The following is a 72,089-nucleotide window of genomic DNA, read 5'->3' as shown; positions in this document are numbered from 1 at the left end:
CACATAATGCACACACTCAGGTCCCTTAACAACAGGTACAAATATGACTCAGTCATTGTGCATGTGGGTGTGAATAACCTGAGATGTACCTCCCTGGACTACATGAAAAGAGACAGGGAGGAGGTCTCGAATTATGTAGCCCAGGCAGGTATGACCCTAGCCCTGAGCAGCATCCTACCATCACCCAGAATGATACCACAGTACAAGCAGAAAATTACTGATTTCAACAATTGGCTACATTTCTGGTGTCATTATATGGGGATCCAGTATCTGTCTATCTGGGATGACATGATTGACATACCTTGATGCTTTGCCAGAAATGGCCTGCATCTGCCACCCCTGGGCTTCTGTATACTGGCCAAGGCTTTTGCCACCCCTATAGTGCCTTTTTTAGGCAGTGTTCCAAAGACCAAATTACCACCATAACAGCTACAAACAAATGCAATCTGAGAGTCATGCTGCTTAACGCTAGAAGTCTAAATCTCAAAATGCACTTGCTTGAAGCAGTCCTTAAAATGGAGAACATTGACATTTGTGCTCTAACAGAGACCTGGTTCAAGGCAGCAGAAAGCAGTCCTGCACTACCAGGCTATAACTCATTCCACACCTTTCGGTCCCAGAAGTTGGACTGAAGCTCCAAAGGTGGTGGTGTTTCCATATTCATAAAGGATGTGCACACCTCCAGGCTGGTACCCCAACATAACGTATCTGAGATACTTCAGGTGCAGCTAACACTGGGTAAGACAGCGATTCAGGTTGTAGCCTGCTATAGGTCCCCAACCATGTCCCAAGACTCATACTCCATGTTCCTAAGCACCCTGGAGAATATTAGGGTCCAACCTAACACTCTCATACTGGGCGACTTCAACTACCCCTTCATTAACTGAGAAAACTACTCATGTACCAGTACACTTGCCCAATGCTTTCTGGAATTCATTAATTCCAATGCCCTGGACCAGCTCGTTCTTAAGCCCACTAGAGGTAGCGACATCTTTGACCTGGTCATTGCTAACATGGGTGACTATTGCTCTACATCAATAGTCAACTCCTCCCTGGTTAGATTCGACCGCAAACTAATCACCTTGGATCTCCACATCCCTTCCACCCCCCACAAAGGTAACCACCATGAAAAACTTCTCCAAAGCTAATTTTGGGCTCCCAAAAATAGAGGTGGCTAACTTCACGGCACCTATGCAAATGGAGAATAGTTGCATGACTGCCAAATCATACACCAATGCACTGTACGAACACGTACAGAAATGCATGGATCTTGCCATACCCACTAGAACCATGATACTTTCCTCAAAAAAAGGAAGCCAGTCTGGTGGTCCCCTGCCATAAACAAACTCTACAACAGAAGGAGGAAACTGATGTGGAATAAGGTGAAATCCCAAGACTGGAAAAACTCCCTAATCAGCCTTAACAAAAGGTTGAGATCCTTCATCAAATCGTCTAAAGCTTGCTATGAAAACAGAATTGCAGCAGATTGTAAAGACAACCACAAGGCCTTCTATAGTTATATAAATAATCTCCACGGCAATACCCAGATTTGTTCTGAGTTACTGCACAATGGTACCTCCTATACTAAGCCAACAGATATTGCCAATATACTGGCCGACAGATTCAGTGTTAACTTTACCCCTCTCACACCCCCCCAAAGGACTAATCACAATACCAGTAGATTGCCAGGCACCCAGTATTACTGCTACATAGCACTGTCCAAGGCCAAGAATATAGCTTCTGTGGGACCTGACAATATCCCTGGCTGTGTTCTGCATGAACTACAGAGTGAACTAGCACCTCACCTGTGTGCCCTGTTCAATCACAGCTTCACCCCAGGCTTTGTCCCTACCAAATGGCACACTGCTACAGTCATCCCTCTCCACAAAGGAGGAGTGATCACAGACCCCAGGAATTATCACCCCATTAGCCTGATGAGTCTATATGCAAAGCTATGGAATGCATCATCATGGACCTAATAAAAAAGAATATAGGGAATCTCCAATCTCTGTAACTACACAGTTTGGTTTTGTGAAGGGTAGATCATGTCTGCTCAACTTGGTCAACTTTTTTGAGTCAGTCACCAGAGCTGTAGTTGAAGGCAAGGTGGTTCATACAGCCTACCTTGATCTACCAAGGCCTTTGATACCATTCCCCACTCAGGAATCATAGAAAAACTCACTAAACTAGGCATCAACCCCTATATCACTAGGTGGGTTACAAACTGTCTCACAGATACAACCCACAGTGTGAAAGTAGCTGACTCCAAGTCAGACTGCTGACCAATCACAAGTGGAGTCCCACAGGGTTTGGTTCTGGGTTCTCTCCTGCTTGTTATCTACTTCTCTGAAGGCCAACACAAAGAGACTCTGGCTGACAAAGTTCACAGAAGATTGCAAGCTGAGAGCTATTATTAACTCCCCAAGTGATGTTGACATCCTACAGAAAGGACTCAATGAGCCCAAGACTGGTGTCAGAACCATGGCCTTAAGCTCAATGCCAAAAAATGTGTCGTCATCCCCCTTGAGAAAAACCTGGTTCCCTTGAATTACCACATTGATGGTAGTCCACTGAACACAGATGTTGTAAGAGATCTGGGAACACAGCTTGACAGCAGCCTCTCTTTTGACCACCACATTGCCACTGTGGTCAGAAAGTCCATCTATGTGGCACATCTCATTACTAAGAGTTTTGCATCTAGGAAGAAAGAGGTCATTGTCCCTCTACTCTTCCCTCATTAGGCCAGTCACTGAGTATGCCCCATTTGGCATGCACCTCACTAGACACCTGCAACAACTGGAGAAGCCACAAATGTACCTCACAAAGAGGATCCTAGGCCTTAAACACTTGTCCTATATGTACAGACTCAAAAAACTTCAACTATTCTCCATCTCATATCGCCTACTTAGAGGCGATCCCTGCTTGACTTACAAAGCCATGTCTGACCCACCTCTGTTAGAAATGCTACATCGAAAGAAATTCCAATCCCTCCGCACCACACACTCCAGAGACATCAACCTCATTACCACAATCAACAGAACTTGCTGGAGGGACAGGTTCATAACCCAGAGACTGCCCATGGTATGGAACAGACTTCCCATACATGTCAAGCAGAGCACCTTACTGCCCCTCTTCAAGATAAATCTTGATGAGTGGATGGGAAATAGAAAATTCACCCCAGGGATCACTCCAGTGGCTCTCCTCGACAGAGGCACTAGGAACCAAGGTTGGGTGGCACGATGCCAGGGTAATCCTATGGGCTAGGCTTGTAAAGGCTCCAGGGCCATTAGCCTTGTACACACTTATGAACCTATGAATCTATTTGCAGCCAAAGTTCTAGAAGTGTGTGTTTAAATTACTCCAATTTCCAGAAGATGTCATCCTCTTTGTTTTTTTTTTTTTGTATACATGGAATATTAAATATAAAGGAAAAACAGATGCAATAGCATTACTTCTTCAAGTGTTTGGGTCAAGTAAATAGAAAACCTGACTCTGTCTAAGGATACTCAGGATGTGAATAAATAATCTTTGTCATTTTCTTTGTTAAACAGGGCCGTACATATCATTACCAAAATGTTAAGAACTTAATTTATTTATTTATTGTTGTTGCTAAACGTTGAATATGTTAGCTGAACTTTCATTGCCTATCACAGCATTGGTAGTGGTGCCAGCTTGGACTGCTAAAGATCTATATAATCCCTCCTATTTCTCATTAATAAGTAGAGTCTGTAACTAATCCATATAAAGTAATTTAGGAATGATGAAAGTAACTGTAAACGAGATAATGACACAACGGTGAATGTGATTTTCAGGTCTGATGTTTAGAATTATTAGCTAATTGCCTCAAAAGAGATAGCAGCTCAGACTTGTCTGATGTATAATAGTTGAAGGTGACATGGCATGATAGATGTAAAATGGTCACTTTTATAAGTGCATGTTGCTCAGATGATAAACAGTTGTTAAAACTAATGGACTATATAGGCTTTAGGAAGGACTTTCTGCATATCAAGTATTTTCTTCAGTCTTAATTGTATTTAGATCATATCTTTGATAGGGACTCTTTGGTGTACGCCAGGAATGTGTTAAAAAGGGAGGCAAGTCTTATTTTATTTATTTTATTTATGTAAATGTAGTAAAAAGCAACTAGTCTATTGATCCAACTTTGTAACGAAAATCAGGGGAACTTTCAACTTTCAACAAAACTTATTCTAATTTTAAGCAACCCAATAAGATAATTTAATAACTTCCTACACAATTAATCAGGCAAGGGATACAAGACATATACAACATTTTCTTAGGATATTCACATCAACAGATTAATTAAACTCAGACATGAATATTATATATGAATATCCTATCTCATTACATAAACAGTTGGATTAATAATCAGACTACCTGAGTTATTTTGGTATCTGGCTAGGAAAAGTGTAAGCTAGCTATTTCGGATGATTATTGGAATATTAAAGATAAATTGTAATATAGTTCATATTTGTTTATATAGCATATTCACAGACACTGTTATACTAACCAGGCTAAAAAATGTTTGGTTTTGTTTTTCTCTTTCAGAGGAAAGTGGTAAGTAGTTAGGCACAGGGGGGTTTCTCTGGAAGAGTATGATGTCACCTTAGCATTACTGTTACTGCCTTATAACCCTACACAAACACTAAAGATTTTAATAAGGTTCATCAAATAATGTACACTTATAGCTTTTTAATTATGTAACTTTAAAAGGATGATAAGTGTAGATTCATGGAATATAAACGGCCTGAAAAACATAAGAAAAAAAATCTAATTATGCACTTAATTTATCAAACAAATACAGAGGTAACTTTCCTTCAGGAAACACACATGCCCAAAGAACAATAGGAAAATGATAAAAATAAAAAACGGATACTTCAAATTATAGCTGCAGGTGATAGTAGAAATTCCAAGGCGATGGCTATAATAATTAAAAAATCTTTTAAAGGAACTATAATTAAATATAATACAGATCCATATGGCAGGTGGTGCTACTTTTCCTGCAACCATCCATTATATAAGAAACCTTTACTTGTTTTTAACTGTGTATTATCTATGTTTGTATCAGCTAGACTTCCTATTTGAGATATATAATCTGTTAATAAAATACCCGGAACATTTGTATATAATTGGAGAGGAGTGGAATATGACAATTAATCCTTCAAAAGACAGAATAAATAAAAATAGCAAACAAACACCCCAAGTCACTACCCTTCTAACAGAACTAATTGAAGATTTTAACCTGGTGAATTCCTTTGAATTAAGTAATTTAGATAACTCAGTCAGTAAATATACTTATTACTCAGCATATCATAAATCATGATCCAGAACAGACCTATGTTTAATCTCTCAAAGCATAGCTTGCAATGAAATTCAATATAATTCAGAGCCCAGATCTGTCTCAGATCATTTGAAAATTAGCATAAGAATTCTACAAGGTAAATAAAAGAATTCCACCCACTAGATATCAGATTGGACTCTTAACCCAAACCTTATCAGAATTAATGAAGTGGCACAAGTAACTTCAAATTCCCTTTCTCAGCTAGTCAATACTATATATGCAACAAATATTCCCCTGGATATCTAATGGGCTGCAACCAAAGTGAGTATTAGAGGTACTTTAATACAAAAAGCATCACTATATAAAACATTAAATAAAGAAAAAGCAAATAACATAGAAAACAAACTAAGATTAATTAGAGAAACAGATGACAGACCTGCAGAAACAACTCTATGAAATACAAACAAAACAATACTCAATTATGGAACTAAAATTATTATATAAGTATGCAGAATGGGCTCAACCCCCCTCTAAAATGTTAACAAGATTCATTAATGCTAAAAATACCCCTAGTAAAATAAAGGAAATAAACTATAAGGATAGAACTCTAGTCTAGGACAACAAAATTATTCAAGTATTTGAAGAAATATTCCAAACCATTTATGGTCCACAGCCACAGGAACATATCCATGAATCTCTTTTCCAGCAATTTGTTAAAGACTTAAAATTTCCTCTTGTAAATTATGTACAATCCAGTAACCTTCAAGCCCCTGTAACAGATGAGGAAATTATAGTAGCCATTGATATGTTAAAACTAGGGAAGGCTCCTGGGCCTGAGAGTTATGTGGCCGAATTCTACAAGATGTTTAAAAAACAAATTTCATCTATACTTTTAAAAGTTTATAACTACATAATAGAGTTTGGTATATCTGACCTTTATTTGAATAACACAAAGACCATCTTAATTACATAACCAAACACTGATAACACAAATCCGAACAATTACAGACCTATAGCTCTGATTAATATAGATATTTAAATTCTATCAACAATATTAGCTAACAGAATAAAAAAAAAATACTACCTTATATTAATATTCCCAGAGCAATTAGGTTTTATGAGTTATAGACAGGTTTAGAAACAACCAAAAAAGCTCTCTTACACCAAAGTCCTCTTTCAAGTAGCAAAAATATCCAAGAATATCCAAAAATCAAACAAGCAGAGAACATCCACGTGGAATAAAATACCATAAAACTTTATTATCACAGATGAGCGCTTTCAGGCCATATGCCCTTCGTCAGATAATACACAATCTATAACATCACAAATTTAAAATAAGCAACAACCTACCACATTTCAGTAAATCACCCTCCTTTTCTTAAGGATAGGTTTTAAAGGTACACAGCCATTAATGCCAGGTGATCTATCTGCTCCTAGTCTCACTATCCATCTGGTTTCAGCACATTCTGTTTCATTAACCAAATGACCTCCCCTAGTGTTTGGAGTAACAACCTGCATTACCATAAATAAAAATGAATGAGTGGGATTGTCTTTTATATGAAATGCCAGGGCATTATGCTCATTACTGAGTCTAATGTCTGACAAATGTTTAAAAATCCTGGTCTTAAACATATTGTTGTTTTTTCCTACATAATATGTATCACATCCTTGACATACAGCTATATATACCAAATTCTTAGTTTTGCAATCAGCATACCCTTTGAAAGTATATTGCTTATTGGTCCTAGGGTGCACAAAAACTTGGGATTGCAAAATAAATCTACAAGCTTTACATTGATGGCATGGGAAATTACCTTTACTGGCATTAATGGCTTTGTAGCTTTAAAACCTATCCTTAAGAAAAGGAGGGTGATTTATTGAAATGTGATAGGTTGTTGCTTATTTTAAATTTGTGATGTTATAGATTATGTGTTATCTGACGAAGGGCATATGGCCTGAAAGCGCTCATCTGTGATAATAAAGTTTTATGGTATTTTATTCCACGTTGATGTTCTCTGCTTGTTTGGTTTTTGGATATTCTTGGATATTTTTGCTACTTGTCGGAGGACTTTGGTGCAAGAGAGTTTTTTTGGTTGTTTCTATTGCTCTGGTATTCTTCTCTTTGCACACATGTCGGAAGTTAATGATGGAAATTTAGAATTGGTTTTTGGATATTCTTATAGACAGGTTTGGGATAACACATTCACAACTGATACCTTAACCACCTTTTTGCTAAAGACAGATGTCCTATATATGCATTCAGTTCATAGGTTCATAGGTTTATAGGTGAGTACTAGGCTAATGCTCCTGGAGCCAATACAAGCCTAATCCAAGAATATTCCCAGTCATCCTACTGCCAGACATTAGTTCCTTGTACCCCTATCTGTTATCCATCCATTTGTCAAGATTTTATTTGAAGAGGGCTAGTGAGGTGCTCTGCTTGACATGAATGGGGAGTTTATTCCAGAGTATGGGACGTCTCTGGGTTAGAAATCTATCCCTCCAGCAGGTTCTGTTTATTGTGGTGATGAGGCTGTGGTCTTTGAAGTGTGTGGTGTGGAGGGAATGGAACTTTTTCAGATGAAGCATGTCTAGCAACACTGGGTCAGACATGGCTTTGTATGTCAAACAAAGATCGCCTTTAAGTAGGCAATAAGAGATGGTGTAAAGCTGGAGTTTTTCGAGTCTTTCTGTATAGGGCATGTGCTTGAGTCCTAGGATCCTCTTTTTGAGGAAGTTTTGTGGCCTGTCCAGCTGTTGTAGGTGTCTAGTGAGGTACATAACAAATGGGGCATTGTACTCTATAATGGGTTTACTGAGGGATGAGTAGAGAGGGATTATGACTTCTTTCTTCCTGGATGAGAAATCTTTTGTAATGAGGTGTGCCATGTAGAAGGACTTTACAATGACAGTGGTAACATGGTTGTTGCAGAGGTTGCTATCTGCATGTGTCCCTAGATCTCTTATCACACCTTGGGTGTTAAGTGGGCTACCATCAATGTGGCAGTTTGTGGGCACTGTGTTTTTCCTGAAGGGAATGTCAATATACCTTTTAGCATTGAGTTTAAGACCATGGTTCTGGCAGTAGTTGTTGGTCTCTATGAGGCCTTTTTGTAGGATGTGTACATCAGTTTGAGAATCAATAATAGCTCCCAGTTTGCAGTCATCTGTGAATTTGGTTAACCAGAGTCCCTTTGTGTTGGCCTGAACTTCAGAGAAGTAGATGCCAAACAGGAGAGGACCCAGAACAGATCCCTGTGGGACTCCACTTGTAACTGCTCGATAGTCAGATTTGGAGTCTGCTACTTTCACCATGTGGGCTCTGTCCGTGAGCCAGTTTGTAACCCATCTTATGATGTAGGGGTTAAATCCTAGGTTAGTGAGTCTGTCAATGATCCCTGAGTAGGGGATGGTGTAGAAGGCCTTGGCTAGATCGAGGTAGGCTGTATGGACTACCTTGTCTTCATCCGCTGTTCTGGTGACAGATTTACCTTGCCTTCATCCACTGCTCAGGTGACAGATTCGAAGAAGTCTAGCACGTTGAGCAGCCATGATCTGCCCTTCACAAACCCAAACTGTATGGGGTCCACGGTTTTAAGGTTCCCTATATCCCTATTTATAAGGTCCATAATGATGCGCTCCATGGCCTTACAGATCAGGCTCTTCAGGCTGATGGGGCGGTAGTTTCCAGTGTCAGTAGCCGCTCCCCCTTTGTGGAGTGGAATTACTGTAGTGGTGGACCATTCGGTGGGAACAACGCCTGAAGTGAGGCTGTGGTTGAACAAGGCACTCAGGTGTGGTGCCAGTTCCCTTTGTAATTCATGTAGAACACAGCCAGGTATATTATCAGGTCCCACAGAAGCTGTATTTCTGCATTTGGACAGTGGAGTTTCTACCTGTGCAGCCGTGATATTAAGGATTTGGCATTCCTCGGGTGTTGAGATGGGCCTTTTAGGGAGTGAAGGGAGGGTAAAGTTTGCACTAAACCTATCGGCCAAGACATTGGTAATATCTGTTGGTTCAGTGTAAGTGGTGTAGTTGTGCAGTAGCTCAGAGCATATCTGCGTATTGCTATGGAGAGTCTTGACATAGCTAAAGAATGCCTTGTGGCTATCTTTAGTATCTGTAGCAATTTTGTTTTCGTAGCTAGCTTTGGAGGATTTGATGAGGGATCTCAGTTCTTTGCTGAGATTTACAAGGGAGTTCTTGCAGTCTTGAGACTTTACCCTTTTCTGCAACAGTTTTTTTCCTTCTGTTGTAGAGTTTGTTAACAGCAGGAAACCACCAGATTGGCTTCCTTTTTTTGGAAGCCAGAATCTTGGTTCTATTTTGTATGGACCAATCCATGCACTTGTGTAAATGTTCATACAGTCCCTTGATGTATGATTCAGCAGCTATACACCCATTCCTCATTTGCATGGATGACATAATGTTTGTTACTTCTGTCTTTAAAAGTGCAGAATTGGCTTTGGAGAAGTTCTTCACTGTGGTTTCTTTCATGGGGGGTGACAGTGGGATTTGGATATCGACTGTGATTAGTTTGTGCTCAGATCTAACCAAGGAAGAGTTGATTACTGGTGTAGAGCAGTGGTCCCCCATGTTTGTAATGACCAGGTCGAGAAAGTTTCTACCTCTGGTAGGGGTGAGAATGAGTTTGTTCAGGGCATTGGAATTAATGAATTCCAAAAATTATTGGGCAAATGAGATGGAACAAGAGTAATTTTCCCAGCTAATGGAGGAGTAGTTAAAGTCTCCCAGTATAAGGGTATTAGGTTGTACCTTAATGCTTTCCAGAGTGTTCAGGAATGTGGAGTGGGAGTCTTGGGACATTGTGGGGATCTATAACAGGCTGCAACCTGGATTGCAGTTTTATCCAGTGTTAGTTGTGCCTGAAGTATCTCTGATGTGTTATGTTGGGCAACTAGTCTGGAGGTGTGCATATCGTTTATGAAGATGGATACACCACCACATTTGGTGCTTCAATCCACACCTCCTTTAAGGCTTTGATCAAGATTTAGGGGCCAAAAGATGTTATATGCATTGTAGCCTGGTAGCACTGGGGTGCTCTCCGGAGGCTTGAACCAGGTCTCTGTCACTGCACAGAGGTTGATGTTCTCCAGTTTAAGGAGTGACTCGAGTGAGTGCATTTTGAGATTTAGACTTCTAGCATTGAGTAGTATAACCCTCTGGTTGCGTTTGCTTACAGATGTTATGGTGGTAAATTTTTCTTCAGGGCATTGCCTAAAAAAAGCACTATAGGGGTGGCAAGAGCCTTGGCCAGTGTCCAGAATCCCAGGGGTGACAGATGTAGGCCATCTCTGGCAAATCATCTAGGTCTGTCGATCATGTCATCCCAGGCAGACAGATACTGGATCCCCTTTGAATGACACCAGACACTTAGACAATTGTTGAAGTCAATCATTTTCTGCTTGTACTGTGGTATCATTCTGGGTGATGGTAGCATGCTACTCAGGGCTAGGGTCATACCTGCCTGGGCGGCATCATCCGAGAGCACTTCCATGTCTCTTTTCATGCAGTCCAGGGAGGTACATTTTAGGTTATTCACACCAACATGGACAATGATGGAGTCATATTTGTACTTGTTGTAGAGAGACCCAAGTGTGTGAATTATGTGGTGAATCCTGGCACCTGACAGGCAGCTGACCGTAACTTTCTCCTTGTTCAATCTAGTGAGTGGAACATCAGTGTGCCTTATTATTGAGTCACCTATGACTAGTGCGATGGGTAAAATGTTTTGCTGTAGGGGCTTAGGCTGAGTGGCATACTCTTTATGTGGGCTATGTGTATTGGTGGTTATGTTTGGGTGAGATGGTTGCTTGTGTTTCTGCCTCAGATGTCTTTGTTGTTTGGGCAGATTTTTATTGAGACCCTCCACGAAAGTGGTGTGTGTTTTGTGTTGCTATGTGAGAGGTGTGTTGGCGTATGATCCAGGGAAGTATGTGTTCTACATGGTGTGATGTATGTGTTAACCTTTTCCTCTTGACTGGCTAGCCCAGTCTTGGTTAGACGCAGCAAAAGCTTTTGATAGAGTAAATTTAAACTTCCTCTTCAAACTTCTCCACCAATTCAGCATACCACAGCAATATACAAACATGGTCAAAACTCTCTATAATAAAGCAACCATGAAACTTTATATTAATAAAAAAACTGTCAAAAGCAATTAATATTATTAATGGGACAAGACAAGGTTACCCATTTTCCCCTTATCTGTTCAATATATTTATCGAAGCACTCCTAATACAAATAAGTCAAAGAACATATCACGACTTCAATTATCCAAAACACAAATAAAATATACAACATTTGCTGATGACCTGAATATATATTTTGAATTACCTAACTCAGACCTGGAAAACATCCTTGATTCTATTGACAAATTTTCCAAAGTATCCAATTATGAAATAAACCCTAATAAGTCAGTCATCTTCCCTTTAAATTCCTTAGGCCACAAGGAATTCTACTTCCCGGAGATAAGAATTAAAGTAGAATATACTTTAAAATATCAAGGCATTCATTTGAGCCATTTACAGATGGACATGATTAATAAAAACTTATATAAAATCTTTTCCAATATAGAACAAGATATTCACAGATGGAAATCTCAACCCCCCCCCCCCCGATCTAAAGCCACAATTGTGAAAATGAATATTCTCCCAAAAATCCTATATCAGCTAAATGCCACTTTTATTAAAATTACAATAAACTTTTTCAAAAAGCTAAAAACACAAATAACAAAATTCATATGGCATCCGAAAAGGACTAGCATCTGTTATTCCAAACTAATGCTCCCTAAAGAAAGGGGGGACTAGATCTTCTTAATTTCCAACTATAGTATGAGATCATCAGTGCTAGTCGCATTATGCAAATAGGAAACTATGACCCAACTAAAAGTGAATGGCAACCACTGTGGATTAAATTATACTACCAATACTTAATCTCAACTAAGATTAATCCTAAAGCCATACCCTTTCTAAATCAGAAAATACTCAAGTAATTTAAAATCCACCCAATTTTTATAAATAAAAGTGACATTTTTTTAGAAATTACTAATATCCCTTCAAATCAAAGATATACTCACATTCTTACGACCAATACATAAAAACCCAAACATAAAACTCGCTAATTCTATGATAAATCTAGAAAGCTATCCTATAATAAAGAATTACACTGTTTGGGACTTTTATCAAATAAAAAAATCTATTCATGGAAAACATTAGAAATACCTTGAATGTAAATAAAAAGTATAACATAATAATAACACAAATTATCTACCTAATATATTTGATAACGTCTTGCTATAAAATAAATGAACAAAGCATCAAATTGTCTCAACAGATCCACAACATGTTATTGTATAAGAACAAAATGTTATCCAATACTTATAAACTGATAACAAAAAATAGTTTCCAAAATGCATCCTTGTTCTCAAAATATTGGGATGAAAAGAACAAAAATATTACACCAAATCAAAAGATATCAGCAATTCAACACACTACGAAACTAACTCCTTTCAAAAAAGGAATATATACCCAAATTATGATTAACAACAATGCATATCATACACCTGCCTTATTAAACAAATTCAACTGAGCACATTCCCCATATTGCCCCTTCTGTCCCTCCTTAATAGCAGACACTCTACATATTTTCTGGAGCTGCAAAAAGATATATAAACTGTGGTGCTCGCTAGGATCTTAATTAGAAAAAACAGGTTACACAAAAACTACTTTATCGTGGGAAACAGCAATCCTCCACATAATCACTGACAATGGTAATCAACTAAAAAAGCACACTATAATAACACTATGTGCTCTAATGAAATATCATATTGCAAAAAACTGGTTGGATAGATCCAAAATTTCTTGGGAAGAGTTCAAAAACCTAGCTAAGAAATACATATTAGCAAACAAACTATATACAAAAAGTCAAAAGAGATTTACATACTTTCAGAAATACTGGAAAATTTTAATGGACATTCTATCTTAATGTTTTTAAGGCATGTACAAATCAAAATAGGCCTCTAAATTATCTCTGAGAGCCTTTATAACCACCCCCCCACTAAGATCTCGCAACCCTAAAACTAAGAAACAAAGATGGAAGATATTCATGAACCTAGGTGACATCTATTTGTAAATAGTGTTTTATTTTAGTTATGTTTAGGACAGAACTTGTTTTTTGTATAGATTAGGTCAATATCCAAGGATGCTAAACATGGAAAAATGCCTTCACCTCTAGTATTTATAGTTGTGATTGGTTTAATTATGAAGGTTTATAAAACATGATTTGTATAAGTATTTTATCCTATCTAACAACATTGGGCAGGATTCACGAAGCCTACGTGTGAGAGTTATAACTCTTACACGGAGGCTGCAGTTAAACGGAGTGATGTGAGCATGCTCTGCATATTCATGAGAGCATGCTGAATCACACCTAAGGCTAACACGGTCCATGTAAGACAGTAGCGGGCGTGTCCGTAGGTCGAGCCCTGTAAGCAGACACGCCCCCAGAAGAGGAAAAGTGCCCAAAGTAAACACCCATGACAGAGTCCATGGAAATGTGAATAAACACAACACAACACATGCCCCCACAGACTACGAACATAAAATGTACAAATGAACATCTCATAATTTTTTTTTAAATTGTAAAGATGTTTAACCGTGAGTGCGCTCATTTGCGCGGGCGTGCCCATAGCGCAGCCACAGTTAGCAGTCAGTGGGAAAGCATATAAGAACTAAATATGTAAAGTAAGCCAAGAAGCAATAGCGTAGCGGTAGAGATGTTGGCTGAAGAGCAGGCATTCATAGTTCGAGCCCCCACAACACCAATTTTTATTTTTAGCAAAATAAGCATGAAACAAGTCCCTGACAAATATGTACACATAAAATCACATTTTATGTAAAATGTAATGAAATAGCCCATTTATATTGAAGAAATGTGAGGTAACAAAACAATAAAAAATGCCAGATGTGCCCATAGCTGAGCTACAGTTTAACAGGGTGAGTGCATCTGCCCGTAGGTGAGCAGTGGTTTAACTGGTGCAAAATGAGTGCCAGTAGCTGAGCAGTGGTTTAACTTGCTAAATCTATGTGCCCCTAACTGAGCTGAGCATAATATGCGTGCTGATAGCCCATTTATATTGAAGAAATGTGAGGTAACAAAACAATAAAAAATGCCAGATGTGCCCATACCTGAGCTACAGTTTAACAGGGTGAGTGCATCTGCCCGTAGGTGAGCAGTGGTTTACCTGGTGCAAAATGAGTGCCCGTAGCTGAGCAGTGGTATAACTTGCTAAATCTATGTGCCCCTAACTGAGCTGAGCGTAATATGCGTGCTGATAGCCAAATGAGGCTTAAACCAGCGTACCCCATTTGCTCGGAGCTGCGCACCGCGCAAACAAGCTAACCAAAGGGCAACGTTGAACAAGCCGTATCAAAACTGCCTTTACACAGACACACCCCTCAGCATGTCTAGACAGTCATGAAAAATAAAAAGCAGTGGCCAGGTTTGAACCCAGGATACTATACACCATAGTCAAGGTACCAAACCACTAAGCCATGACAGCAGTACCTAAAAATGCAATAATAGCTAATATACAGGAATGAATACAAACTGGAGCATGACAATGCAGGTTTACTGAAGTTGATACAATTCCAAAATGGCCAATCACAGATATGTGCGGGAAAAACGGACTATATAAGCCCCATAGGTGGGAATACACAGCATAAACGATTGTAGAACTGAACTGCAGGCAGAATGACAGGAGTAGGAGAGGGTAGTTGCTTTCGAGCACAGCGGTGGGGTGTTGAGGAGTCCAGGTACATGGTCTGGCTCCTAGTCCACAATCATGAGGCCCAACTCATGCAGGGCCAGGTCCTCTGGGGAGCATACAGAGCTGAGGCGTGGGACCGGTTGGCTCATGATCTCACCAGTGCCACAGGGATTCCAAGGACTGGTGAGCAGGTCCGTCACCACCATGCGGACCTGAAGAGATGCAAGCAGGATCAACTGAACCTTTGGATCCAGGAGGCCCGGCAAATGCCCAACGCCCGACTACTGAGTAAGTTACATTTAATTATGTATGTAAGAAATTAAACTAGCTGATATTACGGAGATGTGTATTCCAATATTACTTCATTTATATTACAGCTGCAGGTGTCCGTTCTGTGAACCGCAGAGCCTATGGCGATAGGCTGGTGCAGTTGCGCCACCAGGCAGGTCAGTAATCCACTACCAGTAACTATAAAGAAATATAAAAGTATGACAGTCAGCAAAAGAGTGCAGTGTAGTCACTAAGTAATAAAATGTGCAAGTAACAGTGTGAAAGTGTCTGCAAGTATTGCTTGATTACAAAAGTGTGTTGCAGCCTGTAAGTTAAACCGAAAAATGAAAATGTCTGACATAAATTCAGAAATAAAAATGCCCCACCTGTAAGAAAATAGTACACAACCTGCAGCAGGCTGAAAAGTATAGCTGCAGAAGATGATGAAATCACATGTGTGAAATATATCCCTGTTGAAATACTGAAACATGACAGAAGTGAGACTGCTGGAAAGGATTGTAATAACTACAGGTAAAACATGTCAATAAAGCCTAGAAGTAAGTACCATCCTGAATAGTAAAATGAAAGCAAGTGAGAGAGTGTGAGAAAGTGTCATGAATCCAGCAATACAGTAGTAATAACCCTGAATAAAGTATACTGCAGTCAAGACAGAAATGAAATGCATGTGAGAATCAAAACCAAACAGCGAAATCTGTTCAAAGTGTTGCTGCATCTGGAATGTGTATCCCATAAATCTGGATATGTTGCTCTCAGTCTGCAATATGCAGATAGGATGATTGTCTGATATACCAAACATCCACACTTGTCTACAGCTATATAAAGCAAATGTAGCAGGATGATGTAGCTGAACAAAGTTAGATATGAATGTGTATGAAGAACAATAAAATGTATATTGATGTTGCAGTAACAGTCCTATCACCAAGTTGAAATAGTTATCATATAGTAAACTGTAGTTAGAACAGTAGTGTGTATATATCTGTAGCTATTAGAAACGTACAGCATATGTATTGGTATTTGAAGGTGTTAATATTATTTTCTTCACCCCACCCTATAACCACATATAACCCATTCCACGTGAAAATGGTATGTGCAATCACAATTAACACCCCTGGATGTTTGTCTTGTTGGGTCATATATATTTGCATGTCCGTTGATGCATCTGCCCTGTTCATACATCCAAACCTGATGGCCTGTTGCCATCAATTAACCCTGCATGTTGTTGAACTGTATATTGCTGTTCAAATTATGCATGTGTTATGCACGCTGTTCAATGGTGTGAATATCTGGGTGTTTGGTTAATGGGAATACTAATGCATGCTGTTACAACTAATTGTGAATGGTATTATATGTCACTAACCCAAACTGTCATGACATAATGCAAAACATAGGACAACAGTGAAGGCGGGTTCCAGCGGACCCACCTCTCCTACCTCAGCTGGCGAGTGCACCTGGCACTAGTGCCGAGTCTGGACCCTCCTCCGGTGGCCCTGTGCCACCTGCGGGTGGAAGCGCTGCAGGGGATGGGGATCGCCCCCCCTCTGCAAGTGTGGCCGGAGGAGAACCACCACTCACCCTCCGTAGCATCCGAACTGTGGTGCGTAGGGAGATTCGGGACTGTGTTCTCGAGCCCCTATGCCAGCTTGAGGCACGGGTGGTACAACTTACGGGCATGCCTGTTGCCCAGCCTACACAGCCCCCAGCACAGTCCCGTCCTGGGCAGTGAAGGAACAGTGGCAACTGCCTATGGGTGGGGATATCAGTTCCACTGTTGCCATCTGTGGGCTCATGGGCTCTGGATATCCAAACCTCCATCCCCGTCAATTGTGTAACCCCCCCCACACGGGTCATACACCGCCCCTGTATGCATCTTGTTTGTCTTGTCTGTTTACCTACCCTACCTACCTCCCCAGCTGTACCGACGTCCTTCACCTGACATACCACTCTCACCTGAAAAAAAAAAAAAAAAAAAAGGGCACTCTGTACCCACAAAAAAATTATGCCCCATACATAGCTGCCCATTCCACACACATGTCTGCTGGGCATGGAATCTATCAATTACAATTGGCTGTACAACAAGTATTATTGTTGTCCTGACACCTCTCTCAGGGGTGGAAGGTTTCAAATGTCACACCAAATTACATACATATGCACAGCTGTTGCTGATGAAGAAATGGGCAGATATGGGCCTTACCTACATCCCTCCTGCAAATCCCAAGCTTGTTTCCCTACTGTCTTACCCTCTTTGTGACCCCTTTTTCACCACTTTCCTGTCTCCCCATTTTCATTTCTTTCAAAGAAAATAGAGCGGGTGTGCGCTTGTGTGCGCGGAGCTAACTGCCAGTGTGCATGCGAGAGCTCCACGCAAACCAGTGCTAACCCGGTTACAACTGCTTAAAAGTGCCTTAGTCACTTTGATTGACAGGTCCTGTACTCAGTTCAAAAGCAAAAAAAATCCCACTGTCAGTCCCAAACCCAGGACCTTGGAAACACTAGTCTGTATGACCTACCACTAAGCCATGACTCTTATACAAGAACATTGTGCTAAAATAAATATAACATGTAATAGTAGGGATGAATGTAAAGGGAATATAGGATGTGTAGTACCCAAAGCATGTCATGTAGAATTACTGTCAAAACTACTGGATTCCCATAAGAGTAGTGTGTAAACAGAAACAGCCATGCTAGTTGGTAGCTTGTAGGTAATAGTGTCAGTTAAAGTACATATATAAATGTATGTATATGTACATATATATATATATATATATATATATATATATATATATATATATATATATATATATAGATATATATATAAATATATATCTATATATAGTTGTAGGTGTCATTGTGCATACACACTTACTACAGGGAACAGGAGAGAGGAATGGAGAAATGTGAATCTACAACACAGTCTGAATCATGAGAGAGATACTAACCTTTACACTCACAGAACACTGTCCACAGCATACCAGCATGGTCCCCACCCTTACAATCTGAAAGGGCAATGCCTATCCCACATACCCTTTTATAGCACTGACCTGAAATCACAGTGAGAACTGCAATCAGTACACAACTGGCTGTATGCAATTAGCAAATGCTGGCTTACAATTGGTGCAGAGGCCATCACATGGACCTATGCAGATACCTACAAAGCATCCAGTACTAACACTCCACACATGCATTACATTCATTGCACTGTCTGGAAGCAGACAGAGGGAGAGAGAAAACTGAGAGAGAGAGAGAGAGAGAGAGAGAGAGAGAGAACAACAACAAAAAAAAAACCCTACACACTTTGACTCTGTGACTCTAAGCTGTCAGCAGTGACAGTAGCAGCAGCAATCAGAAGCAGTGGTAATGCAACCAGCTGCGACAAACACAGGTAATGCAAAGTAGCAGGTTAATAGTGTGCATACTGTGAACCCTCCAAATGTGTCATAGATCTGTATCTATAGGTATGTCCATGTGATATGTGTGTACGTAGTTCCACCAAAATGGGATGTCCATACATTACATGTCAATCAGTCTTAGGCCATGATCCTGGCAGCAGTTGTCTGTGCGTTGCCCTTAGCAATGGCTGTAGTGACTGCTTTGAAAGGTCAGCCAGGTTCAAAAGGCAGGATTAGCCCATCACAAAGGCACACTGGCTGGGAACAAGTGTCTGCAGGTACCCGATATCACTGCATATGCATCCCATACTGCATAATTCCATAGCTTAGCAGACCAGGCCGGTTATGCATATGATGTGGTAGTTCCCAGGGTCATGTGAGATGCCTCCTTAGTGGTGTGGGACCACTGTCGCTGTATGCCACTGTCCAGGTACATATCCTGTAGTACGGCCAAGATAAATTATCAGTGTTATATGGGGTTGTATGTCGTCTTGGAGTGCAGGTAGAAAACATCCAGGGATACCATGAGGTCACAGTGATGCTGTGTGTTCTGCTCTGCTGAGGGCGGCCCTCACCTGGACATGTGAGATGATAGGGAAGTTACATACAGCTGTGATAAATATTTCAACTGGTGGGGGAGAAGGAGGAGGGATACGTGCACCGAACCTGTCTGCAAGACTGTTGCCAATATCCGTGTGTTTGGTGAATGTTAAGTAGGTGTGTATTAACACAGAGCATATCTGAGGCATGTGGTCCATATGTCTAACATAATTGAAGAAGGCCTTGTGGTCATCCATAGTGTTTGTGGCCATTTCCCTCCCAGAGTAGGCCATGGCAGTTGTTATGACGGACCATAGTGTAGTACCAGTGCTGACCACAGATGCCTTCCCTTAATGTGAATGTGCTCTGTCCTGCAGTAGCCTCCTGCTATTGTTATACAATCTGCCTCTGTCTGGGGTCCACCGGACAGGATGCCTAACCTTTGTGCATAGGGTCTGGGTTAGAAATGTGTGTGCAAGTTCCATGCAATCTGTGGCATGTCCGTGGTAAGCATTTGCAAAGGGGCCAGCAGTGTGGGTTGTGGCTTCCACTGGCCCAGTGTGCTGCATGGATACCATCTCAGTCCCAGCAAGTGAATAAATGTCTAATCACATACATATCAAAGTAGTCTACTGTGCTGGTGGTGGTGGTGGGATATGTATATCCAGCCGAGTAACTTCTGTCCACATCACAGTAGTGGATGGCATCCCACATACAGTACCTTGGGATGAACCCCCAGAGTGAGGTTGTGCATTGGACCTGTCAGTGTGTGCTGACCGATGGGGCATGCTACTATGGAATGTGGCAGGTATTGTTGCACAGGTGTTGGCTGAGCACTGATATCTGGCCATGTACCTGTGTATCCACCACGACACACACACATGCAACATATGGGAGTAGTAGTATATCACTACACATGAGTATCATGTATAGTATGTGTGCCATATATTGCTGACATAGTCTGCTGATATCCTGTTTGTGTTCTCTTCCAGGGAGATGGCGCTTCAGCATAATCCCGCCTACTCTGCAGCGGAAGATGAGGAGATCCACCAGAGCCTGGTGCGGGAGTATGACATCCTGTTTTCCCAAACCAGTCAGAATCAGCAGGAGAGGGCTGCACTGTGGCAAGACCTTGTCCGTAGGGTAAATGATATTGGCACGCATAACAGGACATATGAGCAGGTACGACATCACTGCAGTGATGTAATCCGAAGTGTCCATCAGCGTGCATCAGATATCCACAGGCAACAGGTTGCCACAGGAGGTGGGGTGGCCACACCCCCCCCTCACCAGACTGGAGGGGCTACTCCTAAGTGTTGTGGCTCCAGCCCCAGAACAGCAACAGCAGTACACCTGCATCATGATGGAGGCTGGATCCACACAGCAACACGACATGGAGCATGCAGGTAATATGCCATATGTACACTTGACTGTTCTGTGCACTGTATTATATGCAATATCAATGGCACAGTTGTGCCCACTGACATTAATCTCATCATTTCTGCAGGTCCCTCTGGAGTTACAGCAAGGCAGGCCATCCATGCTGGTGAGTGTGCTTAACATAACCTATAATAGTCCTGATAATGCTAGTAACAGTAGTGTAACTCAGTAGTGCTCTGTGTATATACTGAGGGGTGTGCATGTGTGCATGTGTGCAGCTGTGCCTGTGCCCATGTGTGCATGTGTGCATGTGTGCAGGTATGCCTGTGTCCACGTGTGCATGTGTGCATGTGTGCCTGTGTTCACGTATGCATGTGTGCATGTGTGCATGTGTGCCTGTGTTCACGTGTGCATGTATGCATGTGTGCATGTGTGCCTGTCTCCATGTGTGCATGTGTGCATGTGTCCATGTGTGCATGTGTGCATGTGTGCAGAAGTGCATCACTGGTAACAATGTCTGGAGACTGTAAACTGTGTTTCCTGTCTTCCTCCCACAGGTTCTGGTGTTGCTCTGGTGACCTGCAGCAGGGAACCTGAATCTTGTGCCACGGGTACTGGTAATGATGATATTTGTGTAATGGTACATGAAGGTGTGTCAGGGTCCGCCATTGGTCAGCCAATTGACAGTACACAGCTGTCAACCCCATCATTGCGCACAGTCATCCTGCCAGTACATCCTTTGTCATCATTGTCCCTAAGTGATGGACAGGATACAGTGGGCATAGACCAGGGTAATGTGGTACCTGTGGCACATGCGTCCCCACACAGCAGCCATGGGCAGGGTCCTCTGATGGTACCACACAGACAGTTGCCCATGGGTTCTCGTGGGAGCATCCGTGAGCGTACTGCCTCTGGCCGACGTGCCCAAAGAGGTCTGTCAACCTCAGCTATGTTTCGGACTGTCATGCAGGCACAGTCGCGTATGGAAAGGTACACCAGACAGGGTCTGTGGGAGCTGAGAGCATGTCGCACAGCCATGACAGACAGTATGCGTGACATTGTGGATGCTATTCGTAATTTCACCAATGTCATAGACAGATGTTGTGGGGACATATTACAGCAGTTCCACAACCAAATGTCCATGAGCCAGGGCAATGGTGGGCGTTTATGGTGTCGACGTGGCCGTATGCCGGCAACAGCAGCAGCTGGCAGTCGACGTGGACGACAACAGGCTCACGCACGTCCCCATAGTGCCAGCAGCAGCCCCAGCAATGCTGGGTTTGTGCTGTCATCGGAACGCCCCAGGAGACCACGTGCACGTGGCTCTGGACAGTCCCAACAGGAACCTGTGTCCAGTCAACACACTCCCGCTTTTGATGACAGTACCCAGTCTGGCTTAGTACTGGATACAGTCTGTAGCACCCCTGCCAGGCACAGGTAGCGTGTCCATGCCCACAGACACTGATCTGTATGACCTGCCAGGTGCAGTCTGTTGCTGTCCACAAACCCCTGTATATGGCAGCCATGAGGTGGAACTTTGTGCGTGCATACACACATGTGAAATGTTAACACATAGGGCGACCACATACACGCACACACTGCACCAACACTGCCCCACCCTGTACTGCTGCCCCTCACCAACACACATACACACACATGCCAATTGGTGGTATCAGTGGCTGACTCAGGCATGCCTAATCCACACCCTGTGCATATGATGACACTGTGCCACCTCCTGCAATCTCCAACATCATTGCGGGAACAGGTAAACACGTTGCTGATGCACAGGGTGACTACATAGAAGTGTATTAGTAGTATCATTTTGGTAACAGTACAGTGTGCTGCTATGACTGTGTGTATATCCCAGCATGCCTGCTGCAGTAACTGTATGAATGTCCTGAATTGTTATCTGCACCCATAGTACATACCATAGTGTAACAGCTGCACATAATTGCATGCCGGTGGTAAGGTTGTCAACAGATAGCCGCATACATGGGTAGCACAGGGGGAAAGCTAATGCAAGTAGTGATATGCAATGGTGGACATGTACAGTAATGGTGTCAAGTTGCCACAACGACTATGCAATGTGGATGTTCGCGCATGTAAATATGTGTGCAGTACCAATGTAATCCAAATCACAAATAACTATGACATAATATCAGTTCTACTATGGGCATCTGCGCTGTGTATTCCTGGGTGCATGTTGATAGTGCCTACATATTTGCATTGTTACTTACTGTTATTGTTACCCCTTCTTTGTTGTACAATGCACTACTTCCAGCCCTGCTTACTGTAGCTTTGTTTGCATGCATGTTCGCTTGGGGTTCCCTGGAACACTGCTTACACTTGCAATGCAGAGTTACAGTGCTTCTGTAGACTCCTAGTGACATCTGCATAGCGTACGATATGTATGTCAACTTTACACATGACAGAACATCACTGTCTGTCCTGTATGCATGTACGTTGCCTGTGACACATTGCACATGTCTTACCTGGCATTTACCCACGTGTGCAGTCATATATGCCAGTGCTATGAAACAGTAGCGGTACACCCACACATACACACCTTCAGTATGTTGTTCCCCATTGGCCCTATGTGTTGGTACTCACCATGGCAATCACACTACTAGGGTAGCATGTGCAAAGGTAAACTGTGAATCACCTCTATGGTCTAGTTGTGGTTTATGTGAGTCATGTGGCAATGTCACAGCTGCCACATGTATGCAGTCAGCCATCACCCTTGGCCAGGAACGTCCAACACATGTGTGGGAAGCCACCACACAGCCAATCTGGGGACTGAGCTCTCTGAACCCAGTAATGCCATACCCTGTCAGGTGGCATGTCATATATACTACATCCTGGACAAACTTCAACCCCAATCCCTGCTGCTACTATTGATAAAACCCCTGAAGATGTTTCTGATAGTTTTGACCAATTCTTTACTGAGACATTTCAAGCCCTAGCTAGCCATCTACCTCCTAGCTCCCTTGGTCCTGAAAGTAGCACCCCTAGAAACCTACTTGCGTTCAGCTGCCAACCAGTCACCACTTCATTTCTCCGTACCTTGATTGAAAAAGTGAAACCCACTACACTTTCTGCTGATCAACTCCCTGCCGAGTACCTCCAAAAATCAGATGATGCTATTGCTTACCCCGTCTCAAAACTAATCAAACGAACCATGGTAGAATCTAAATTTCCCACCATCTGGAAAATATCCTATGTAATCCCACATCACAAAGGAGGCAGCTCTACTGAATTCTCCAATTATAGGCCAATAGCTATACTCTCTCCACTTGCAAAGATTATGGAAACTTTATTCATAGACAATTCATGCACCACCTAATCCAAAATCGCCTTATGGCAGACACTCAGCATGGCTTCCGTCCTCATCACAGCACTACTTCAGGCCTCCTAGCCTTTACTAACACCATAAACCATACTTGCAACACTAATTATATATCCTCAGCCCTCTTTTTGGATCTTTCCAAGGCATACGATATGGTTGATCACCAACTTGTAATCCACACCCTGCAAACATTCTGTCTAGATACTGGAGCCTTCCAGTGGTTTCAATCCTACCTGCATGGTCGACAGCAGGCTGGCCTCTGGCAGAATAAACTCTCTAACCTTCTACCTAACACCCTCAGAGTACCACAAGGCTCTATACTAGGGCCCTTGCTGTTCTCCATCTTCATTAACGACCTTTTTACTGTCATTCCAAAAGTCAGCTGTATCCAATATGCTGAAGACTCTACTCTGATCTGCTCAGCCACATCTCCAGTAGAGTTATGGTCAGCTACCCAGACCACCTTTAATACAATAGAAAACTGGCTTTCTGAACATCGTCTGATCCTAAATCTCAAATAAACTAAACTGTTGTTATTTCACCAACACGTAGGTCTACCGCTTTCACCTTTACCATAACTTCAACTGATGGCACAATAATCTCCCCTGACCCATCTACTAAACTATTAGGTGTCATCATAGGCAATAATCTCAAATGTGACCTACATGTTAACCAAATTATCAAAGCCATCAATAAAAAACTAGGGTCACTTTACAGAATAAAAGCCTTCCTAACCCCTCCAGCTAAAGGTGCCATAGCTCACTCACACCTTCTTTCAACCCTTCTGTATGCATCCCCTCTACTCTCGAATATGAACAAGACTGTCCTTAACAAACACTCAATTTGCTACAACCACATTGCCAGGTTTGCCACTGGGCTGCCTTTTAGGACACATCATTGCATCAATCTAAATCAGCTTGGTTGGTTTGAACTACCCAGCCTAATACAGTATAACCAACTGATTATGGCCTATAAAATCCTCTATAATCCGGACAATACTCCTGCACTTCAAATATTATCACACCCTATAACAATCCTAGACCGCTTCGATCCTCTAACAAACTACTAATTCAGACTAGCAAATTTAATAACACAGCCGGTGATTCTCTCTTTGCAAACTCTGCAAGTAGATCCTGGAACTCACTTCCAGCTGATATTACCTTACTTTCCACCTTAGGTCAATTTAACACTAGACTCAAACAACATTTGTCACTTAACTGGCTATGTCAATGTATCAAGCCTGGCTAACTCGAATGTGTAAAATCTGTTAACCAGTTTACTGTGTAATTTAATTTTATCCTGACTTGTGCTCAGGACTAACATTAACCTGTGGAACATGTTTAACTTGCTTACTTATGTAATCTCTGTAAATAATCTGTTTGTAATATGTAATGCTGGTATTATGTAATGCTGTATCTGCTTACCCTTGTAGCTTTTCACCCCGGGCCTCCCCTGGAAATGGACATGCATCCAGTCGGACTATCCCAGTCAACAAATGTAGGATAAATAAATAAATAAATAAAATATATTACAGTGACTACAATACAAGTCAGACATTGACACGCACTGACAGCATGCTGAACACACTGGGGCATACATGAGGACTCAGAATAGCATCCTGCCTGAGCAGCACACACCTCTGCAGCTGGCACACAGGCATATGTTCCATCGGAAGAGAGCACATGCCATACATGGCACACACATCCCCTGTGCCACACACTCACAGCCTATAGGGCTACACAACACACCTGCTACAGACGTGTCAGGTACCTGTCTTGGGTGCTGCACTGGGGTCCCGCTCAACAGGCTGCATCTGGTGAAGGTCACAGTGATATGCCTCAGGGGCACTATGGTCCACCACAGAACACATGCATACAGATCAGTCAGAGGCATGGACACATATGACTCACTCATTGACCATGCCAGTATGGCTGACCTGAGACATACCTCCCTGGACTACATGATAGGGAACATGGAATGGATCTTTCAGCATGTGGCACAGGCCAGTATGAGCCTGATCTTGGTTGCCAACATACCCTCACCAGGTATGCTACCACTATATGTGGGAAGGGTGTTGTATGTCTACATTATGCTCAGTCTCCAATGTCATTCATAGGGTATCCGCTGGCTGTCAATGTGTGCTTACATGCTAGGGAAGCCACAATGATGTGCAAGGGTCATCTTGCACATGACACCCATGGCCCGATGTATAATGGCAAAGCTCCTTGGTACACACATACTGCCTTATGCTGCAGGACACGGTTTACATAGCCACCTCCATGGGTATCACACAGGTTAGGACACTACCAGTGCTGCTACACAACAACAGCAGTGTACACCGGAAGATGCGTGCACCGGACACTGTCCTCAGCACGGTGAACTGCAATGTCTGTGCAGTATCAGATTCCTGATTCATGGCTCACAGGTGTTACCCATCACTGACAGGTTATGCCCCATACCATGCCTGTCATCCCCTACACATGTAAAACACATGGACAGGGGGGTGGTATCCCAAGGTACCACAAATACACACACCTCCAGGTTGTTGGCACAGCACAAAGCATCAGGGCCTAATCATGTGCAGCTAACAGTGTGTCGGACTGCCATCTGGTTCATAGCCTGGCACACACAACCCTCCCATGCACAGGAAGACCACCTATCCTTCATAACAACACTGGCAATATGACAGTCTCAAGAACTGTCTTTATATGGCTGGACTGCATCCAGCCAAACATTGTGCGTGAGCATTACTGTAGCTACAACACACTAGTTGAAGGGTTCACAGCATGTGGTCACTGAATTGCAGTGGAATGACATGTTACCACTACCACAACAGGTGGGAACATGCAGCACCTGTACATCGACTACATGTACACTATATGGCCCAGACCAGATGTGTATCCCCTGCTGTAGGTATTTTACCATATACACCCACACTGTATAGACACATACCACGTGCGGACCCTGCACAGTAAGACACAGTCATATTGGTATACATTGCAAATACCATTTATCCACTCGAGGCATGTGTCAGACATGGTAACTACTGCAGGTCACATGTATTTATGTGTATGTGTCACACACATACATCATATGTGCAATGCCATTGCTGGTTTAGGCAATGGCATGCATTGTTATGTACAAAGACCCACACAAGGTCATACTGTGTGACACAACCACACATGGCAGTTGTGGGTTACCAAAACATACCTATCTGTACTCTGACAATGGTAATAGACACAGTAGCAGAGTGCACTATTGGCATTACTAGCCAACTAGCCCTGTTTGGCTGTGCTGATAGTGTGGTGACATCCCCTGTGTTTACTGGGGGAATATGCAGCATCTGGTGTATTGTAGTGTTTGCCAAAAGGATCTGTTCTCTCACACTTGCATTTACACACACCCTACTACCCCCACATACACACACGCACACTTGCCATTTGCAGGATTCATTTCCCTACCTAACTAGGTCACGACACGTGAGAGAGAGAGACGCATTAGCAAAGCGCACTATTCAGATTACTAGGTAGTTCCTCTTCTCTGGCTGTACTTATAGGGTGCTGACAACATCAGTATTTTGAAAGGGTAATGTGCATCAGGTAGTGTGATCTCCTGATTGCCAAAGCTAACATGTTTTTCATACGGAAATGCACACACACAAACTCCCTACATCCAAACACACACACTTGCAGGTTTCAAATCCCTACCTAAATATGTTATGGCACTTGAGAGTGATGCTGTAGCAGGTTGCGCTATTCTGAGTACTGGCAGATGTCTCTTCTCAAGCTGTATGTATAGGGTGCTGTCATCATCACTGTTTGGAAAGGGTAATGTGCATCATGTAGTGTGATCCCCTGATTTCAGAAAAGCACATGTTTTTCATACAGAATTGCACACACACAGAGTCCCCACATCCAAACACATACCATTTACAGATTTCAAACTCCTACCTAACTATATTATGACACTCAAGACGGACGTATTAGCAGAGCGTGCTATCCGCATTACTGGGAGGCTTTCCTTCTCCTGCTGTACTTATAGAGTGCTGACATCATCTGTGTTTAAAAAGGGGAATGTGCATCCTGTAGTGTGTTCTCCCAGTTGCCAAAAGGGACATTTCCCTCGCACAAAATTGCATACACACTAACCCCCCTCATCCAAACAGACACACTTGCAAGATTCCAACCCCTACCTAACTATGTTATGACACTCGAGACGGACACATTAGCGGAGTGCACTATTCGCATTACTGGGAGGTTTATCTTCTCCTGCTGTACTTATAGGGTGCTGACATCATCAGTGTTTAGAAAGGGGAATGTGCATCCTGTAGTGTATTCTCCTAGTTGGCAAAAGGGATACTTCTTTCAAACAGTCTTGAACACACACTAACCCCCTCCACACACACTGAGCATATACAGGATTCAAACCCCTACCTAACTATGTTATGACACTCAAGACGGACGCATTAGTGGAGAGCGCTATTCGCATTACTTGGAGGTTTCCCTTCTCCTGCTGTACTTATAGGGTGCTGACATCATCAATGTTTAGAAAGAGGAATATGTATCCTGTAGTGTATTCTACTAGTTGGCAAAAGGGATACTTCTTTCAAACAGTCTTGAACACACACTGACCCCCTCCACACACACTGAGCATGTACAGGATTCAAACCCCTACCTAACTATGTTATGACACTCGAGATGGACATATTAGCAGAACGTGCTATTCGCATTACTGGGAGGCTTTCTTTCTCCTGCTGTACTTATAGGGTGCTGACATCATCTGTGTTTAGAAAGGGGAATGTGCATCCTGTAGTGTGTTTTCCCAGTTGCCAAAAGGGACAGTTCCCTCTCATACACACAAACCCCACTCACCCACCCACCCACACTGAGCATTCAAACCCCTACCTAACTATATTATGACACTTGAGGGAAACGCATTAGCAGTGCGCACTATCCGAATTACTGGGCATCTGTTCTGCACCTGTAGTATTTATAGGGTGCTGACATCTTTATTTCTACAGAGGTATGTACATGTAGTACTACCTGTCAGGTGGGGGATAGCATATATATGCATTTGCAGCCACCTATGTCAGGGTCAGATATGCACATCGCACTGGCAGGTTATGTTCTATACCATGCTTTGGGACCACAGGACCTGTAACACACAACACAACCAGTTCAGAACACCACACCCACATCCAGGACACACACTTAGCTTCCCTGGGAACAGTGCCAGGATATGCAGGTGTTCACATACACCATTCCAGTTGTTAACATCAGGTACAGGCATATTGTGTGTGAGAACTACTCAGGCCTCTACCACTTTAACCTACAGCCACTACAATTTGTGGGTCCATGTGCTATGGCAGAACCACACACCACAGCCACATGGGGGAATACATTTTGCACCTGTCCATCTGCAACGTGGGTACTCACTGTTCCACACCAGAGGCAGACCACCATTGTTGATATCTGACCATACCCACCTTTCCCTGGACATCCATATCCCATCTCCACCCCCAGGCAAGGTTGTCACTGCACACAAACTGTATTCAGCACAAGCAGACTCTACACTTGTGTAGACTGGGGTGGACGACTTCAGAGGACCCATGCTGGGGGACTATACTGGCCACTCAGCATAATCCTTGACAATTGCATTTTATGAACATGTGTACGGTATACATTGGTCATGCTATCCCACATATACCCATGACTGCTCCACAACAAGACACCTGTCAGCTGTACACCAGCCATATATGCGCCATACAACAGACAGAGTGACCTAATACATTGCAGAGCTGTAGCCCACAAAGAGAGGACATCTGTGAACAGTTCCAGCACGGCACTTCATTCACACATACTCATTACAACACAGTGTTGACAGTGGAATCATCCAGAGAATGCAGATAGGGCTCCCCTCAGTCTGTTATTGACGGACACCTACAGTCAGAGATCCTCAGCAACCCTCTCACAGCACACACCAACAATATGGCTGTGGCTTAGCACATTCAATCCCTGGGACCTCCACGGTGCCCCTGCTTGACAGAGGCACAGCTCACTAGCCTCAGATGTTGCCTTCTGTGACCTACTTTACAGTGGCACAGTAGCCTACTGTCATGGGGATGCAGATGCCAAGCACACTCTGGCTGAGCTGTCATTCCCTAGGGCAACAAGCCTAGTATTGACCTCTACACCCATATGTTCAATTGTCGGATGCACAATATTTGTTGTGCTGTTTTACTGTTTGCAGGTCTTTATTGCCATAGCATTCCCTGTTCCTATGACCAACTTGTGTATCTGTGGAAGATGTTTGCATATGACGGCAATCCACTATATCACTTATGTCTCTGTAGTCATTTACTGTGTGCTCTGGGCTTATTGCTGTGTTGTGGTTGGTTCCTGGACTGATAAGTACAAATACCAGATATGTGTGGCCAACTACTAAACGGAGAGATGGCCTAAGTGTGTGAGCATGCCCAGTTCAGCCTTTCCATGGCATGTTGTCTGACATATGCCTCATTTATCAAAGTGTGCGAGCATGCCTAGTGTGAGCTTTCCATATGTTTCACTCTGAAATCCACCACATATTTGGGTGTGTGTGAACTTTAGCAATATCTCATGTTTATGGTTGTGTGTTGGGTGTCATGTTGTGTACTAACTGGCCAACTGCTTCGTGTCTGCCACAACGGGGATTATACTGTGCCTGCAGGGATTGCATGGGATACTTTGCAGACAGTTCTCAACATACTTTCATAATGACCTAACACTGTAGTACCGTATAGTGTACTGGTTCAGTACTTTCACTGTGGTGGACAGTATCCTGGGCTTTAGTCCTATGACTGCTTGACATCTTCATAGTGAGCACAACAGACTGTGTAAGGGCCAGTTGTGCACATATGACCATGTTGCAATATGTTCAGATATGGACTACTTACACCAGGCTCGTCCAACATTGCTAGTGTATTCCACAACATGGGTGGACATTGGCAAACACTAGCGATGTTCCCTAGGCCATTTCTGATGCTAGTCACAGGGTGTGTTTGTCCTTCGACACACATTGTAACTGGAGTTTGCCATGACATATGTCATGGTTAGTATACTGTGCCTCCGTCTACCTCTGACATAACAGTGATACCCAGGGTTAGCCTACCATCTCCCATCCACTCATCAGGATTCCTCTTGAGGGGTGTCGATATGTGACTCTCTGGCTGACCTGTACCAGGAGTTTACTGAAGAGTGGGGGTGCCTTCTGTGTTATGGATCATTCTGTACAGCTTGTCCTATTTATGTCAGTGCTGGGGTTCAGGTCTCTCATGTGCATAGCTCAATGCCATTCAGATTGTACAAGGTGCAACATGTTCATTCATTCCAGGTTGGACATGGCTTCATACATCAGGCACAGCTTTCCTGTAGCTGGGAAGTATGGCGGTGTGTGGGGCTGCAGTTTGTTTACTCAGGCAACACATGGCATCTGTTCATGCTCTTTGCTACTCCTGGTGGGGTACTGTTGTGGACTTTACAGTTGATGGAGGTGTCTGCTGTGGTATACCCCACAGGGGCTATTGTAGTCACTTGTGACGCTGATGGAGGATGACTGCAGAGCCACAGTGAGTTCCTCTTATCTACATCTGCCAACCTTCATGTTTGGGTGGGTATATAGTATATGTTTCTGCGAACACTACAGCCACATGTTTGTCCAGTGCAGGATATCTATCAACTTTTGTACCCAGGTCTCACATTACATTAGGTACCTCATGTGTTAACACCTGTGTGGTAATTTGTGGGCACTTACTGTATATCCACGGTGGTTGTCTATACACAGTTCTGCAATTAGCTTGCTGACATGGCTATGGCTACAGTTGTCTGTTTGTAGGTGGCCCTTTTGTGGGTTGCTTGTGTCAGCTGGGGGTCGGATATGGTGGGCTGTTTGTACTCCTCTGCATACATGTTCAGTCACAGTCCTTCCATGTTGGCCTATACCTATGGGACATATATACAGAACGGGGGGGGGGCCAAGACCAGGCCTTGTGGGATGCCACTCATATCCGCTTTGTAGTCTGACATGGATGCGGCATGTCTGACCATGTCAGTTCTGTCCTTGGTCTGGTTTGCAACCCCTCTACTGACATAGGGGATATATTTAAGCTGGTGAACATATCCATACTGAACTAAATGCGGTATTGTCTAGAAGCATGTGCACGGTCCAGCTACACTGTGTGGACCACATTGCCCTCATCAATGACCTTAATGACTGCTTCAAATGGGTCAGACATGTTTAGGGGCAGGTTCTGCAGTTACGACAGCCACACTGTGTAGGGTCCAGTATCAGTAGGTCCACAATAGCCTTCTGTCTGTGGTACATACTGATCCTTTCCATAGCTGTGCAGAACAAGCTTGTCAGGATCCTGAGGTGGTAGTTTGGAGTATCCATTCAGGCAATACCTTTGTTGTGATGGACCACTGTTGTTATACACTGCTCTTTGGGTACATATCCTGTGGTAAGGCTGACATTGGGCAGTAGTGTGATTTGGCATTCCATTATTCTTGGAGTCCATGCTGGCCTCAGCACAGGACACCATCACATACCTTTGCTGCTGTGTGTTCTGCTTTGCAGATTATGGCTTTTACCTCAGCATCTGCAATGTCAGGGGACCATCAGTCTGCTGGGATAGGTATTTTGCACTCTGGGGGGGGGGTGTTTGCACTGCACCTGACAGTTTGTATGTTAGCAATATGTGTGTGTGTTTGGTATGTTGTTTGTAATATCTGTGTGATTCGGAGCATATCTGTGGATGCCCAACATGGTTCCTACCATCAGTTGGGTAACCCTTGTGATTATCCTTAGTGTCCTGTACGTTTTGTATCTTCATAGGTTCATGGGTTCATACTAGGCTATACACCCTAGGCCATTAGTAAGCCTAGCCAGAGTGTGTGTGTCTTTTGCCACCCCTTGCTATGTTCAATTATGGCCATTTATGAAGTTCTTCACTGTGCCTCTGTCTGGTCATGACACAGTGAGGACCCCCAGTATACATGTACGGTCATCCATCCACTTGGCAATATTCCTGTCGCGGGGTGTCAGTGAGGGGCTCTGCCTACCATGGATTGGGATCCTGTTTCTGGGTGCGGGGAGCCTCTGGGTTATGTATCTGTCCCTCCAGCACATCTTATTTCATTATGTGTTGAGGCTGACATCTGTGACTCTCACAGCTCCAATGGCTTTGATTTCCTGCGGTGGAGCATGTCCATTACTCCTGTGTTGGACATGGCCTTGTACAACAGACATACAATACCTCTGTGTAGGCAGTCTGTGACTGCAGTCAGCTGGGGTGTCTACATCCAGGCAGCATATGACATATATTTCACACCCTTTATCCTGTTGGTGGGGTAACTATGAGGTCTTCCGAACCGCTGCAGGTGTCACATACGGTACATCCCATATGAGTCATTGTACTAGATTATGTGTCTGATAAGGGAACAGTACAGCGGCACAGTGACCTCTGTTGATGTTGATGTGAATCCTTTCATGATACGGTGTCCAATATGTTCAATCTTCATAGCCACATTGGCATTGTGGGTGTCACATGACAGATTAATGTCGACCTGTGTCCCTAGGTCCCTGATTACTCCTTGCATACATAATGGTTTGACACCTATGCAGTAATTTGTGTGTACCTTGTCTGGTATTTGGTGGAACATTCATACTGTCCAGTGTCTTCAGGATGTCTGGGTGGAGTTCTTGTGTGTGAGAGTGTGGTCTGTCGCATGCTACAGACTGTACAGCAGTTTTGACTACAGTTATGTGCACATGGGTGGTCTCTGCAGCTTTGTGCATTGTCAGTTACCTGGCAATATGGGTGTCTGTGCTGCATATGGATATTCCCCCTCCTTTGATGTTTTGGTGCAGGTGTTGGGGCCATAACACATGATATGTGGTATAACCTAGTAGTGCTGGTGTGCTATCACTAGGCTTGCAGCAGGCTTCTGTCACTGCACAGACATCAATGTTCTCCATAATGGGAAGTGCCTCAGGGGCATGCATATTGCAGTTTACACATCTGGCACTGGTCAGCATTACCCTTATGTTTCCTACCACTTATGTTTTCTAGGGTGGTGGGTAGTCTTTTTGGCCTTGCCTACATACGGCTCTATGGAGGCGGCAAAGGCCTTATCCAGTATCCAGACGCACACGGGTAACAGGTGCAAGCCATCCCTGGAACAACGGCATGGCTTGTCATGCTTGACATCTCAAGCAGACAGACATTAGACCCTCTTGGACTGACAGCTGTAACTGTGCCAGCTGTTAAACATGAGCATTCTGTGTTTGTACTGTGGCATCATTCTTGGTGAGGGTTGGATGCTGCACACAGCCAGTGTCATACCGCCCTGGGGTACATACTCAGAGGGACCACCCATGTCTCTTTTCATGTTGACCAGGGAGGTACATCTCAGGTAATTCACACCAGCATGGACATTGAGTGCATCATATTTCTGCGTGCTTTGGGGAGACCTACGTACTTGTGTTATGTGGCAATTTGTGGCAGCCTACAGGCAGCTTACTCTACCCTTTCCCTTGTTCAGTCTGGTGAGTGGGACAGCAGTGTGTCTGCCTATACAGCCACCTATTACAACTGTATCAGGCATGTTGTTTCTCCTTCTGGCCTGTGACTGTTTGGCACACCAGCTTTGCATACTATTCGTTGCATATGCTATGTTTGAAGGTTGTGGTTGCTTGTGATCTGCTATGGAGGCTTCTGTTGGTGTGGTGTGTTTGTAATTAAGGCCTCCGGAAATATTTGTCTGTGTTTATGTGTTTGGTTTACAGTTGTGGTAGGTCTATGTGGGACTGGGTTTGTGGTGTATGTGGTTACCTTCTCCTCCTGACTAGTTTTGACAGTACTGAGTTGGTGGAGCTCAACCTCTGGTTTGGATACATGGATGCATCTATCACATATATTTGTATTTATTGGGGGGGTGTTGTGGTTGTCTGTGTACTTGGGACTGGTGTCACATTGCCTCTGCATTCACAGATTCTACTTGTTGTGGCTGGACTTAGTGGATTGTATGTGTGGACATATGTTATTGCCATACTAATGGTCAGTGATTACTTCCCTTTTTATGTTTGCTCTATCATGTGGTAGCTTCCTCATTCTCTTGCATGGTTTGGTAATGGCTGGAGTCCAGCATGCCAGATGCCTGCGTGTATGGCATTGTGTGTTGTTGTTATTTGTGATTGCATACTCCAAGCATTTCTGGCTGTGTTCATGGAATGCCTGTATAACATGTTCTGTGGTGTGTCCCATATTCTGCACTTGCACAGGGCCTTTTGTGGATTCAACATCGGTTTTGAGGGCTGCAACCTATGTTTTACACATGTTTTTCACTGTGGTATTCTGGCCAGGGACTTGGGTCAGGATGTGTATATCCAGTGTGATTACTCTATGGTCTGGTCTTACCAGTGAGGGGTGCACTTTTCATCTTGCCATCCAGTACACATGTTGCTGATTATCACATCCAGTATGCTTACCCCTCTTGTGGTAGTGGTACATTGTTCCTGGGCATTTTGGTTTATGGATTCTGAGTAATTTTCTCCTACTGTGTTCGTGCTAGTATAATGCTCCCGGTGTATGTCTGGGTATTTTCAGTCAAGCAATATAATGTGGTTTGGGGGGCTTGATATATTCATGTATTCCGACATAGGCCAGGTGCAGTTCCTGGTATTAGGACAGTAGTCTGCAGCAGGCTATATACTGGTAGGCGGTTTTAGCCATTGGAATTTGACCATGGCTAATCCATGCTGCTTCTTGTTGTGGTACCAACATGGGGGTGTGGTTATCCTTGCCATTTCTTGCTAGTCACCCTCCTTTTGTAGCTTGTTCCATGTTTTTGGCTGTACAGTACAGTATGAGGTGTGACATGGTAGTGTTAGGGTGCTGATGTGAGCCTTGACCCAGTTCTCTATTATAGGACTGGTATCTACATTCTCCATACTGTGTGCGTTTACACTGCACACATCTTGCTGTTTAGACATCTGTCATTGGGTAGCATTACATCTAGGTTCCTATCCCTTGTAGAACCTATGAAGGTGGGTTTGTGTTTTGAGACTTACCTATTCAGGGCATGATGTGGGTACTGACAGCTTTTGCCAGTATCCATGGGGCATGGCATGATAGGTGCATGCCACCCCTAGCAGGTGGTGCATCATGTCATGCTCCGCATGTCTTCCCAGCCTGAAACACATTAGCTCCCCTTTGACTAACTGCATTACTTCAGCCAGTTATTGCACTTGATCATCCCATCGTCATTTTGTGGCTTCATGCTTGGTGAGGGTGGATGTTAGTCAGGGTGGTCATGTGTGCATATTGTACATGGTGTTACATTACTTAACACATGGCATTCATGCCTCAGGTGGTGCTGCAGGGCTGCCTCTGTCGGATGCGCATATTACACTTCCCTGTACATGTTTGTGAGCAGGTCATGTCATTTTAGGCATCCATGTTATTATTTGAGTGAGTCAGAGGAGGTATCATTCCCAGGGTTCCTACTGAGCCAGTGTATGTGCTATGCATTGCCTCTTTGCCAAGGCCAGGGCATACTGGGCATGCCTCCTTCTGCCTACTGGGGCAGGCTCAGGTTGTTCCTCCTCCAAGTCATGCTCTGCCTGTGATGGCCTTGGCAATGGTGGGGGGCTGTTTGGCCTGGCCCTATGCTGGTCCTGCTGCAGCTGTTTTCACAAGGTCATATTATGTAGCATAGCACATACCATGACTATCTGGGTACATGTAGTTGGTGTGTACTGCAAGGCTCCACCAGATGTGTCCAGACACCGGAACCGTGACTTGAGCAGCCCAAACACACACTCTATTACATTATGTGTTTGTGTGTGTGCCTCATTATGGCATTCCTGTTCAGGTGTGTGTGCGTTTCTGATAGGTGTCATCAGCCATGGCTCCAGTGCATAACCTGCATCCCCCACTAGGTGTCCATGTGGGATGTCCCCATTGGCAAATGTCTGGTACAGCTGCGTCAAATGCCAGTTGTGGGAATCGTGGTAACTCCCAGGGCAGCCAGCACACACATTCATTATTATGCCCTGGGCATCACACATGACCTGACAGTTGATGGACGGGAAGCCCTTGCGGTTAATGTAGGCCCTACCCCGCTCACTGGCTGGTGCTTTGATGCGTATGTGTGTGCAGTCTATTGCACCCACTACCTCAGGGTATTCCGCTATTTGCTGGAAGAGACGCATATTGCTGGCCAATACCTCACGGGCATTGGGGAAATATACACGATCACCGACATGTGCTGACATGGCATCCAGGAACTGGTGCAGTACCCTGGAGGCTGATGCCTGTGATATCCCCATCATATCGCCAGTTGGTCTCTGGAAGGTACCTGTTGCTAGTATTCTTAGGCCAACACATACCTTGGTTTCCACTGGGATGAGTTCCCCCTCTGTTGGTTCTGTGTGTGAGCCATGGCCTGCACAGCTCAACAATTTGCTGCAGGAGCTCTCTGTCCACTCTATAGCGCTCTACTATCTCCAGCTCATGTAACCCCTGGTAGGTGACCCTGGGCCTGTACACTCTTCTCCGTCTCCTCACTGTGGGTTGTCTGGCACCATCTGCATTGTCACCACCCTCAGCAAGTCGTCTATGTCTCATTATGACAGCTATGGCAGCCCCTAACATTTCTGCTCTGAGTGAAGCTTTTTCAGTTTTCACTTCTATTAGCTTACTCCTGTCTTGCAGTGTCTCTTAAGAGAAACATCCTGCACTACTGTTTGCAGAGTTTTAAGTGCTGGGCTGGGCTACTATTCTGCCTGTGTAATTGCCTGCTTCTAATTGTTTTCACCTGCTAGCTTCAACAGTTATCCCTGCTAGCTTCCTATTAATTCTGTTGCTTCCTTTTTCCTCTCTGTTTCCTCAGGGGGGAGCAACGTGCATACCATCAGAAACACGCTCACAGTGGCTTACACGCGTACACACGTGCTTACACGGTTCAGAATCTACTTATTCGGGTTAAAACGCGCATACACCCGTGCAAACAGTGTTACACGTCTGCCAACAGCCTCCAACATACTCAGCCTGCCCTACACGCGCGCACACCTGCGCAAACAGTGTTAAACATCTCCCAACACGCTCCCACATGCTCAGTCTGCCTTACACGCGCGCACACTGCCCTACTCACACTTCATGGCATGCACACGTGTGCATGCACACCCAGCAAGAAACTTTGGTGTAAGTAACAGTGTACACCTTCCATTTCTTGACTTTCCATGACTTATCTAGTGGCACACCTCTTTCCATGACCTGTGTCTGTCATCTGTCATGTTACACTGGCCTCCAATGAACTGCATTTCTTTCTACCATTCCCCCCTGTGATGTCACCTATCTCCTACTCTATTCCTCCCCCTTATGTATCTCTTACACTACTCAGACTGTGCTCATTTGCTATGTGACTTTGAGATTCAGTATCCTAACCCTCATTTACATGAGATTGCCTACTAATGCTTAGTTACATGTCTTAGACTCAGCTTCCCCCCTTAGCAACCACTACACGGTGGCCATGTTGTTTTTGGTCTGCTGGTCCCTGCATTGTCATTCCATGTATTGCATGAAACCCACATTTGTGGGTTTATAACCTTCATTTTCATGTTTTATACAGCGCAGCCCATTTGCACGGGGCTACGCTGGGTTTAAACATCGGCGATCGCTGAAAAAAAAAATTATATTTTTAATATTTTGGCATCAGGTTATATTGCCAATGGCCACATATTTGGCCATTGGCATGCTGCCTGAGTCATATGCACCCTTTTTTTGGAGCTGACATGGCTCCGTTGTGGAATTTGCAGAAACATACTCAGATGTCAACTGAGTACATTTCTGCAGCTAAAACGTTTCTTACACGGACTGGTTTCTGCTTTGTGAATCGCTAATATACCTCATTTGCATACCTTTCGGCTGCAAGTGAGGTATTTAGCATGTCCACGCCCAGTCCGTGTTAGAGACATTTTAGCTGGTCTCTTACACGGAGTTTAGGGCTGTTTCTGTATCGCGAGGCTTGCATGGAGTGTTGCACGTCTCTTACACTCCGTGCAAGCCTTCGTGAATCCTGCCCATTTTCTTTCTTAATTCCCCATGTAAACAACTGGTTTCAAAATGTTATATGTAATCAAACTCTGTACGACCTATGTTGTTCTTTTTTTTTTCCTCCTTTATATAATCAAGAAAATCAATAAAATCTTATTTGAAAAAAAATGATATATACCAACTCCAAGATTTCATTATAGAAGGGAAAAGGGCATATTTTCCTTTTTTCACTGTACCTCAATCTCAGGATAATTTGCTGTTTAAGCGAATAAGGATACATTTGACTTTTTAAATAGTCGATCATATAAAATTCGACTTTTAACATAGACCCATTGGGCAAGGCTTCCTTCCCTGATGTTAGAAGTGCTCCAGCTTTGGTTAACTTGTGGGGTAGTCTGACATGTGGTGATGACAGTCCTGATAGTTCTGTTATTCAGGCTGGTACAGTCCTGGAGGCACTTATAGCAGTCCCAGTGCTTTGCATTATGTCTGATTTTCTATTCTGATTGCAGTCACTACCTTTGCAGTTTTTTTTCTACTTAGTCAGTCGGGATGGAGGGTATTTTGATTGTTGACAGATGCTTGAGCATCTGACTTCATACTGGCCAGGGGCCTTGCCTCTCAAATGTCTAGAATTGAACAGAAAGTCTAGTTTGCCTAATATTTGGTTTGTTTCTCATAAAATTGGAGTTTTTTTGGCAAATCACAATGTTGAGGTTGAAGTTATGTAATAAAGTCAGTCACCTGAGTGCAGTTGTATGTTCTGTAATGTTACGGCAGTGCTCTTTGTTCAATCAACTTTCTAAGGTTACCACAACATTATTTAAGTAGGTCCTTGATGTTGGGTTATTGTCCACTCATTATTTTGGCTTTGGCCTGGAGTTGTGTGCTCAGAGTTGAGATGTAAACTCCAGGGATAGTGGGTTTCTGGGATATTAATAGAATAATAAAAAAAAACATGAATTGGCATTCCTTTGATCCTTGGTATATGTTCAGAGTTTATGTTGGGCCCTGTTTCTCCTGTTTCTCCCTTTTTTGTTCTGACTTTATAGACTCCTTTCCTTTTTGAGAGTTATGCTGGGTAAAAGTCCATTATAAAAAATAATAATAATAAAATAAAATAGGGTGCATGTATCTAGAACATTAGTGGATTTTAGTTCCAGTATGCCAGTGTATGAGCTACTGTGTGCTAAGATGATTATAATTGTCATGGAAGAATGCTCTTTTTGTTTGGTGGAGGTAAGGGGTGTGAGTTAAGCCCAACCAAATGGGGGTGGCATAGAAAACAGTAAGATGAGGGCTTGATAGGTAGGAAATAGGAGAGATTTAAGACTACATAATGGAAGGGGTTGATGGCAGGTAATGGAATGGAAGTAATGTGGAGTTTACTAATATTGTTCTCTTTCTTTCAGCATGGTGGGGAGTCCAGGTGTTAAAGGAGCTCTCTACTTAGATTGTGGAGCAACCTGAAGCCTTATTCAAAGAGGTGGCTGGGACATCCCAACTGGTTGTTCAATCCATGTCAGAGCCCAGAGGGAGATGCAGAAGAAAATGCAAGTCTCCTGATGAGTAACCCATTGAAGGAACAGTGAAAAAGGGAGGAGAAGCCAGAAGGAGGATCAATACAGTTCTGATGATGGAGCTCCAGCTGTCAATAGGTAACTCATTATTTCTTAAAGAAGCAGATTAGAGAGTATCAGCTGATGAGTATTTGTCAATGTTCTTGCAGGATTTGAGGATCACAGGCTCAGGTAACTGTTGAGGTCAGCAGAGCATGATTATGAGTAGGGCACCTGTCTGAGACAGTTAGATAGGAACTAGATGATGTACAAACAACCACAAAAGGAATATCCAGATAGAAAATACAACAACCAGGAACCAATTGACACAATTTATTGCACCTCTCCAGTGCTTTGGCACAAGCCTTCAAGGAGTACAAAAAACTGGTTGGATAGATCCAAAATTTCTTAGAAGATGGCCTGGTCAACCTGGCCACCACAGGGGGCTGGGGAGCTGGGGGGGCTGGGGCTCGGGGGCTCTGGGGCTGACACTACTATTCAAGGGACTATTCAGTCCCAGAAAGCTGGTGGGAACAAACCATGAGGCACTGCCTGCAGGCCGATGAGGAACACAAACTTTTTTGATGTATAGGACAAGAATTTCTCTAATGAATCATTTCACCCTGTTCGTGAAGGAAAAGATAAGAAAGATAGAATATGTGGATTTGTTTGATTTTAATAGATGTTAATGGGACACAGAGGACTGCAGGCAGACATTTCAGGGACAGATGACCTGATAGCAGCGCTAGCAGCCTTGGGTAAGAGGAGGACAGGTAGGTTTATGGACAGGATTTGACATAATTGGATGCTTGGCTTTGTGTATATAATGGTCGTTATTTTAGAGAAAGATACTTCGCAACAACTACCTTTACTGGTATATTTTCTAACAATCGAGGAGGCACAAGTTTTATGGGGTATCAATGAGTGGTTGTGGTATGACCAGCATTTTTGGAAGTTGGAAACGATGGATACATCATTGTGTTTGGACAGCAGGCATGCTGACATTTGGCTTGGCACAATGCTAGATTGGGTTAGGAGCAGGCCAGACTTTCAATAAGTAAGAATGGGGAAAGGGTGGAACATGTTGAGCCTTTAATATACTTGGCTTACCAGTAAAGTTGTTGATGTTTGCTCTCTGTGTGGCAGCCCACATGGAGTGAAAAAAATGTCAGTTTAATGCAGATTCAGGTGATCGGAAGTCACCCATGCCTCAGGACCATATTTGTTATTTATTTATTTATTTATTTGCAGTTGGTCCTGATGAGAAAAGCTCCATACATACAAATATACAAAATATTTAGCAATAAACATGCAGATGAATACATAGGATATAATAAACAATTTTGTACAGTATTACAAGTACAACTACAAGCATGAATTTAGATACAATTTAAAGGAAGAATAAGCATCGTAAGTATTAATTGTAAAAAGTTGTTTTTACAGTGATAACAGAAAAGAAAGACAGTTATTAGTTACTTTAGAAGTAAGTGAGCTGGTTCTGAGAGAAAGAAGGTTTCAGATTTAGTTTACGTAGGAGTAGTAATATCAAGCAGGTCACAGCAGGAGAATCTGGTGCTAGATGGAAGGCCAATTCTCAAACGGCAAATGGTTTCTTGTCCTTTTGGAGAATAGTTGGAAGACTGTCCCTCCCATTTTCCCATTAAAGTGAAGGCCTTGCCATGGGTCTTATGAGATTACCTCAATTAGATTGTAATTTTGGAGTTAGTGCAAGGTCTTTTGTTAGTTTCTTCTATTAGTTAAATGGTGGGAGAAGTAGAACATTGTGCCAGAATTTGAAATCCATAAGAGGAAGAGAAGAATTAGTGTACAGTTTGCTTGACATGGAGGTGAAGATTGGTGGGGTGTAAGGCCCATTTGAGGGTCCTTATTTTCCAGTTTTTCTGTTCTCTCCATTGGATTTTGTCTCTAAGATGAGACTTGGTGAATTTTGATTAATTCACCACCTTTCTTTCTCAAAGGTGGAAGGGGGGGTTCAAGTAAATGACCACATATATACAGGGAAGATCCAAGAGTGCAATATGCAATTATAGATGATGCAGTCAGGTTTATCAAAGATTTTCAAGACCCTGTGTTAGCGAAGCTGGAGGCTGAAGAGACATTCTGACTCCTACCTATACAGAAATCAGACTAGCCATGGTTAAGTATGTGTTTGAAGGGTACGTTTTATTTTGAAAAGGCAGTGTCAATGGATTACACAGTTGTGTGTGTGTGAGAGCTACATTTGACAAGTTTAGCATGACCCAGCATTGAGAAGTTTAGCATGGCTCAGCACTGGATCTGGCAGAGGTGGGCTCCTTGGCAGAGGGGTGTGTACTATCTGGGTGATTTTCTGCTGGTTGGGGTGGCCCAGAATTGTCAGGATAAGGTATGCAGTACTTTGTTATGTTATGTCATTTGGTGTGGATGCTGTTAACATATAAGAAATTGGAGGCCTGAGTAAGGTTTTAAACTTCTTAGGTTTAGAAGTAAATGCAGAGCATGGATAAAAGTTGTACAAATTGTCAGACTGCATTGATTTTTTGTTAGAGGAAAAGAGAAAGCCAGGGTTTAGGAAATAATATAATTATTACATTTGCTAAATTTTGCCTGTAGGACAGTAGGTGTGGGTAGAACTTTTAATACTTCTTCTGTAACTTTGTGTGGGGGGTAAGTACCACAGGATAAGAGTAGTCAGTCTTGTCAAGCAGGATCTTTCAGGGTCAGTAAAAAGAATTTCTATTTGGTAAGAAGAATGGATATAATCTGATGAATTTCAGCTTTATACCGATGCAGGGGGGCTCTGAGCATGTCAGCTTATTTTAAAGGGAGATGGTCTGCAGTGGAATGGCCCATTGAATGGCCATGTAAGTGTAGGAAGGATGTCACATTTTTGGAATTAATGCCTGTATGGGCTGTATTGGAAGTGTTAAAAAAATGGAAGTGGTTCTCCAGTCTGATAATGAGGCGGTGGTGCAGGTATTGCTGACAACATTTGCCAGGTTTAATCTGATGCAGGTTGTTTTGAAAAAGTTTGTGTTACAGAGGTTCAAGATTAACTTTGCCTTTTCTGCTAAGCATGTTCTGCATGGACTGAATATGGCAGCCTAAAAGTTTACCTCACTTTCATTTCCGCAGGTTCCGTGCACTGGGACCAGAGACAGGTGAGCATCAGGTAGCAGCACCTGAGGAGATATGCAACATTGGTAGGTCATAGCAGGTTGATTGGTGAAACAGTCTTGGGCAAGGGACAATTCATTAGCTCAATTTTAAACACAGCTACTCATTTATTTCAGCTTCTTTTCATAGACTTTTACAAACTTCCAAATAAGTTTTCCTATAATATAGATTGATGTTTGTTATCTTCACCAAATGTGGATTTTCAAACCTCTTTTAACATGATTAATTTAGAGTCTGGATTCCAAAAAACTAACTGCAGACAGTACTTTGCTCCAAAGGAAGACATCAGAGCACCAGGTGTGGACACTATTTCAAAAGGTACATTGCAAGCAGTCTGAGTACTTAACTATTCAGCATATGATAATTATATTTTCCACACATTGCTGTCAGATTCCAAAACACATCATGCATGCTCAATGTGACTTAAATGCAACAAATTGCAATATTAAATCTTATTTCGAAATCATTGCCAAATATCATACTACAGCACAAGGAACAGAAGCTATTCCCACAGAATCCTACAAAATCCATAACAATTATGAAAAAAAATGCTACCTGCAGTGAATGAACTGCAACAGAGTGTGGTACTGCAAGCTATGCAGAAGGATCTGGCTATGCATCCTAGAAGGCAACCAGCTGGACAGAGAACAAGGCAACAACTAAGCCAACTGTCAGATTAAGAAATCATTGACAGGTACCACCTATACAGAGAGCCAGGGCAGGCTGTTTGCAATATGTGTGGCCCACACATGTCGGTGCACACATTGTGAGACAACCCCATGCCTCTCAAAACAAAAGTGTGTCTGAGCCTAGATGTGCAGGCATCTGGGACATTCCAACAGCATATGGGAGATGCTATAGAAGTGTCACAGTCAGCTACTAGTCATATCCTTTCAAAATTCCTAGCAGCAATGTGCAACAAGGTAGATGAATATATACACTTTCCATCTACTCTCATGGAGTGGAGAACTGTTATGCACCAGTTCTATAACCTCACAAACTTCCTGCATGTAATTGGTGCAACAGAGAGCACCAACATCCCTATTAAGACTTCTGTGCATCCCGAAGCAGACCAATACATCAACAGAAAGAGGTGGCCATCCCTGAACTGTCAATCTGTATGTGCAGTAGATGGCAGCATGAAAAACATCATGGTGACACACCCTGAAAGTGTTCATGATGCTACCATATGAAGAGAAAGTGGACTGAGGTCCACATTCCATCAAGGTGAAACACCTAACGGACTACCACTGGGTAAGTACAGGAACACAGTTAGGATGTATGCTAAGGACATCCTTGTCAACATTATCCATAATGACAACAATATGTTCACTCCCCACAATAGGTGACTTTGTAAAGTAGAATGGACTGATGGAGTTATTTAGGAGTTAGAATTTTAGTATTCATACTTAAACAGGTAGACAAGGCAATACTGTCAAAGTATTACAGGTAACAGATATGTGTAGTCATCAGTGGCCTAGGCATTATAGGTGGTAGTGGTACATGATCACACTGTATGGATAAAATTATGTCCTTATATGTTGGAAAACAGCAATATCTAAAATGTTCAGTACTATGTACATGATATATATTATGAAACCAATAACTGACTTATCTGCCATATTTAGAAAGATTTACAACAACATAAAAATGTCTGAAACTGAAACTGAACATCAGAGAAAAAGAAAGAAAAAGGCAAAGAGATGTGACTGCTCATGAGGACAGTAAAACTTTTTTGTGTTCAAGAAGGCCAAATCAAATTAGAAATAAGATTTGACCAACAGTCAACATGAATGAAAAACTTTTAGAAGCAGTTTGATATCTCTCAGCAATAATTTCTCTGAAAATGTAGAATTAAAACATTCTCTAGCTGAAGTGTACCATAGTAGTCCAAGTAAGGTTTTCACAAGAACAATTTGACGTTCAGAGTTAAAATGAAAGATTCAGACCTTATAATTATGGGAGACAATGAATGAAAAAGACCGAATCAAATAGTCTGCCTTCTGATATTTCTATTAGTTGTATTTGAAATGATGTTTTACTACAAAAGTTATGAGTTTATAAGGCATTGAACTGTCTGCAGAATTATAGAGAGTACTCGAACTTGGTTTGAAATTTGTTCCAAAAAACATACTTTATTTGTACATTTTAAAGAAAGACATTTTAGACATGCAAGTAAGTTACAGTTAATGCAATTTTTAAATATCTTGAATGGAATGGTGAATTAACAGGATGTTTATAACAGTGGTGATTTTTTCTTACTTGTGGCAGTTTCTTGGATGTTTTAAATAGTACGGATGATATGGACACTAATGACTATTTAGATGAATTTGTGCCTACTAAGAAAAATTATTGTATGCTCTCCATAACAAATATGTTAATACATTAACTATAATGTTAAATATGTATGTGTTTCAATTAGTTGAACTGTTTAACAGTGTCACTAATAAACAAGATGATTTAACACATAAAGAATGGAATGCAGTAAAATAATTAAACCAGAACAGAAAATTAATTTTTAAGTCTGCTGACAAAGGTAATGTAATTGTAATAATTACAAAATGGCAGTGTATAAAATGTGCTTGAATCTTCTGCCGGATAATGATGAGTACATAGTGAGTCATAAAACAGAATATGGAAAAGCAGTGTCTAGTTTGAAAAAAATAGCAAGAAAAGGAGCTGATTTATGTTATTTTACCACTTAATAAAGCTACGTTTTTCGTACAGCAGGCGACACAAATGACTTGCTTTTATTGTTCAGCTAATAAGGCTAAGTATTTATTACAGTAGGAGGCTCCTATGGTTTGTTTTTTTTGTTTGTCTAAAACACATAAAAGTACTTGGAATTTACCTGGCAGACCTTTAGTATTTGCCTGTGGTAGCATAATGGAACAGATTGCAGGATTAATTAGTGTGTATGCATTAAGATGGGTCTACTTCTATTGTTTGAAAACCCACTTCTTCGAACTAGAGAAACCGGGGACCAACTTTAGCGAAAGTGTACTTAACTGAAAGTGCACTTTTGCAAAAATCAGTTTACTGAAGCACAGTACAGTGGGGATAAGGAAATATACCTTTTTCCCACTGTATTGTGATCTCGGAGTTAGTATATATCTGTAACGGAGGTCCTGTCCGGCAAACTGAAATGCACTTTTGCAGTTGGGGAGCCCCCTGCACCCCCCCCCACGCTACTTATATATACTAACTCCAAGATCACAGTACAGTGGGGAAAAGGTATATTTCCTTATCCTCACTGTACTGTGCTTCAGTAAACTGATTTTTGTGAAAGTGCACTTTCGCTAAAGTGGATCTTGGGTTTCTCTTGATCGAAGAATTGTGTTTTCAAACAAGAGAAGTAGAGCCATTAAAATATGTAAGTAAGTTACTGTCATATCTTTACAACTCCACTGATTACAGAAGAAGTTAGAAGAGATAAAATCGGGTCATATAGCAATAACCCACGCCTGGGTGTGGGTAATGCTAAATTTACCCACGGTTGGCGTGGTTTTGTCCCGAGGTCGAAGCCCGAGGGACCAAACAAAGCTAACCGTGGGTAAATTTAGCATTACCCACATCCAGAAGTGGGTTATTGCTATTATACCATGACATTATTTAAGAAAAGAAACTGTTACTTTTCTTAAATAATGGCATAGTATAATGCCTGTTTACTGCCCTTCCGCAGATGTCTGGCATCCGCGGCAGGTCTGTTGTACTGCGTGCCTGGGCAGTACATCAGAGTTGTAAAAGCAACGGAGAAAGCAAGATCTCCGTTGCTTTTTATGTCTCGCTATGTTAAATGAGTTTAACATAGCGAGACAGTTTTAAAATAAGCAACGGACATCTCCGTTGCTTATTTTAAAACTGTCTCGCTATGTTAAACTCATTTAACATAGCGAGACACTAAAAAAAGCAACTGAGATCTTGCTTTCTCGGTTGCTTTAAAACTGCTGCTATGTTAAATGGGTTTAACATGAGACAGTTTAAAATAAGCAACGGAGATCTCCGTTGCTTATTTTAAAGCTGTCTCGCTATGTTAAACCCATTTAACATAGCGAGAGAGTGTTTTAAAAAAACGAGTTATACTAATGGAAAAAAGTCCGGGCGACCGGACCTTTTTCCATTAGTATAACTCAATTTACAACGGGCACGCTGGCCAATCAGCGTGCACGTTTTGGGGGGGGGTCATGGTATAATAATATATATTGGATGGCAGTGGACATGGTCACTTTATATACAAATATTAAGCATTGTTTTGGTATACAATCTATGAAATACTTTTTTAATTCAGGATGCAGTTACTGACCATGTGATATAATTATTAAATTTCTGTTTGCACAATATTTTTTAGTTTGATGGTGTTATTTATAGGCACATTAAAGGCACACAACTGAATGCTCCATTTACTCCACCATATGCATATTTGTTTATAGGCTGTGAGAGGCAGAATGTTTATATCAAAAAGTGTTTTTTAATAATGTATATAGTTTTGTGCATCATAGATTACCCCTTATTTATTTGTCAAGATGATATGTAAGAAATCAGATGGGAGTATTAATTAGTTTGAGTTTTACTCATGTTGTTGTTTGTCTTTTCGTCTTTTTCCCAGTTAGGGGTTGCCACAGCAGAACTCCAGTCCGCTAATGATTGGCAGTAGATTTTTTATGGTGCCGAGTTGCCAGCCCGATGCCCAACTTCAGCGAAGGCATGCCCATTCATGCATGTCTTTCGGAGGCCACTCGACCACGGGGAGGACGTGCAGACTCCACGCAGAAGGCACTCCAGCCATGAATCAAACAGGAGAACCTCTTGCTGTGAGGCAACAATGCTACCGCTGTACCACCATCGCTTGATTTGAGTTTTACTCATGTAACTGATAAAATACAAATTGCTTATTTAGATTTGTTACTTAAAGGAGATGGCAGTCATACAACCACTGATTTATATGTATCTAACATGAGTAGTCTTCATGCTACAAGCTGTAACTCAAGAAATACTTTACAGTATGGAGAATATTTATGAGCTGTGATCATGTAGCAAGTTGATATAATTATTAATCTGAGGTTAGTAGTACAACTACAATGTTGTTGGCAAGAGGTTATAATAGAATAAAACTAGAAAGGTCCTGCTGGAGCGGTGTAAATAAAAGAAGTCAACAGTTAATAATTGCACTAAGGAGAAAATATGAATCAATAAATGATTTCAATGTATCATATAGATGAAATAATAGAAAAATTATTTATTTTGTCACTGAGTATAATGAGGAAACTAGTGACACTGTGTTATATTTACATTAGCAATGGCGGATTCAGTCAAATGATGCTTTCTTTAATTTTTATGTACAAATTCAGCTGTTTCTTAAAAGAAAGTGTGAAATGTGTGTGAGGTACTTGCACACAGCAGTTTCAAAAACTTTCAAGTTTCTATAAGTCTAGCAGATGTTTAGCTATATGGCACATTTTCTTGCAGATACTAGGCCAGATTCCAAAAGAAAGTTGCGGACATTACAGCATGCTGAAGGAAGATGTCAGCATATTAGCAGCAGGCACAATTCCATAGTAGATATAAAGAGAAAAGCAAGCAATAATTTATTCAGCATAGGATAATTGCAGACTCCTCACATGCCTGCTGGATTCCAAAACTCAATGTATGCACAACTGACTAAAATGTGACAAACTAGTGGGCCAACAATTTTATGAAAGCACTCACTGGAGGCCATAAATGCTAAACCTTTTGCCACAAAAACTGTTACAAATAATAAGACCATCAAACTGTGTATTCAGCTGTATACTTCTAAAAAAAAAATGCAAGCTTCCGTCCATGCATTAAAGCAAGCTGGGGTACTACTAGCCATAATAGAGGATGATCTACACATGTATCCCAGAAGGCAGCCAATGGTGTAGTGAGCCAGACTACAGCTAAGCCAGGTCTCTGACCAGGAAATAATAAATACAGGTTAGACAGAGAGCTGGTGCAGGCTGTGTGCAGGATGTGCACCCCACATGTCATTACGCAGTCTTTGGGGTAATCCAAAAGCAAAAGTATGTCTGAGTCTGGGTATACCTGCCTCTGAAACATTCCAGCAGTGTAATAGTGATGCTGTAGAAGCACCCCAGACAGCTATGACTCACATTCTGAGACAGTACCTGGCAGTAATGTACAGAAAAGTGGATGAATTCATCCTTTTCCCAACATCAGCCATGGAGTACAGAACTACCATGAAACAGCTCTATTCCATTGCCAATTTCTGCATGTCCTTAGTGCAATAGACAACATCCATGACTCAATCAATACCCCAGTGGTACCTGATGCTGACTCTTACTTCAGTAAGAATGGGTAGCCATCACTCAGTTGTCAGGTTGTGTGCTCAGCAGACAGATTCATTATCAGTATCATGGCAACACGCTCAGATTGTGTTCATGATGCAGCAGTAAGGAGGGAAAGCAGTCCGAGGGGGGGGGGGGTCATATTATGTAATTGAACTTTTACAAGTTTGAATGTCATATGGTTGAACCCATATGTTTGAACTTGTAAAGGTTGGAATACATAAAAAAAAAAACAAAAAAAAAATTATTTGCTGGTTGTAAGCAGGTGGGCAAGCCCCCCGGTGCCCCCAACACCCCCCACTCTTTAAATATATCAACCCCGGGATCACACTACAGTGCAGTAAAGGGAACTATTCCCTTTCCACACTACAGTGCGATCTCGGAGTTGGTATATTTAAAGGGCGGGGGGTTGTGGTGGGTGCAGGGGGGCTTGCCCCCCTGCTTACAGCAGTTAGTTAGGTTTTTTCTTTTTTCTTTTTTTTATTTTAGATGTTTGAATTGTTGAAACTTCGAATACATGGGTTTGACCTTATTATGTTCGAAGTTTCAACAATTCGATCATGTAATAAGAACCCATCTGAGGGCTGTTTTCCAACATGGTGAAATTCTTGAGGGGCTCCCACTCATTAAAGTAGACATCCACACCAGTAATGTAAGCATAATCCAGACCTGTCAATAGATGGCGTGAAGACTAAATATGTGTTTTCCCCTCACAACAAACCGGTGACTGCAGTTATCCTCTGGAGCCTTGGTTTATGATGCCATACAGAGCCCCATCAATGCCTACTGAGGATGCATACAACAGAGTACACACTGTGACATGGAACATCATCAAGCATCTGTTTGGCATGCTGAAAGCAAGATTCAGATGTCAGGCAACATCTGGTGATGCACTGAAATACACACCAGAAAACGCATCACAGATGATCGCCTTGTTTTCCGTGCTGCACAACATAATAACATCCAAAAATGTTGGCCTGCCAGCTGCAGGAGTGTGTGACCAACCACAAAAACCTTAGATGTCTGAAATGGAGCTATCAGAGCAGGAGGACACAATGGTGAGACAAAATAGGTGTGGATGATGGTGGCTGTGGCCGTATATTCTAGCTCGAGCACAAGGCAGCTTCTGGTTCATACCTTTGGGTCATAACAAGCTACACATAAAGAAATACACAGGCAAAACAGTGTTGTTCACATAGTGTTGTCCCATAACAGCAACACAGAGCACAACTGTTAGAACTGTGGAGTCCATCTCTACAAAGAGGCCAGTCACAAGTGGAGTCCTTCAGGGATCAGTCCTTGGACTGATCCTTTTTGGCACTTACTTCTCCAAAGTCAAGGCCAATGACAGTGGTTTCTGGCTGACTAAATTTGCAGATGATTGCAAATTAGGAGCTGTCATTGAATCTCACACTGACACAAATGTTCTCCAGGAGGGGCTGACACAGACAAAAAACTGTTGTCAGAGTCATGGACTAAACTACACTAAACTGTACATACACTACTATCTATCCACTTAACTTAACCCAAACCCTAACCCTAAGGTCCGTCACTATCGCACACTCACCTAACCCGCGCTCTAACCCTAACTCACTTAACCCGCTCCTAACCCTAATTCACCTTACCCGTGCCCTAACCCAAACTCACCTAACCCACACCCTAACCATAACTTACCTAACCCATGCCCTAATCCTAACAACCACACAACCGCACACTTACCTGAACCTGACCCATAAATTTCCACCACAGCGCTGAAAATAGCAAAGCCACAGAAGTGGCCAACCGAATTCTTTCCCTAGGAAAGAATTTGGTGTTCTGCAGCTTCGCTATTTTTAGTGTTCACTCAAAACAGGTCGATATTAGAACATTCGAAGTTTTAAAACTTCGATGTTCTGATATAGACCCTGGCAGGAATAGCACCAGTACTTTGACAAAGTTGGACAGTTAAAACACTATATGTCACACAGCAATCCAAGCTTTCATTTTATATGCAGTTTTCCCCATGTACAGAACTGGCCCTTCCCAGAGGAATGATAATGTTTTTCTATCCACAAGGGGAATGGGAAATTAAATCTGATCCCCTATACACAAAATCAGGTCCAGAAACAGTGTACCATGTGGCTGGCTAACCCCAGATAGGTACTCAACCTGGACTAAGGCTTAAAGATAACCAAGGTCCACACATTACCACCAGCTTATTTGGTTTTCATTTACTTTATGGCTTAGTTTGGCACAAAATCCATTCAGAAGTAACATAGATGGTTATTATCCCAAGCAAAGTATACTTGATTTCCTACACATAGACTCCCATGATTGCCATTGGTTGGATATCAGATGTACTCGAGACAGATCTGACAAAGCCATGGCAAAAGCACAGCAGGATCCTTTAATCAAAGTCAATAATTTGCTTTTAAAAATATACTTCAGGAACTGTTTTTGACTAGCATTTTAATTATACTTACTTTTTTTATCCTTACAATATGATGGTGTTGTTTAAACCTTGTATTGACTTTTAATCTTTAATATAATTGAAAAGACTCTTTTTTGACACTTTAAGTCTTAATACAGTAGAACAGATGGAAGGGGCAGTCCCTATGGTAAATACTCCCCACCCACTCATGTTAGAACTCACCTATGGGCAAGCTTTACCTAAGAATAACCCATATTAAGTGTTTATAAACATGTAAAGTTCTCAGACCTAAACAGATCAATGCAGCACTTATTTGCCTCTACACAAATATTAATGGTCTCTTCAGATTCTTTTTGCTAACATTAAGAATTCCTTTTCAACAGCAAGCAAGACCCAAGGAGTTATGCCAATAGGCCAATGTTCTTCTCACCTCTGTGGTTTAGACCACAGATGGATGGACATCAACTGCTACTTAACTTATGCTTTGAGTAGTTACTCTTTTTATATTAGCTTGGCTCAGCTCTGGACCCCCAGCATGGGAGATTGTCCACTGACAGGAAGATCTTAACTTTGGATAACTACATTGAATGACTTACAATATAAATCTATCTATATCTGTCTATATATACATCCACAACCTCTTTTTTTCCTTCTTTTTGCATGGGGTTGGGTTCACAGTGACAATCATCCAGAGCCAAGGATTACACACACACACACACACACACACACACACATATATATATATATATATATATATATATATATATATATATACACACACACATGTATGCATGTATACACATGCACACACACAGACACACAGACACACACACACACACACACACACACACACACACACACACACACACACACACACATATATATATATATATATATATATATATATATATATATATATATATATATACTGGAAAACCAAGAAAAAAAAACAACTTCTGAAATTTAAAATAAATAAATAAATAACTAAAGACATAAACACAGGCAGATCATTGTGTAAATATAGCACTTTTGTTCATTTACTAAGTATTAGAACTTCTTCAGAATGGAAAATTACAGTCAGTGAGTGTTTATATACAAAAAAATACAATAAAGTGTAATAAAATGTCACAAAAGAATGGGCATCCCAACATCCCATTGAAAAGAGGCTGTACAACTGTGGAGTTAATAATTATCAAATGCTAAGGTTGGAGCATCAAGCACTAGCCAGTGAGTGCTAGGTGAATGTAAACAAATGAAAATGCAGTGGAGCTGGCAAAGTATCCATTAACAAAATGTATATATCATCAAATAGAATGTAGCAAATATGGTCATCTAACCAATAATAGTAGTAGAGCAAACTGGAATCAATAAAAAAATAAAATGTACAGGTAAGCAATGGTTAGGCTGAACACATAAATCAGTAAAACTAGTGATGTTTTAGTAATATATCTGGGTTAAGCTATGTTTCATTAGTTAAAAGCATAGTAAACCAATTTCACTTCATTATAGGCAAAAATTTCCATTATTAACAGCAATATTAGTGTCAGTACGGAAAACTCATTAAGACACATAACTGAGTTCAAAACATTCCCCAAACAAACTAGTAGAAAATGAATATTAAACATACTTTTTAAGATTTGTCATCAGTCAATGTCATGTGGCTATGTTACATGTTACTATCACAGTTAATATAAACATTCTCATAGGAAAAAAAATCAATACTTTATAAAAACATAATCATGAAAAAAATATCTTGATAGAAGTACATGAAGCTCATATCTAGATGCCCATAAATGCCCTTAATGTTGACAAAAGATATTTTTAGTAAAGCATATAATTAGCACTGCAAGTGTAGGAAAATATATCAAAACTAGTAAAGAAAAAAAATATATATATAAAATAAATGGAAGTAGAGCATATACTAAACTCAGATGTCCGGTTATTCATTAATGGCATCAAGTTTAGTCATACATGGTAAAAAGTGGCAAAAGCCTGCTGGTAAGCAATTCACATGCTTGAAGTTTTATTATGCATTCCTAGCATCTAGGTGCTAAAAATGTAGCAAAAACTGTAATTTAAAACTTCCATTGCAAGGTACATTGTTTGCAGTTTCATCAGGCAAAAAATAAAATAACATATGACTGCTAAAATATGCCAGGAGCCAATACTCGCAATTCTAAATGCTAGCTATAAAGAAATGGAATTCAAGCAGGGTGTGGAGGTCTGTAAAACAGAAGGTTACTAGTGTCAAGACAAAGAAAAAAGTAGTACATAAAAAAATTTGTTCATATAACGTAAAACTATAGAACTATGAGAATAACATCCATAATATTACTAGTAACCAAAAGAGTGTTGAGCTCATGGTGAGAAAACAATAGGAAGATAATAATAAAATACCTATGGGGGCATGGCCAAGATACCAGTCTGATAGCAGCAGAAATCCATAGCTCTGCTTGGATTTTAATATCCTGACAGGAAATATACTTTAATTTTTAGAAAAATCTATCTAAAAGTATACTCAAAGACAGATTTACATAGACTCTTTATTATTTTCTAAAAATTAATACATAATCAAGAGAATGTTTTAATTATTCCCGTCAAGAAATTTTCTATTGGAGATCTCAACATGAGCAATGCGAAGAGCCTACACCAGGAGTCTGCAGTGAAGAACTACATCTTATAATAACAAACATAAAAAAACTGTAACTAAAAATGGACAAATTTGAAAATAAAATGGACATTATGAAACAAGAATGGAGTAAACAACTGGAACTTCTAAATGGAATAGCAAAAATCTGAACAGATTCTTGCCTTAGAGGAAATAGTGACTGACCTAGATACTAGAGTGACAGAAAATAAATATCACAATGAATTTCTTCTAAAACAAAACACCAGGCTGATTGAGAAACTGGAAGACCTTGAAAGTCGATCAAGGAGGAATAACATAACTAGCATGATTCAATTCTTCAATAATTGTTTTTTATCAGCACTAAACATGCCTGAATCCTTCTATTTTGGAATTGAGAGGGCTCATCAGTCCCTGGCAAGTCCAGCTTCATCTCTAACCCCAGGTCTATAATAGTGCGATTTCTTTCCTCACAAGACAAGGGCTTAGTGCCGAAATCAGCTTGGACTACTTCGCCTATCAAGATGGGTGAAAATGTTATTCGTTTTGACAATGGCTACACCTCTAAAGTCATATACAGAAGAAAGGAGTGTGTTCCTCTAATTAAGTCCTTGAAAAAAAGCCAATATTAAAGCTCAAATTCTTTTTTCTGTAAGAATAAAAATTACCTTGTCAGAAGGAGTGAAGATCTTTGATTCCTTCAAGAAGCAGTAGAATTTATCCAAAAGAAGAAAATACTGTCAGACATAGAAGAAATGGAATCATCATCCCAGAGTTTGAAGAGACAGGCAACAAAACATGGATGGTCTGTGAAGGAAGGAGCAAACAAAACTAAGAAACTAAAGGACAAATGAACAGATTCCTTTTAATTTTAAATGCCTTGTTTTATGAATCATAATATATTTATTCTGGAAAATCTTTATACTATAAGGTAATGTGAATCATCTTTATTATTTCTCTTTTCCTTTCAATATCTATTTCTTCTAATTACATATAGTACTGAGTATTTATATAAACTTTTCTCTCTTTCTCTCTCTCTCTCTCTCTCTCTTCTTTCTTCCTATTCTTTTTTGTTACTAATGTTCCTTTTCTCTCTTTTCCCCATTATAAGTACTGTACATACTTTTCCCTTTTAAATAATTACAAATGATATATGTCTTCTAATTCTTCAGCAATAGTATAATTTTACTTCATACCAAAGTGCATTTTTTCTAGTGGGTCAGTGGTGGGGTAGCAATATGTTTCTAATTAGTGTTTCTAACTAGATGTTTTAGACTCTTTCTTTAGATGCACACACATGCGCACACACACACACACACACACACACACACACACACGTGTGTGTGTGTGTGTGTGTGTCTATACTAGGTTCTTTTTTTTCTAAATAGCTGTTTTTATAGGAAAGGATTAATTTTTTTTATGATGCTGATGTTTTGTGAGGAAACTGGTGGTCTGTGTGACTGTTCCCATTGTGGAGATTCATGACATGCACTGACAAGGCAGCTCAAGTCTTTTTTTTTTTTTTTTTTTTTTTTGCTTTCAGTAAACTCTAAAAGCTTCAGGACTTGAATTTCCCATCAAAACTGCTTTTTTTTCCTCGCTAGAGACAACCTCTGTTGTGCATGAGCCTATTTAGATACTTTTTAACAAGTTTATGAAGCTGCAGCTTGAAGAAACAACAGTGATGACATCATTTGACCTTTTGAACTTGTTAAATGGTTGTACTTAGAATTATTTTTCTCTTGAAATTATGTTATCCTTCACTTAGATACTTTAAGTGGTAAATGATTAATTCTGATGGAAGTGTTTGACTCCTTTGAAAATACCTATGTTCTTTTATAGATGCATACATTCTGAAGATTTACTGACACTATTAGTAACCAAATGACATCAACTGAGCTAGGACCTGCATTAGAAAACTAATTATGCATATTAACATTGGACTTATGTTGCATAACTAAACCTTTAGTAACTAAACAGAGGGTTGTGAGCCTTTTTTGTTGTTAATACATATGAGTAATATGTGTATAAGTCTAAAATATAATACTTATGTTATAATAAGGTTTACAGATCCTTACATGAAAAATATTAGATAGATGACTGTCAAAATGGTTAAATCATCTGATGTTTCTTGAAAAGTCTTGGAAATATTCCCAATCTCATTAACCTTCAACTTCTAATGTTTATACATACTATGATTTGATGTGCATTTCTGGCATATCTACTTATTAGAGATGCTATTTTATATGCGACATATTCATATAGCTCCAGTTATATTGAACACTCTCCTGATGTTCTGATGTATATTTCATGGATTCAGATTTCTTTAGTTGCTTTCATAGTGCTTTTCTTTTTTGTTTTTATACTATATTCTAAGCAGAGATGGATAATGTGTGTCTTTTGGTGTTGGTGGTGGATGGATGGTTTAGTTAAGCTTTTAACTAAACCAGAAACTTTGTTTCATGTATGTATTTGTAAATAGTTTTAGGTTTTTGAAAGTAGTGCTTAATACACATTATTCATCCATGGTAAGTAAGTTTTCAGTAGATTTCAAGTCAACACAGAAGAAAGGTCTTTCAGTAAGTAAAAACATACACATTATAATCAATGGCTTATAAATGTTTATCATTAAATATTAATGGTTTGAACAATAATGTCAGAAGAGCTGGTTTGCTTAAATATATCAAAATACATAAAACCCAGATCAACTTTTTACAGGAAACCCATCTATTAAAAAAGATCTACAAAAATACTCATTTAATGGCTATACCATTCTGGCTGATTCATGTTTTAAGATTAAGAGAAGGGGCACTATTAATCTATGGAAAAATACTTATACCATGCCAAGAATTACAGATACAATTTCAGATAAAGATGGGATGCTAGGGGTGGCCCGTGCTATTGAACTGCCAGACTGCAGCCCCCTCAACTGTAAAATAAAGAAAAATAAAGAAATAAAACGAAAAAAATATTTAAAAAAATCACGCATGCGCACTAGTCCGGACTGCTGCTGAGACAGTCTGGAGCATGCGCAGATTGTCTCAGCAGCAGTCCTGACTGGGAAACATGAAGAATGGAGCTCCCAGGAGTTTATGCAGTTTTAAACTGCATAGACTGCCCTGGAACTCACTGGGAAAACGCGTTGGGGTCGGACTGCAATGTCGGCAGTCTGGAATTTGCTGCAGTCTCATTGGGCGTCGATCTCGCGATGGCCAGGGTCTGGTGTGGATTGGGGTTTGCTGCAGTCTCGTCAGGGGAAGATCTCGCAATGGGGATGTGCGCGGGCAGGTTTTCATACTGAATTTGGATTTATGCTACAGGGAAAGATCTACTACAGGTAAGTGTGTGGACAGGGATGTATGGTGGTTTGCTACAAGGGTGTGTGTGTCTGTGTGTGTGTGTGTGTGTGTGTGTGTGTGTGTGTGTGTGTGTGTGTGTGTGTGTGTGTGCAATATACTGGTGGTTAGACTCATGGTGGTGTGGTAGGGAATACCTCAGGCTTGAACCCTGTACCTTGTATGCAGGTGTTAAAGAGGTGAATTCCCTACCCACCACCATTTGTAAAAAAATTGCAGATTTTTGCCTCATATTTGATCTGATCTGTTCCTCATAATATCTGTGGTTTGTAAATGTTGCAATGCTTGATATTTGATGGTGCAGTGGTAGCATTGTTGCCTCACAGCTGCAGGTTCTCAGGTTTGATTCTTGGCTGGGGTGCCATCTTTGTGGGTTCTGTATCTTCTCCCTGTGTTTGAGTGGGTTTGCTTTTGTGTACTCCCATGTTACAAAGACATGTCTGCATTATTTCTTCCTGGGCCTCTGCTGAAAATTGTTTTTTTGTTCCAAGTCAGACTGTCCTGATTAACAAATGTTAAATAAAATTGACAGGCATTTGAATTTCAGACTTCAGGTTTCTGAATGTTTAATTCCTTGCATATTTGATGGTGCAGTGGCAGTATTGTTGCCTCACAGCTATAGGATTTCTGGTTTGATTCTTGGCTGGGGTGCCTTCTGTGTGGAGTCTGCATCTTATCCCTGTGTTTGTGTGGATTTACTCTGGTGTCCTGCCATTTTACAAAGACATGTGTCTACAGTATTTCTCCCTGGGCCTCTGCTGAAAATAGTTTTTGTTCCTTCAGAAGTAAAATTGACAGGCATTTGAATTTCAGACTTCATATTTTTCAGAAAATACATAGTAAAACAACTTTTTATTCTAGCAATAAATATATAGTAACACAACCTTTTATTATAGCAATTTTCTAAGTTTATAAGATGACTATTTGAAATTTGTCCTTATTTTTGGGACTGTATTACCCTGTTATTGGCTTTGTCTAGGTTTTTTGTGCTAAGGTTGACAGCTATGGCAAGAACTGAATTCACTGAATATGTTTGAGGGCTGTATTCCCTCATTACTGGGTTTGTCCAGGTGTTTTGTGCTAAGAGGTTGACAGCTATGGTGAGAACTGAATTGATTAAATGATAGCCATTTAAGTTTCAGTCTTCCTCTCTTTCACAAAGCAGCTGATTTGGCATAGTGGTATGTTCCTCTGACTGTTTGCACAGGGACCTTGGCAGTAAAATGTATGGTGGTAACACAGCATTTTTCATTCATAAAGCAGGTGATTTGGCATAGTGGTATGTTGTTCTGACTCTTTTGCGCAGGAACCTTGGCAGTAAAATGTATGGTGGTAACACAGCATTTTATTCTAGCAGCTTTCCAAGATTATACAAGCAATGTTTAATGTGTCCCTGGTTTTTGCCCTTTTGACCCACCCCAATAAATTTGGCTTTTTCCAGATGTCTTGTGCTTGCAAGTTGAGATGCAGTTGAGTATTGAGTAGATTTTACAAAGAGCTGAGAGCTGCAGGGGAAGAGAAGTTTAGTGCTGATTATACTAAATTAGTTTGCATTGCTAAAAGCACAACAGGTTGTGTACTTGCTTTTGATGCAGAAGGTTGTTGGTTCTACTCCCATAAGGGGTGAATGCTGCCGTACTGAAAGTTAAGATACTAACTATGAGCCTGTTATCAGTTTGCCATCCATTTCCTATTGCAATATTACTAGCTTATTTTTAATGTAATTTAGGCAATTTATTCCTCAGGGGCATCAGACACTTTATTTTTTGATGAAACCATGAAATATAAAGGTGATTGCTAGCAGCAACCTCTTCATTACAGATTTATTTAATGTGGAATTATTTAGATGACTTTTTTACTACTTCAGAGATTGTGCATATTTACTGATAATAGTGGACTGTAGAAGTTTGAGTAGACTTTTATGATGGAAATGTTCTGAATTGGGCAGTTTTGTCATTGGTGCATGCGTTTTGTTTCATTGTTTACTGGAAAAATGTTCAAAGCAATAGGAAGGTGTATCAAAGAGCACATGTATGTTTCATATGCAAGGGGCCTTTGATTTGAAAACAGCCCAGAATTAATCTTTATCTGCCACGGGTAAAATGTATTTTCTTTGAATGTGGGTTTCAATGTTGTTTCAATGAATGTGAGTTTCAATGGCAGAGAAGTTTTAATGCCAAGTTTTTTTAGCAGATGTGTTAGTGTTTGTGCTGTAAAATGCAAAATAAAACTTTCAAATGAAGTTCCAATCATCATAGAAGTAAATCAGTATGCACGTTAGTGTTTATGGTAAATGGAGTGAAATAGCCAAGTAATGGATCATTGGAATGGTTGCAGGGGGAGGCTCCATTCGACCATGGTTTTGTGAGGGGGAAGGGCGGCAAACTTAGGCAGCCCCAGCTGAACCATACCTCCCAACTGTCCAGATTTTCAAAGAATGAATAGATTTTTTGCTTCTTATTTTTGGTTTGTTCCTCATAAAATTTGTGGTTTTCTGGCAAATCATTTAGGAATTAAGTCACTAAATAATGACACACTGAGTTTCAGACTTCATAACCTTCAGAAAAATGCATGCTAAAGTAAGACCTGTTCTATCAACTGTCTCAGTTTATACAAGAGCAATTTTTAGTACTGTTTATATGTTCCCCCAGTATATTTGGCCTTGTCCAGATTTATTGCATTAACAGGTTGAGAGGTACATGCAAATAAATTGCTTTATAGAATTAGGCATAGCCAAACCTCTCAACTATCCTTGATTTTGGCTCAAAATGTTGCTCTTCCCCTAATGATTCCTCCGCAAAATAGCAATTTTGGAAGAAAACATGGAGGGTTTATAATTAAGAAATAACTGTAATAATCAGTTAGATTACTTTTATTTCAGAAATGCATGTAGATTCTTTTATTTTGTCAGCTGCTCAAGTTAGCAGTACTAATATTAAAGTATCCCTTCTTTGACAGGTTCTCAGCTGTATTGTGTTGCTATTTTATATTTTTACATCACATTTTTGGTCCATTTTTCATAAAATTGTGTTTTTTGGCAAATTAGTGACAAATCATTAAAGACTGAAGTTAGAAAATAATGACAGACATTTGAGTTTCAGATTTCATACCATTCAGAAAATTCATACTAATGCCAGACCTCTATTATCTTTCTAAGTTTATAAGAGCAATATTTTAAAATTTGTCCTTATTTTTGGGCCTTTGTCCCATTTCTTTGTATGGCTTTGTCCAGATTTCTTGCTCTGAGGTTGAGAGGTATGACAAATGTGTCAGGGCCATCACAAGTCAGCCAGAGACATTTCAAACTGTGACATACTTGTTGCACCCCACTCCCCCATGTAGTGACTCTGGATGTGTCGAAGCAAGGCAAGGAGTAGTTATGCAGTGTAAATGTGCAGAGTATCCCCCCATCCAAGGTAGACACAAGTACTAGAGTGGCTTTTCATCTGTCCTTAATTTTTACAGAATGGTCAGGTTTCTGTCATATTTTTTGTACTGTTGATTTATGCTTATTACTCAAAGTGCCTGTTGCTCTGTGTTTAAGTAGCAATACTTTAATGACCATTAGGTAAGCTTGGCTGAGATTGTAAGATGCAAGTCAGCTTTAATAAGCATACTGTTAAAGAATTGCCAACATTGAAAGCCTTTTTCTTGCCATGTAGAGAATACTTAACTAGATAATGTATAAACCTTGGGTATTGAAATGCATATGCCAGTATTTGTAATAAAGGACAGGATTACTTTATTTTAAGATTCTCATTACACTTGGAGACTTCCAGTCATCTCTGCAGGCTTTACCCGTAAACAGAATGCCAATCGTGTGGTCCATAACCTGTACAGTAATCCTTTTAGTGTGGTCCATAACCTGTACAGTAATCCTTTTAAGCAATGTATCTTGAGCTTATTTCTTGTTTGCTTTTCATTTTTTACTTTGATCATGTTTTCCCCATGAAGCAAGTAGATGTCAGGCAGCAGGTCTTTTTTTGGATAAGGAACATTTTTACAAGTGGGGGCATCAGAGATTTCTACTTTCAGCATGTTACTTGGTACTTTAATAAAGCTGAATATAAATTATAATTAGAACTGCAGTGCAAGAAGTGGTTTGAGTTGAATGCTGCTTCTTTTTCTTATACTTGGTTTTGACTGGCATTTCATTAATGTATTTAAAAAAAAGTAATTTATTTTTTCATGCCTCACAACCTTTTTTGTTTCCATCTAGATATTAAGCTGTCATGCAGCCAATGCATTGAAATATTTTTATTCTTCTACACTTCATTTTGTCTTGATTGGACTCTCATAATGATGGTTTGGCACCCAGGGCAGTATATTAAGTTTTTGTGGTTTTGAGCATAGCTCCTCCCCTTTCTAGTTGGCTGCACCCCTTCCCATTGACCCCACCCATTCAGCTGTCTCCTGCAGCCCCCCTTTGATTTGAAGTCACCAGCCGTCACTGAGGGATGCTAATCATGGTTATTTTGGAAATCAATAGGAAGTATTATAGTTTGATTAACACATACTGGATACCAAGACTAAGTACTAAATATGTTGACAAATATCTAGACTTGATTACTTTAAATGCAAAAGGGGAAATTATAGCAACAGGTGATTTTAACAGCCTATTATCAGGTAATGATACTTCTAAAAATGGTAAAATAAAACTAACATCTCAAGCCAAAATGTTAAATGACTTTACAAACCAGATGAACCTTAAGGATATACATGGTCTAAGAGAACATTATTCCTTATTCTATACTCACTATTTATATCAGTTTGGTACACAAACAAACATTCATAAGGTCTTTGTATCAAATAATATATACTCTAAAATTAGTGACGTATAGGTTCATAGGTTCATAAGTTGGTACTAGGCTATCAGCCCAAGGGCCTACGTAAGCCTAGCCAACAAGGTTCCCTGGCTTACACCACCCAAGAAAGTTATTTTCCTGTGCAACTGTCGAGCAGAGACACAGAAGTGATCTCCGGGGTGTATTTCCTATTTCCCATCCACTCATCAAGATTTTATCTATAGAAGTATCTATAATTACTTGTCCACTTTCAGACCATAATGCTATAAACTTTACATTAACTAAACATACAGATGATTTAAGATTTCTGCAGAGAAGTCCTGCTTACAAAACTAAGTTAAAAGACTTAAGGGAATGGATAATGAAAGAAATAGACATGTTTATGGTAACAAATGATAATGGTGAAGTGACTGATACTATACTATGGGACACCTTTAAAGTTTATATATATATATATATATATATATATATATATATATATATATATATATATACACACATATATATATATATTAGAATAAAACCTTGGCACCTTAAAAAAGAAGAGAGTGGGACAAAGAACTTTTAGACTTACAAAAAGCATAGACAAGATAAAAATGGATGCAGAACCAAATAACAAAGTGGCACATAACAAAATTACTAAGTTAAAGGAAAAATACTTAGAAGTTCTGAACCATAAGGTAGCCATAAACCTGGAAAAATTGAAATTACAATTTTATGCTGTAAATCCCAAATATCTACATAAAATAGCGGTAAGATCCAAAAAATAAACAAAATCTTATTAATGAGGTTAAATATAAAAGTGATGGTTCAGTTAAGAGTGCATCTAACTTAAGGGCCATATTAGAAATGTTCAAAAACTACTATAACGATTTAATTAATAACATACCACTTTTGGAGATCGATAATGTAATACATGCTTTTATTCAAGAAAATATAACTACCAAGGTGTCAATGCAAGAAAATAACATATTAAATAAATAACACTAACAGAAGTGAAAGAGCAAATAAAAAATGTAAAAGATAATAAAGCTCCAGGACTGGATGGAGTAATTCCTGAACTATATAAGATTTTTCCAGAATATATAATAAAGAAAATGATGAGTGTCTTTACTATGGTTAAGCAAAAATGTATAACACCCCCATCATAGAAATATTAAATTATTTTCCCATATTAAAACAAGGTAAGGACCCCAAATCTCGTGATTCATATAGGCCAGTTTCATTACTAAACACTGATTATAAAATGTTCATGACAATATTAGCTAATAGGATAAATAAAATATTAACTAATCTAAGACATAATGATCATACAGGGTTCATTCTTCAAAGAAAAGTGCAAAATAACATTATTAAATTAGTATAATTAATAGTCATAGCATGCAAATACAAACAACAACTAACTATTATCAGCCTAGACACTGAAAAGGCTTTTGATTCTATTAGTTGGTCTTATCTACAAAGAATCCTGATTGGTTTTGAATTTTCCTCAGATTTTGTCAACTTATTAATGAAAATTTATAGTGGGGCACAAGTTTATGTGAAAATTGGATCATGTCTATCTTCACCACTAGAATTCCTCAAGGGAAATAGACTGTCCTTTGTCACCATTATTGCTTGCTCTTTCAATGGAACCTTTTGCTACATATATCAGAAACAAGCAAAATACAAAAGGCTTTCAAGTTAATAAGGACTATTGTCCGAAGATACAATTATTTCCTGATGATATGTTGTTAACGTTGGGTAATATTGATGGTTGTTTGCATGATGTTATAAATACCTTAAGCAACTTTGAAAGAATTTCAGGGCTTAAATTTAATCATAATAAATCCAAAACATTACTAATTAACAAAAAGATCAACAAAAACCTATGGGAGAATAGACTGTTTAATTGGGAGAATGATGCATTAGAATATGTTGGTGTCAGTATAAAGACCACATGGAAAGAGTCTGTTAAACTAAACTATAATAATTTAATAACTACCATTAGTGAGCTAATCAAAATATGAAATAAAATGTTCTTCACAATGGAGGATAGGCTATCTTTAATTAAAATGATAATTTTACCTACAGTGTTGTTTTATATACAGTCATTGATACTACCCCCTCCCAAGAACACATTTAAAAACATTAGCTTCCATGCTACTTAAATTTTTATGGTTCCCCTTAAAACCTAGGATTGCATATAAATGGCACATTAGAGCTTGGAACAGTAATGGGATACCATTCCCTAGCTTAGATTTTATTACAAATCAGTTATAATTAATAAAATATTACATTGGATCACACCTACCTATATATCTGGCTGGAAAATAATACATGAGATTCATATAACAGATGCCAGAATTACAGAACATCAATTTAAGGAACAATATGGAATAAGTAGAGTTCATTGGCTTTTACGTGAATTTTGTTTATTTAATAAGAAGTTTGATCATTTTTCTTATGACATTAATCAAATATTTAATAACTTTAAAAATATAATTGATTGTAATTACATTAAACAATTCCTATTTCTTATATTCCCTATAGCATACTCCCCTGATTGCCTAGACTCTTTCAACATCAATGCAATGCAAAAATTAAAGGAAAATAACTTGATATTCTGGCATCAGGTTATTGAAAATAAGAGTATTAAACCATTAAACTCACTTTTATGTAGTTTTGATAATAGCCAAGACAGTTGGTTGTTTATACACTCATTACAGCAGTTTATAGAAAACAAAATGAGAGTATCAATCAACCTAGAGACTGAATCTATACCTAGTTTGATCCAGATTTTTATTAGGTGTCTTGAAAAGACAGATGATCAAAAATTAAGTATCTCACCTATGTATAAGACACTAAGAGAAGACATTCTAAAGTTTGACTCAGATTTTTGGAATTACTATGTAAAGATTAATGGAAAACAAATATCTGAAGAATCCAAAAAAATTGTTATTGAACTCTACCTATGGTACCTCTTTTTCATTATATTGGAGATTGCATACATGACAAATTATGAATAAAAGTTTATATACTCCACATAAACTAAATCTTATACTCAAAAACAGTGAAAGTAAATGTTGGAAATGTGATGAATTACTAGAGGCCAACTGGGTCCACATGTTCATTGAATGTAGAACTGTTGTTCAGTACTGGAAAGACTTCAGATATTTTACTAATGCTTTATGGTCTGACAATTGTCATATTTTTAACTCATTAACCCTATTCAATGTTCCTATACCTAATGTAATACCTAAATCTCAGATTTGGTTACTCTGGTCAATTCTTACAATTGCCAGAAAAGTTATTACTTTGAAATGGAAAATTAAACAAGATTTGATGTTTAAAGATTTAATTAATTTAGCAAAAGTTGTTTGTAAAACAGAACTGCAAACCATTTGTTATAGATAACATTACTCATACAAAAATAGCATGGCAAAAACTGGAAAACCTTTTGAACAAATACTGATAACTTCTCATGGATAAAATGACTATTTATCATGGATGAATGTAAATATTGTAAATAGTTTTGTTATTGTTTTATTGTATTTGTTATATGTACATTTGTGTATGTTTATAATGAAAACAAAATAAAAATGTTTTTGAAAAAAAAGACCTATGCAGTGCTGTACATGAAAAAAGTAACCAGTGGTTGCATAGCATGTATGAACACATGGAAGCAGTAGAATCATGTAGAGCAGTCAATAAAAATATTACCTGTAAATAATTACTAAAAAACATGTAATATAGCGTAATCAATAAATCCTTTGTACAAAACAAGCCAAATATTGAATACAGTAGAACAGTAAAACAGTAAATAAAAGTTCTCATTAAAGTTTGTTACATGTAATGCTGAATACATATAAGTCAAAGGGTTCAATTAAGCCATAGTAACACACATCTTAAGTTCAAATTCTCATTAATGCTAGGAGGTGCTTCAGCATTAAGTAAAAGCTGCCATCAAAGTTCCTTAAGTTTAAGTAAAGTATCAGAGTCTCGAAAGAAGAAATCAACTTTTTCCAGCACAATAAATTTGAATTAAATTTGAATTAAGAGATTTCAGAACATGAACTGTGTTTACCCAAAGCATTAGCCATGTCCTTTGAATGAATGGCTGCATTATCCTCCTTAATCCTGTCTGACAATTTACAGTGAGTTTTACCTATGTAAACACAATGGCAGGAGTCACAGATTGCAGTGTACACCACATTTTCAGAGCGACAGTCATAGTGTATCTGGAAAGTAATCAAGGTATTGCAGTGGGAAAATAGGTAAATGGAGCCTGTGCGTATGAAAGCACAATATACACATATGTTTCATGAAAACATACCTTTTGGTGTGCCTTTATAATGGCAGTCTCGTATCAAAAAAGGTCTGTCGTTTTTCTCAAATGAGTGTCTGAGTGTCCTTAAAACAGGACATGCTGCCAACAGTCAATTTTAGGTGAGGACAACCGGTGACAATATATCAGTTATTATTAATAGCAGAACGGATGGAAGACATATCCCTACTGATGGGAAGAGGTACTGAAATATCAAAATTCAGTATTTTGAGCCCATAAAGTAGAATCTGAGAACAGTGAAAGCTCAGAAGCTCGAAATTCAAATCCTCAAATACCTGCGGTTTTGAATTTCATGCTTCTGAGATTTCGCTGTGGTTATGGATTCAGGTAAGTGTGTGTGTGTGTGTGTGTGTGTGTGTGTGTGTGTGTGTGTGTGTGTGTGTGTGTGTGTGTGTGTGTGTACATGCATATATACATATCTGTATATATCCGAGTAATTGCAATAATAGACACAGATGTACATAACTTTGAGTATGTCTACATTTGAATGTCTGCATTGGTTTGCATATATGTCAAGATATCTAAATGTGTCAAAAAGTATATATCTGCGATGGCAGTAATATTTATATTTGTTTCTAAAAGTGTCAGCTTATGTGTCATTCATATATTTATGTGCTGTATCTTATGTGACAGTAATAATACTTACATATTATGGAGTGGAATATGATTCCATTGTAAAGGTTATCCCCTGCTATTTGTTTCGCATATGTCACTAACCGTATTTTCATATTACTGTAAAATGTGCATAATGCTGATCATTCTTCAGATGATACATTGCACCTGTATCACATTTTAACCACCAGTCATTTTGAATGTCATTTTGCATTACTGGACGGGGTTACCTGGTACTGTATGCTATGTTTTAAATATGTAGCCACAGATCACGTGTGTGAATAATTGTGACATAATATCCTATAGAAAACAACAGATAGGTGGACAGATTGGCTTTTGCACTCTGGTATAGACACAGGTGAATGGTATAGGTTTGAATATAGCTTTCTCTAGTTTGCAATCAGTTTTGCTAATGTATGGGACCCATTTGCACTCTCATTTAAAATTTCATCCATACAAACCTTTGCCTAGGCTTGTTTGATACTAATTCATCATATAAAGTGTTTATTCTGACTATGTTATGCACAGATTTACAGTAACATTAACTGCTGTCTTTCTTCACAGCACTGAATCATTGCTGTCAGTTAATATTTCTCATCCTTTTATTCATGTAGATGCTGAGGAGACAGCCAGGAACCAAGGCCACTGCATAGAAAGGATTCACAAACGTGAGGAGCAGAGATGGGGGGTGAGGTATGCGTTACTATTTTCAGCCTTATTTTTACCCTGTATGACTAATCACGTCTCTATCTCCATTGTGAAATGCGTATGCAGATGGCATTTGTGCATGCAGATTTAAAAACAAGCATCCCATAATTCATCAACAGGGTACATCTGCTACATGTTAATTTAGTCAGTATCACTTTTGCTGTTCACAAGATTGTCCTTAAAAATTTGTTAATGATTGTACTTAGGTTAGATGATGTTTGCAAACACAACCTAAATAATGGTCATCTGTGTTCTACTTGTACATTGTTTTAGATGTGAATATTTTAAGTATGCGTTTTGTGTGTTTGTTGGAGTAGTGCATGCTGATGATAATATATAGTGTCTTATTTGTGTCAGCATACTGTGGTCAGTTTTTATGTTGAAGATGTTACTCTTGCTCTCTTCTCTTTTCTCTCACTAAGCTACCGCTACATTCACCCCCTTTCTTCCCACCCCTTTTTCACCCCTCATACACTACTACTTCTTACTGTTCTCTCTTTTTTTACTTGACACTTAATCTCTTCCTATCCCCTCTGCTCTCTGTTATAACTCTGATATGATACCTGTGTAAACCTCCTTTGCCTCTACTTTTAGATGTTTCCATTGTATAAACTAAGGTTTTTGTATATACTTACTGACATGTTGTTTTTTATCTTTTCTTTTGTAAATTGTATACTGTATTATTCAGTTTTTAATGATTTGCCTAAATTGTATAATGCTCTTATGGAGCTTTTCTCCCCGGGACTCCATTGAAAATGGGCATTTCTCAGCCCAATGGACTAGCCTGGTAAACAAACTGTAAAACAAATAAAATGTTTTCACTTCAGTTCAGGATGTACATAACTTGCCTGTTCATGCATTGGATGTTTATCTGTCATCTGACCATGTTAGTCATGTTGGCATCACTGTAATGCTGTGTATTGCCTGGGTTCTGTTCTTCTGGCACTAATATTTATGTGTACAAATATGGTTGTTAAATCACTAAATTACATATGTTTTTACACCTTATATACCATATACCATTCTTCTGAGTGTTGTGTTAGTGGGGTTTTACCACTGATGTTCAATATACGTATATTCTGTTTCAGGATGTCAGCTTCTTGTGTCTGTGTAATATTTTTGGGTTGAGTGATACTTGTATGATTTAACAACAAATTTCATGTTATGTCTGTTATGTACATATAGCAAAATATGACCGTATTGTACAGTGAAAATGCAATGTATAAAAATATGACCCATATTTTCTACTCCCATTCTGGTGTAAGTATTCTGGAATGTTATGTGCTGCCCAAAGTGCAGTGATAAATGTATTTGCATAAACATCCCAACAATAAACTTGCCTTTGTATATATGTTGATTTTCATAAAATCACATACTGATCTGGGATATATCCAGCTGTATTACAAGTTGCACATATTACTGTGTTATCATTATGTGCTATTGTCTTAGTGACACCTCAATGCATATGTGTGTTAATTATTGTAGTCTGACTCCTTATATTTGGTTTCTATAATATTGTTCATAGTATGCACATAGTGGCTTTGCATGTGTGCAGTGGTACAGCACTTCTATGTATATATATATTGTCCAGGTATATAGTTTGTTATGGCCAAACATGCACATGCAACAACTGTGATCTGGATCTGTCCTGTAATGTTTTCAAATTGATGTTACAGTGCAGGTTAATTTACTCTTTTGTTGTGCACATTCAGTTATTTATGTGATTCAACCCAGATTATTGCTATCTGTATTTTGTGATGGTGTCAGTGCTATATGCACCCTCATATCAGGCATGCATGTGATGAATTCAACTTTAAAACTTTTCTCCTGAACATGATAATCATCATTACAGGACATTAATGTGACTTTTAAAATTGCAATACATCATTACAGAGTATTAATATTATTTAGACAGTTTCAATGCAATCATTCTGTATTGTAAGCACATATTGTTACATAGTAGTGATACCTCTGACTATACTAATCCTTGGCATGTCAATTACATACAGAGATATTCAGGTATTGATGTGTGTGTGATCCTTTGCAGGCCATTTCATATGCTACTCTGACAGGTCCACTGTTGTTTCCTAGATCTGTTCTGTTTCACTATGCATATTATTACTGACAGGCTTTTTTAAACACCTTTGATAGTAGCAGACACTATGTTGTCACAAGGCGTACATGATGTATGTTTCTACACATTGAGATAATGATATTGTCTAACACATATATCCAATTACTTGACTGCATTATATATGACATGGCTGTATTACAAATGTGTTGTCCACAATAATCTGACTTGCATGACAGACAAGTATGTATTATGTGAGGGTTGGAGGTATTGCACATTGTGACAAAAACATTAGAAATGGATTAATACTCACCTTAGAGACACATCACATGAATAACAATTCAGTAATGTACACAATCTCTGAATCTGTTATTTTGTTATACTTACTGTTGTCTTTTACTGTTAATGCTCTTCTATGAATGAATTAATGATGTATACCTATTGTCATGTTTCAGAGTCCAGGGCATGTGCCAGTCCACTCATCCAGCATAGAAGACAATAAAGCACTTGATCATTTCTGGGAGACTCTGAGGACTGGGGGAACACCAGGATGATGATGACAATGATGAGGAACTGGGACCAGCATGGGCCATCGCTCCTGTGGACTGACATTGACAGCAACTTCCACCACACCTGCGGGGCCAGATCCATGATGTGGTTACTTATATTTTCCAGATGCAGATGTGGGAAATGATGGGAACATTATTCTAAGATGTGGCATAGGCCATGCATGACTTCTGGGAGATCACCATGGAGATCATTTGAGAAGTTCAACCGCATCAAGGAGGGCCATGTGGAATGCAAATATTTTTTATGTGGTCCACTTTTGTCATGCTGCCACGATGGTGCTTTCCTACATGGCTATCTTTCATTAAGCACAATTTTGTGCACACATCCTATACTGACGTCATGATTTTAATATGTACCTTGTGAAGCACACGTCACAATCTAGATCATATGGGTCTATATGTTTTCACTGCATTATGGCA

The sequence above is a fragment of the Protopterus annectens genome, chromosome 3.part1 (assembly GCF_019279795.1).
Source record: "Protopterus annectens isolate FY-2018-M chromosome 3.part1, PAN1.0, whole genome shotgun sequence".
NCBI lineage: Eukaryota > Metazoa > Chordata > Ceratodontiformes > Protopteridae > Protopterus > Protopterus annectens.
Note: the sequence above shows the minus strand (reverse complement) of the source record.